Source organism: Pseudorasbora parva, chromosome 11 (assembly GCF_024679245.1).
Source record: "Pseudorasbora parva isolate DD20220531a chromosome 11, ASM2467924v1, whole genome shotgun sequence".
In the NCBI taxonomy this organism is placed as follows: Eukaryota; Metazoa; Chordata; class Actinopteri; order Cypriniformes; family Gobionidae; genus Pseudorasbora; species Pseudorasbora parva.
The window spans coordinates 3,033,801-3,102,410 of NC_090182.1; the positions used below are offsets into that span (position 1 = coordinate 3,033,801).

Consider the following 68,610-nt stretch of genomic DNA (forward strand, 5'->3'; position numbering starts at 1 on the left):
TTTGCTTGCTACTGCTAAGGTCTAGTCGCAAACAATAGTCCATAAACCGAATCATGTCCTCATAAACTGCGAGTAAAGACACAGAAATGTGGAGAGGCCATTAAATACAGTAACTTACATACCACAGAGACGGACGTCCTGATGTTGCCGTTTCTCCTGTTCAATTTATTTCTCCCTCAGATTTGATTGTGGATCATTATCTGTATTAGCTGAGATAACGATGGGTTTCTCCACGCTTGAGGACGTCACCGCTTTGCGCGCTTGTCATTCTTTAGCTCCGCCCACACGATACGCCTCCAGGCGCTCGGTTTCTTTCCGGAAAGACTCGGTACAGCCTATATTTCTTTTATAAATATAATAAAACTAAAGACTTTTCGGAGATATGAAGGATGCAATACTACTCTATATGTACTCAAGATTGACATGAGACTGACTGAAACTGAGTGTTTCACCCCCCCCTTTAACTTCACACCACTGCTAAAAAAAATAGAAGATGACTTGCTTCGATGGCTCAACCTTCTAATCTCCATAATTGGCAGAATAGCAGCAATAAAGATGACAATTTGACCAAAAATCAACTATCTATTCTCAATGATTCCAAGCCACCCCACACTCGCCTGCTTTAAATCACTAGACTCCATTATCACTCACTTCTACTGGAAAAAGAAAACACCAAGGATAAAACTCACTACACTACAAAAAAACAAGGCTCAAGGAGGACTAGAAGCACCGAATTTTTATTATTACTCGATAGCTTACATAAATGCAGTCCATTTATGTAAATGGACTGCATTTATATAGCGCTTTTAACAGACCCTATGGCCATCCAAAGCGCTTTACATCTTGCCTCACATTCACCCATTTATACACCGACGGCGATGTCTGCCATGTAAGGCGCCATCCAGCTTGTCGGGAGCAGCTGGGGTTAGGTGTCTTGCTCACGGACACTTCGACACTTGGTCAGGTGGAATCGGGGATCGAACCACCAACCTTCCGGTTTGTAGACAACCTACATGAACCACTGAGCCACTGCCGCCCCAAGAAGTTGGCACTATGCAAAGAATTAAATATAGCTGACATACCATTCCTCACCAAATCAATCAAACAAAACACACGTTTTAAGGCTGTAACTATAGCTTCCACTCTGACAGCCTGGTGGAAATTTCACCAAATCACAAATTCTGTACTAGCTCCATCTATCCGCACCCCATTGTGGAACAACCGTGACTTCATTAGCAATAAAAAAATACTGAACTTCCGCACATGGGCTGAAAAGGGTATCACTCATATTAACCATATTTTCAAATCCAACACATTAACAACATTTCCGCATTTGGCCCAGGAGTTTGGCATCAGGAGCAATGAATTTTTAAAATACCTACAACTCAAATCTTCTGTTCTGGCAAAAATAAACATCAGAGCCACAAATTTAGAACTTCCACCAGCAATATCAGACTTGGTTAACATTTCATCTCCAAAGAAACTTCTCTCCAAAATATACAAAATCATTTCAAATCAATTTCAGACCATATACTTACCAACAATAAAATGGGAAAACGATCTCTCAATAGTTCCTGATGCCAACTTCTGGACCCAAATCTGTAAAAACATCTATTTCATGTCCAAAAATGCTAATCTTCAATTGATACAATACAAAACACTTCACAGAACACACTACACGGCCAATAGATTAGCTAAAATGGGTTTCACATCAGAAATTTGCACACATTGCAGTCAGAAATCTACAGATACATACACCCATGCAACCTGGCACTGCACTCCAATCAAACACTTCTGGGAAGAGGTCACACAGTCATTATCCACTATAGTGGGCGGCCACATCCCACTATCGCCCTCTCTTTGCTTGCTTGGGGACCTCACAATAATTACAGATAAAACTATAAACTTTAAAACTCTCCTCATAGCCCTAACCATTGCCAAGAAAACTATCCTCATGAACTGGAAAACTCGTAACAAAATACACATTAACCACTGGAAAAATCTTCTCACCGACTTTATTACAATGGAATACACATCTGTCCCCTATAATCCCTCATCTGAAAGCGACCTCTGCCATCCAACACTGACCTCTGACCTCTGACAACTCTGAATCCTCTCTCTCTCCGTAACTCCGTCTCCTCCCATCTCTTAATCAATCCACGGATATTACTGCATAGCTCTGATTATTGTCAATATTGTTTCATTGTTTCATTATTGTTATTGTTATGATTGCTATTATTTATTATTATTTTTATTATTGTTGTTGTTTCCATTGTTGTCTTTGCTTTCATCATCATCATCATCATCATCATCATCATCATCATCATCATCATCATCATCATCACCATCATCATCATTGTCATCATCATCATCATCATCATCATCATCATTGTCATCATCATCATCATCATCATCATCATCATCATTATCATCAACTATTATTATTGCTGTTTTGGAACTTCAAACCTGGTTTTCATTGTCACCACTACTACTATAGTAAAATCGATTGATTATTTCTAATTTCCCCCCTAATCTTTTCATGTGTTTTTAATGCACCACAATGTAGAAGAGAAATGTGTGTATGTATGTATATATAAATTGAAAAACCTCATAAACACTCAGGCAGGTAGGACAGGCGAGAAATGGTTTCTCTAGGACAGCATCTCTGTCCTAAGTTGAGACACTCGCACAATGTCCCCCTTCTTTTAATGCACCTTAGACACTACACACAACATAAAAATAAAATAAAAAATAAAATAAAAAGTATAGGGACTGAAAAGATGTGGGGGGAGGATTATCTTATATTATTATTATACTGTGTGAAATTAATTGATCCATTGAAAGTGGTGACAATGATAAATATTACATGGGGGGGGGGACACTGATTATTAAAATGATGATGGTAAGATGATGAGAAGTGATGGTAGTGATAATATAATAAATAGTAAATGGGTAATTTTGCTTATGAATACACACACACACCTACACTCACCCACACACACCTTATACATTAACACACTTTTATTTCACTTCTAGAATTATGTAATTACTCGATTGTCAATTACTGCACTATTGTGGTTTGTATGTCTGTATGTCAATAAAAAATAAAAAATAAAAAATAAAAAAGGAAAATCATTGATCAATTATCAGGAAAGGAAAAGCCTTAATATGAGAGCATACAGCTTAAAATAAATGGAAATATTCAAGATGATAGTTTAGCTATTGCTGCAAATTTTAATAATTATTTTTTAGATTCTGTGCAAACATTGATTCAACAATGTCTACAGGTTTACCCTCAGCATCTCTTAGTTTGTGATGATTCTGCCTTTCGTTTAACACCAACAAACGATATAATGGTTGGAAAGGTCCTCTCAACCCTGTCAAATAGCAAAGCAAAAGACATATATGGTCTTGATACTGTCTTTCTGAAAAATCATAAAGAATCAATCACTTCAGCTTTAACTAAAATAATAAACATCAATGAGAGTATCTTTCCCAGTGCCCTGAAAATTGCTATAGTAACCCCTGTGCAGAAATCTGGTGACAAACTGGAAGTTAGTAACTATCGACCTATTAGCATCCTGCCAGCCATTGCAAAGGTTATTGAAAAGGTTGTAGCAGAACAACGAATTGCTCACCTTGATTCCGGGGCTTTTTTACATCCTATGCAGTTTGGCTTTAGGAAAAAACATTCAACAGAAACAGCTTTCTGCTACTTCCTTGAAGAAATTAAAACTAACCTAGATCAGGGAGGAGTGGTGGGTGCAGTTTTTCTGGATTTGAGTAAGGCTTTTGACAGTTAATTATGACATACTATTAAACAAACTGTCAAATTATGACCTTTCTATAGACACACAACATTGGATCAAATCTTTCTTAATTGGCCGACAGCAGTGTGTGCGGGTGAATAATACTCTATCCCCATAGCATGCACCCTGGGAGTGCCACAGGGATCAATTTTAGGGCCGATGCTTTTTAGCATATATATTAACGACCTTCCATCTGTAAATGTCGATTTGATAATGTATGCTGATGATGCTGTGTTATATACTCATGGGAAAACTGCTACTGAAGTTGCGGTGAAATTAACTAAGGAAATGCAAATGGTTGTTAATTGGTTACAAAACTCTTGTTTGACTTTAAATGTTGAAAAGACAGTAACTATGTTCTTTACAAACAGGAGCAAACTTAAAGATTGTCCTGACATTTTAGTAAATGGGCAAAAAAATAAAAAGGTGAATGAATTCAAATATTTAGGGGTTACCCTTGATAATGCTCTTAGTTTTAAAAATCATGTTAAAAAGTTGAGTAATACACTGAAATTTAATCTCAGAAACTACAGACACATAAGAAACTCTCTTACTGTTGATGCATCACATATATATTTAAATGCAATGATTCTCCCACATCTTTTTTATTGCATGACAAGTTGGTCTCAAGCATGTAAAACAGCCATAAAACCACTCAATTCATTATATAAAAGTGCTCTTAAAATTCATGATCAAAAACACGTCAGTTTCATCACTGTCAACTACTCACCAAATATAGTTTTAATTTTGAAAATGTAATAATGCACACAAATGTATGTTTATTGTTTAAAATCCTTTATAATTCAACTGCTCCTCCTTTGAAAAAAAATGATTAAACTTAACTCAGAGAAAAAAAAAATAAGAGTTACCCGATCAGTTACTAGAGGTGAATGTAGTGTTCCTAAACGCAGGACTTCTTTCGCCAAATCCTCTTTTTCTTTTGTTGCCATAAAGCAATGAAATTCACTTCCAACAGAGCTAATTAATTGCATGGATTTTAAAACATTTTCATGTCTCACAAGAAATTGGATGTTGTCACAGCAAAGTTGTAGACATTTGTGAGTGAGTGTGTGTGTGTGAGATGGGGGGGGGGGGGGGCATATTTATTTAGAAAGGGTGGTGGGAGGGGGTACCTTGTTTTACTGATGTTGAAATGTGTGTATTTAAAACTCTGTAATTGATATTTTGCACAACTATTTTAGTAACTGTTAATTTATTGTATGTTTCTATTTCTACCTGCCCAGGGACTACGGGTGGAAAATAGCAATTTGCTAAAACCCGGTGCAATGCATCTCTCCTTGTTATAAACAAGGCTAATGTTTTTATTGTGCACTGTCCCTGTCTCAAATAAAAGTAATAATAATAATAATAATAATAATAATAATAATAAGGATTAATCTTTATTTTAAACAGTTGTATATGCAGTTATCTTACATTTGATTCTTTATTCAATTTCTCAACCTAAAACTAATGTTAGACCCACCTGAAAGGCATTGTTTATTTTATTAGTATCTTTGCTCAATAGTATTTATTTGTGCTGCTGCTTATATTTAAGTTATTTGTGTTTGTGTGAATGACACCTGTTCATTAATGTTGTCCTCAAAGCTTTGATTCGTCATGTGACTCTCATCTCCACTGTGATTGGCTGTTAGTGTATATCAAAGGTACATCACAGATATTAGCATTTCAATAGGTTGGTAATTCAACATTATTTCAGTCAACGTAAATGTTATGGGGATTTTTTTACAGTGAACTCTTAGGTCGACCTCTTGTATTGAGCCGTTGATTCAGGGAACAGTGATTATTTAACACACACTCCACTCCAAACGCCGTCTTCATTTCAAAAATACATTTAGTTTATTAAACACAGCCAAGCATTTCTAAATTCAGTTCATATTTCAAGAAATTAAAATCCAAGCCAAAATAACAAAGTGCTCAAAAAACTGTACTCACCCTGCCCCAGATTATTTTTATGCTTTTCTTTTTAATTTATGAAAGTTGTAGTTTTCTGACCCATGCTTGAGACGGTCACACCACAGGACAATTCTGAGATTGGGCTCAAAAATATAAAGAATCAAAAGACAAAGCAGTTTTTATAACAACAGGTCCATGTAAGACAAATAAATGTTTAACCATTCACTGCATTTTAAATTATGAAAATACTAATTATATTCATTTTTATCACATCACATCAATAACCCATTGATCTGGAAGCAGAATCAGATTTAACTGTGATTTTCTGCTGTAATAATCAGTTTAACTGGTAAGATCCTCAGAGGGGAAGTTGTGCAGTGATTATATAAGATTGGAAAGACAGTCTCAGTGAAGGACGTCCTGAATGTGAGTAAATGTGTGTTAGTTACAGGATCAGAGAATGACACTGTTCCTCTGTCATAGTCCAGCTGAACTCTCACACACTGAAGCTTCACTTTAACAGGAAAGACAGTGAAGGGTTGATCTGGGGAATGAGAGAAGTATTTGCTGTTCCCGTACCCCACAAACCAGACATTAGAGTCAAAGAAATCCTCTCCCTTCCTTTGGTTTGATGCTGTGGTTATTCCAAGACTCCAGCCTGTATTGTCACCGACCTCCACATCCCAGCAGTGTGTTCCTGAGTTAAAGCCCTCAGATCCCAGGACACACAGAGACCTGTCAAACCTCTCTGGATTATCAGGAAGTGTTTTATCTCCATCACTGAGCGACACACTGGTCAGATCAGACGAGAGTGTGAGACGAGGATGTGCTGTGTTTGGATCAAGAGTCAACGGATCTGCAAAGAGAAGAACATCAGATTACAGGATGAAATATGATCAGAAATGTAAATATAAAACACATATAAAGACTTTCTATAAATCCTGCTGTCATGACAATGGTCTGTCAGTTTCTGTCAGAATGGATTGAGGCTTCAGGTTTAATATCATATTCAATAAACACTATTGTATCCTAATACATAAGCAGAGACCTTGAGGAACAGACTTCTGTAGTCATTATGAGTTCACTGTATGATCTGATGATCTTCTGAAATACAGTTCAGATTCACTCAGAAACTCCAGTGATTATTAAATATATTTCTATCAGATGTTAATGCTGTGTGTGTTTCTATCTGAAGGATGTTTTGCGCTGGTGTCAGATCTGCTGAGACTCACTGTGTTGGACAGTTTCCAGCATCTTCTTCCAGACTCTGGACCGCAGGTTACCCAGATAACGGGACACATCAATCAAAGCTCCAGAACTCATCCGTGGATCCGGCTGTGGGATCTGGACTCTGGAGGAACATTCAGGAGTCAGAACTGCAGTGAATTTGAGTTCAGATCCACTGAGAGAAGAGATACGAGCAGCTCACTCACCTTTCCATTGAGGCGTTAAAGTTCTGGAAAATATAGAGTTTGAAAACATGTTAATATCTTATCAAACACTCTCATTGTCAGTGAGTCTCAAGTTGTTTTATGCTCAAAGAATGAAGCCAGATTGATTGGTCACCTTTAGAAACGAGACGTCATTGGCTTTCATCATCTCCTCCATGTCTCTGATTGTGTGTGAAAGAGCTGAGATGTGTGTGTTCATCTCCTCCAGCTTCTCCTTCATCCTCTGCTTCTTCTGCTCCTCTTCCTCCCTCAGTGCAGTGATTGTAGCTTCTTCTTCGTCTCTGAGAAACTGATGAAGCTTCTCAAACTCTTCTTTAATCTGACGCTCTGTGTGCTCAGCTTGAGACTGAAATCACATCACATTCACTTCAGTCAGCTCTGTGTGAACACACACTCCACTAATGTCAATAATAAACTGTGTGTGTGAATGTTGAGTGTTTAACTCTTTACACATCCTCACCTCGATGTGTTGGATTGTTTTATCACACTTTCCTTTCATTTCTTCTCCATGTTTGAGCTTGTTTTGTAAGGACGTCAGCGCTGTATTAAATTCCTCCTACAGGTGAAGATGAAAATCTGTGAAACTGATGAAGCTATAAGAGGTTTAAACATTGTGTGTCTGAATGTTTTTATTGTTATATTAATATTTTTATGATGAATGTCTCAGAAGCATTCGGGCCTGAAAATGGCAGGACATGTATCTTTTAAGGTCCTGTTCTTTGCGATCCCCTCGTTCAAGCTTTAGTTAGTGTGTAATGTTGCTGTTAGAGCATAAATAATACCTGTAAAATTATAAAGCTCAAAGTTCAATGCCAAGCGAGATATTTTATTTAACAGAAGTTCCCTTTCGATGCTCAGCGAGCGGCCGGTTTGGACTACACCGCTGCACTTCCTGCTGTGATGATGTCACTAGAGCCGTTTGTTGACTAAAGCTCCGCCCACAAGAACACGCAAAATAGGGGGCGTGGTCTCGTTGCTCTCCCACGTGGAGAAGAGCGCGCATTCAGCGCTTGCATCGCCCCGTTATGGTAAGAGGCGGGACCTTTCCGGGCAAAGTGCGCTAAGCTGCTGTCCAATCACAACACGGGAAGCGCTGGCCCAATCAGAACTCGTTACGTGTTTCTGAAGGAGGGACTTCATAGAACAAGGAAATCATCAGGCCGTTTATAGGACAGAGGAAACAGCGCTGTACAGATCAGGCAACTGTGTGAAAATACCGTGCTTTTTTACACGCGAAACATGAACTCATGTTATATTGCACACTGTAAACATAATCAAAGCTTTACAAACACATGAAAAACGGATCCTTTAAAATTATTTAATTGCAAATGATAAACATCAAGAAATCACCAAACAAATGTGTTTTTTTTGCAATGGCCAATTCTTAATTATTATATCCCTGCAGTTGTAAATGTGTGGTTGTACAAATGCAAATACAGGAACTGAAAGTACACTATATTGCCAAAAGTTTTGGGACGCCTGCCTTTACTTGCACATGAACTTTAATGCCATCCCATTGTTAATCCGTAGGGTTTAATATGGAGTCGGCCCACCCTTTGCAGCTCTAACAGCTCCAGCTCTTCTGGGAAGGCTTTCCTCAAGGTTTAGGAGTGTGTTTATGGGGATTTTTGCCCATTCTTCTAGAAGCTCATTTGTGAGGTCAGGCACTGATGTTGGACGAGAAGGCCTGGCTCTCAGTCTCCACTCTAATTCATCCCAAAGCTGTTCTATCGGGTTGAGCTCAGGACTCTGTGCAGGCCAGTCAAGTTCCTCCACACCAAACTCCTCATCCATGTCTTTATGGACCGACGCTTTGAGCACTGGAGCGCAGTCATGCTGGGACAGGAAGGGGCCGTCCCCAAACTCTTCCCACAAAGTTTCGAGCATGAAATTGTCTAAAATGTCTTGGTATGCTGAAGCATTAAGAGTTCCTCTAACTGAAACTAAGAGGCCAAGCCCAACTCCTTAAAAAAAAACCACCCCATAATCCCCCCTCCACCAAACTTTACACTTGGCACAATGCAGGCAGGCAAGTTCCGTTTTCCTGGCAACCTCCAAATCCAGACCCGTCCATGGGATTGTCAGACTGAAGCGTGATTGGTCACTCAGAGAACACGTCTCACTGCTCTAGAGTCCAGTGGCGGCTGCTTTACTCCTCTGCATCCCACGCTTTGCATTGCTCTTGGTGATGATGACACTTTTGGTTTTTCTTGTAATAAATCATATATTGTTATTTGTAAAAAATATTAATAACCCATAACATATCTATATTTTTCCAAACATGTTTTGTACTGAACATCAGAAGGTCGAAGCTTAGTGGAGAATTTTATATCAGTATTAAGTCGTGGAGATTTAGTCTGAGCAAAAGTAAATAGGCTACTACTCTATTATACACACAAATATTACTGTGTGTTTATCACTGTATTTATCACATGAAATTAGAGATATTTGTCTTACCTTGTAAGATGAAACCACTTCACTGATGGGTCTGAATTTATGATTATCATGTTGTTTTGAGACTATGCACACGACACACACAGGCTGTTTGTCCTCCAGACAGAAGAGTTTGAGTTTCTCACTGTGTAAACTGCAGATCTCCTCAGACTCTGATGAACGCCTCTCATTTCTCTCCTTTATCAACGATTCACACAAGTTTTTTAACTCTAGATTAACTGGAGGATCACCTCTTGAGGATCTTCTCCTGCAGACGGGACACTCCTGAGTTTCCTGAGTTTTCCAGAACTGTTGTAGACACTCTTTACAAATACTGTGACTACAGGACAGAAAAACAGGAACCTTGAAGATTTCAAGGCAAATAGGACAAGTAGGATCTTCAGCAGATTTTGAATCCATTTCCTCGTCTTGTAAAAGATCCAATGATCTACAATTTACTTTAAATTTCTAAACTTTGCTTTGAAAAGTTAACAATTACAATAAAAATCTAATTCAGAAATACATAAAAAATCCTAATAAAATGTGTCCTTATCTGTTCTTCACAACACCGACTCGTTTCAGCTTTCAGTAAAAACGAAAGGTAGAAATAATAAGACCAGTCCCTTCCTGATAGGTTTTGTAAGAGGGAGTTTCCGGGGATACATAAACCACTAAAACTAGTCTTACAAGTTAGTCATCTTTTGTTCTTTAAGACTGTTCTTAACTTTAAGTCAGTTACATAAAATGGTACACTGGCAACTCCAGCTGTAGTGCTCATGATCTCCACTAGGGGGCTCTCCTCCTGACTCATGTCTTATCAGGGACTACATTACCCATGACCCACTGCCTGGACTCATTATGATTATATTCAGCTTTCTGTCTCATTCCCTTGTTAAAGCTTGGAACATACTCTGCAAGAACAAATAAATGTGTTCGTTTTCTCGAGGTGGCGAGAACAAGAACAAAGTTCGTTCCATAATTTACGAGAAAAGAAGGTGCCGATCATCTGTGTTTCTCCGCATTAACCCCGTCCACTTTAAATGTCTGACCAATCACTAGTGATGGGACATCTGAAGGGAGGCTCCGGAGCTTGTGTCGAGCAAAAAGGGGCGTTCCAGATGAAGCCCCGATTCAAGGCTTGTATCTGTAACAGTGATGGTGGCTGCCCTTAAATTAAATTAATTATTTTTCCAAAAAAAATGTCAACCTTCGGGCGCCAGACAGTTCCTTAAACTGACAAAATCAAATAATCCTGGATAGCAAATAAAAACCACTGATTACACAAATAAAACAAAAAAGACAGATTACAAAACAAGCCTCTATTTCAATGGAATTTATTTCTTTGTCCATAAACATATTCAAAAGAGGGACGTATTAAAAAAACAAAACAAAACAATAAAAAGTATATAGATATTCACGTAACAGTTCAATAGATCACAGTTCACATAAATAACACGACAGATGAAATCCCCGCTGCTGAGTCACACTCACCTGGGCGTCCAACACTGGCAGATTCGTGTGTCCAAATACACGCCAAACTTTTCATAAAACAAAAGAGGAAGAGAAAAAAACATTGAATACACGGGTGTAATACAAAACAACATGCAATCTTAAAGATAACCTGTAATGCATTAAACTTAGAACAATCAAAAAATGAGTATAAGCAAAAACCCAATGTGCGGATGTGAATGGATTGTGTGTGTATTTGATAGCGTGTGACTGAGTGTAATGTGAGATTGCGTGTGGGGCACACTGACCAGTTTTAGCGTACAGAGTCGTAATGGGAGAGTAGAGTTGAACTTCGCCAGACTCCAGGAAGGAAGTTTAACGGACTTTGGACTCTTGTGAACAGCTTGCCATACAGCAGACAGTCTTTGAAGTGCGTCGCTAGGGAATCGCCGGTCTCCACGTCGCATCAGACAGCTCGCATGGGTAATGTCAGCATCGGTTCAAACACAAGCCGTCTTCCCTTCCAAACGGTAACGACTTTCTTTCACTCTCTTTCTCATGAATCAACTAGCATACCTTGTGACGTGTCCTTCTACCTGCTTAAATAGCCCTTGCCTCCATTTCTCTTTCCGTCGTTAATTAATCACTCCACCCTTTCCGTTAAAAGTGAAAGTAAAAGTAAAACATGGGCATCTCGTTTACTGCACTGTCACACTCTCCCCTCCCCTGCAAAAAAACAACCCATGGTTGTGTATTTTGACGGTTAAAATCCCCAAAACTCCTCTACTTTATCTGAGGTCTCTTGGAATATTTTTAGGAGTGCTTCCTTACTTTGGGACTCTAATTCTTCGGCTGTCGGGTAGCACATTTTCATATTGCACATGGGTTGTTCGGACATCTTCAATCTTTAATTCAGAGGACCCAGCTGTTTAATTACACGGTAAGGACCTCTCCATTTACTTTAGTGAATTTAGCTTTTGCACTAGATTGTGGGAAGTTCCTTATCCACACACAATCTTTTCCTTTGAATGTTAGTTCCCGTCTGTTTTTGTTGTAGTTTCTTGTTTGTCTAACGTGTGCTTTTTTGCTGTTTTCCACAGCTTTGGTTTGAAGCGGAGTTAAACAATGAACGATATCATACGCTGACTCGTCAGGAGGGAGGTTTTTCCCATGGAGAAGTTTGTCCATTGGACTCTGCAGCTTCCTTCCAAGTTGCAGTTCCGCTGGAGTCACTCCTATGGTCTCTTGGACAGCACTATTGATGGCAAATCTGAACTCGGGTAAATATTGATCCCACTTGTTGTGATTTTTATCCACATATGCTGCTATCATGTACTTAAGTGTCCGATTGACTCTCTCAGTCATGTTGGTCTGAGGATGGTATGCAGTAGTCAGCATGGGAGTTACATTCCACTTTTCGCAAACTTCCTTAAATACAGATGAGACAAACTGTGTACCTCTATCTGACAGCAGAAAATCAGGCACACCCCATCTGGTCAGATTTTCCTTCCTAAAAATGGCAGCAATCGTTTGTGCAGTGGCATTTCGCATGGGGAACATCTCAACCCAGCGAGTGAAGTAGTCAATAAACACCAAGAGATATTCATGTCGATTTGAACTACATGGCAAAGGTCCCATTATGTCCACACCCAACATTTCATTGGGGTGAGTGACAGTGGTGTGTTGCATTTTGCCAGCAGGTTTTCGATTTTCGCTTTTTAGTTGTTGACGCTTTACACATCTTTTTACCCACTGCTTGACATCAGTCCACATTCCAGGCCAGAAAGCCACTTCTTTAATTGTCTTATAGGTCTTGTATATTCCTCCATGACCACTCAAGGGACTAGCATGATAATGCTGAAGTATCTGTTCAATGAGGTACTATGAGGAACACAGACACGATAATGCAGCTGGTTGTCAGACAGGTGAGTCTTACGGTAAAGTTTGTCTTCCAGCACCTCATATTGTTCTTTCAAGTTGTCATTACCTTCTGCCATGGTCTGCATTATTTTCATGATTACTGTGTCTTTATGTTGTTCTTCCCAGATCCTATCCAAAGAGATTGGGATATCCTCTGACTCCTTGTGGCTGGCATACACGTTGCAATTGACACTGATAGGGATTCGAGAGAGAGCGTCAGGTGCCACATTTAGCTTTCCCTTCCGGTGTTCAATAATGAAGTCGAATCTCTGCAATCGCAGGGCCCATCGGATCAAACGACTTGAGGACTTGGTGGATGCCATCACCCACTGAAGTGCAGAGTGGTCAGTAACAACAGTAAACAACATGTGTTCCAGATAATGCTGCCAATTCTCCAGAGCCCAAACTACTGCCAAGCATTCCTTTTCCGTCGCAGAGTAATTCACTTCAGCTTTGTTCAAAGCTCTGCTAGCATAAGCTATGACTTCCTCTTTTCCCTGGTCCCTCTGTGTCAACACAGCGCCCAGACCAGTCTCACGGGCATCTGTATTGACAATGAAGGGGTGCTGTAACTTTGGGTGTCCCAGGATGGGAGGTGTCATCAAGCTTATTTTCAATTGTTCAAATGCCTGCTGACATTGTGGCATCCACTGAAAAACTCTGTCTTTCTTCCTAAGGGCATTGAGGGGTTCAGCAATCTGGGAAAAGTATGGGACAAACTGGTGGTACCATCCGGTTAAACCAAGGAATCGCTGGACCTCCTTGAGGTTTCTTGGGACTGGGTACAAACCAATAACCTCAACCTTGCTGGGATCGGCGGAGATGCCTTGAATACTCACGACATGGCCTAGGAAAGCTAATTCCTGCAGACAGAATTTGCTCTTTTTAAGGTTGATAGTCAGGCCTGATTTTTGCAGCTTGTGGAGGACACTCTGGATGTCAAGGAAGCGCTGTTCAATAGTTGGGGAATAGATGATGATGTCATCAATATAAACAAAACAATTGTGACCACGTAGATCACCCAAAACAGTTTCCATTAATCTTTGGAAGGTAGATGGGGCATTTTTTAATCCAAATGGCATAACATTAAACTGAAATAACCCAAATGGTGTAATAAATGCTGTCTTAGCTGTACTTTCAGGGTCGATGGTCACCTGCCAGTAATCACTATTCAGGTCAATGGTAGAAAATATAGCAGCTCCAGAAAGAGATTCCAAGATCTCTGGGATGTTTGGCAGTGGGTTTGCGTCACTTTCTGTAATAGCATTTACCTTACGGTAGTCTACACAAAACCGGAGGCTTCCATCTTTTTTGGGGACAAGAACAACAGGTGAGGCCCAACTTGAATGAGAAGGTTTCACAATGCTTGTACTCAACATTTCTTCCAGCTGTTTCTCGACAACACTTTGTTTGGCAGGGGAAATGCGATAGGGTCGTTGCTTTATTGGTACTTGCTGGGTGAGATAAATACGATGTTAAAGAACATCAGTGCAACCTGGTCTGAGCACACACACCTCTGGATTGGCCTCCAGAACTTGACGTAGCTGGCATTTTCCATCAGCTGGTAAGTTGGCTTCATTCACTGCATTGTCAATACAGTCTTTTATGTCTATGTCAGCGGTGTTAAATGTGAATTTTGGTTGAGGGGGAGGAACTGAACTCAAGAGAGAGATACTCTTGTTGGTATTCACTTGATGCTTTCCTTTTCTAGGTCTGTTCTCAGGTACACTTGCACAGCCTGGTTGGAATGGATATTCCATGTCAGGAGTAGATTTGAAGGTATACTTCTTATATAACATTTAACTGTAAACCACTAAAGAAGATGAAATCCAGACCTAGGACTACGGTATATGCCAGAGCTTTGGGGGATAGAACTGCAGCTGGTATGGTGAATACTTTGTCATGAAGACTAATGGAGACATTCAGCCATCCAAGAGGAACCTCTGCTTCACCGTTAGCAAGATACAAAGGTCCAAGTGTCCAGGGTTGGAAATCATGGGGTGATTGTGCAATATTCTTCCAAAGAAACACATGGATAAGGGTATAGCTTGCACCCGTGTCGACAATGGCTTTCCCTTTCCATTAGCCAACACTGACAGGCACAATTAACTGTTGAGGTATGCTGACAGGAGCAGATGTACTTCCAGCTGTAATGGTGGAAAAAGGTTTATTTGGGGGTATTTGAGACTCCTTCATAGTTGTAGAAGACATTGAATTGTTGGAAGGTTGGCCAGGCGGCTTGTGTGAGTGGAAATTTCGTTTGTTACTAGGTGGCTGATATCCTGAAGATGGGGGTGATTGAGCTGGAGAATTAAAGTGAGGACACCTGGTGCGTGAAATCCTCTACATCGCCAACATTGTACGGCAGGTTGTGTAGGAGTATTCTCTCTGGGTGATGCTACAACAGTTTTGGAATCAGCTTTATCACATTTCTTCTGTTGTTCTAGTTGGTGACCCAGTCGAACCAACTCTTCCACAGTGGTTACATGGCTGCGAAGATGACTAGCAAGGTAAGGTTTTATGTTTTTAAGGATCAATTTAACTATATCTGCTTCAGTCAAACTTGGTTTCCACCTCTTACAGAGAGCTCTATAGGTAAAAGCAAAATCCCTAATGGACTCTTTTTCTCCTTGCATCCGATGGCGGACACGATCAGCCATCTCATCTTCGTAATCCTCAGCTAGAAAAGCAGCAAAAAAAAAACCAGACTGAAACTCACACCATGTTGTCACAGATGATCTTGCTACTTCCCACCAGTCACGTGCAGTTCCATATAAAAGTCCTGAAAGTGGCCAGGATGTCAGCATCCATTAGAGGATGTATAGCAAGAAAGTCTTGACATTGTGTTACGTACATCAAAGGACTTACACTCTTTTTTGTAAGTAGCTTTGGATAAAAGCGTCTGCTAAATGATTAAATGTAAATGTAAATGTAAAGGATCAGGGTCATCAGCTTGCCTTCCAAATGTGGGAAATGTCAGCTTGATGTGGTCACTTTTACCAGCAGTAGCAGGGGCTTACTGGAGTTACTGGTAATGGTGATGAAAATGGAGATGAGGGGTGATGAAGAGAAATACTTTTCCCACTCAGGTCAGTCATTCTTTTTTCTTGACTATCAAACTTTGCTTCCATTTTAGTTTGCAGTTCTTTCATGTTTGTGGACAATTTATCAGTGAGTAAAGTCAAATGACTACTTTTCTTCAGCAGTTGATCAGAATCCTTTCTGAGAGTGCTGTTGAACTGATTGAATGTCCTGTTGAATCTCAGACTGCAACTGTTGTACCATGAAGCGTACTTCTGAGACTAAAGTATTCTCTACCTTTTGGAGTTCTGCAGTCTTCATCATTTTCATAGCTTTAATTGTCTGATCTGCCTCAGTTTCAGCTTGCTGCTTGTTTGTGGATAAGGTAGTGGAGAGTTGTTGCTTGATTTTGTCCATCTATCCAGCAAGTTTAGTGATCTGACTCTCGTGGCTGGATGAATTGGACTTTAGTTCCTCAGTGACTATGGTGAGTTCAGATACAGCTTTCTCTTGTTTGGTCATGAAATCATGCAACTGGTCCCAGTTACTTTGTGCTTGTTCAGTAAGTTGACTCATCCCTCTTCCAGGTGTTGGGAGAGTTCTAGGCAGGTCATACTGTACTCCTGAAGATGAAGAAGGTGGTGGTGAAGCAACAGCTGGAGATGATGTCCCAGGTGGTGGAGTGCATAACTGCATGGCTTCTGGAAGTGTCCGTTCCTGTGGGAAAGGTTGAGTTGGGGTGCTGCCATCAAGTGGTGAGGACACAAACTGCACATGTGGCCCTGGCTGCACAATGCGGCTGAACTGGGTGGGCGTGTGGTAAAATTTTAGAACATAGGATTCCTGAGGAGCTGGATGGTGCACAGGGGGCCAATTAGGGGTAGCCACATCCGGAGCCTCCATCTCAACGAAGGTCGAGTGTTGGGAAGGGTGCTCTGTCATGATTATGTAAAGTCAATATGATATCAATAAATTATGTAATAAAAGTGTTGCAAATCAGTATCGTGTTTGTCAGTTAATTCATATAATGTACATTGCTTTTCACTTGAAAAAAAAGTAGTTCACATTTCAAAGTATTTAGCTAGTGTCTAAAAAAAATCATCATCAAGACAATAAAAAACAAAACAAAAATGTGAAAAGCATTCAATTAAAGAAACAAGAAAATTAAATTTTCAGGGTCAAAGGTTTGATTGTTTTTTTCTCTCTCAGGTGTGGTAAACATGATTCCCACACTGTAATTCAAAACTTTCCTAAATTAAATAACTTTTAAAAAGAAAAATAATTTAAATTACAAATTCAAAAGTCAAAGTAAAGTCACATTCAAAAATATTCACACTTAATAGTGTTCAAATCCCTGTTGGGACGCCACTCTGTAACAGTGATGGTGGCTGCCCTTAAATTAAATTAATTATTTTTAACAATAAAAACCACTGATTACACAAATAAAACAAAAAAGAAAGATTACAAAACAAGCCTCTATTTCAATGGAAATTAACTGTAAACATGTCACATGCACTGCACTGGTTTCCATGAAAATCCCGTGACGATGACAAACGTTGAACACGTCATTGCTTCATTCTGAGTATCGCTTTCGGATAAAAGTGGTTTGAAACCTCGCGCCTCTTGTGGGGTTTGCAGTATGCATTTGCATTGGTGTTGAGATGTCACACCGATCACAAGTTCAGTATGGGGTACCGCAAGGCTCAGTGTTAGGACCGTTGCTTTTCACCCTGTATATGCTACCACTGGGAGATATCATTAGGAAACATGGCGTTAGTTTTCATTGTTATGCTGACGATACTCAGCTCTATATTTCCTCACGCCCGGATGAAACCTACCAATTCACAAGATTAACAGAATGCATAGCTGATATAAAAAATTGGATGAATAGTAATTTCCTGCAACTTAATTCAGATAAAACTGAATTTTTAATTATTGGACAGAAAAGCTCCACAAGTAGTAACCGAGAATACTGTCTAACACTTGATGACTGCTCTGTCAAGCCCTCGTCGTCAGTGAGGAACCTGGGTGTGCTCTTTGATACCAATCTTTCATTTGAAAGCCACGTTTCTAGCATCTGTAAAACCGCATTCTATCATCTTAAAAATATATCTAAATTACGGCACATGCTTTCAATGCAAAATGCTGAACAGTTAGTACATGCGTTCATGAGCTCAAGGCTAGATTATTGTAATGCTCTACTGGGTGGTTGCCCTGCTCGCTTAATAAACAAACTCCAGCTAGTCCAAAATGCAGCAGCTAGAGTTCTTACTAGAACCAGGAAGTATGATCATATTAGTCCAGTTCTGTCAACATTGCACTGGCTCCCTATTAAACATCGCATACATTTTAAAATCTTGCTTATTACTTACAAAGCACTAAATAGTTTAGCTCCCCGGTACTTAAGCGAGCTCTTAACGCATTATACCCCATCACGTCGATTGCGGTCTCAAAACTCTGGCCAGTTGATAATACCTAGAATATCTAAATCAACTGCAGGCGGTCGATCATTTTCCTATTTAGCTCCTAAATTGTGGAATAGTCTTCCTAGCATTGTTCGGGAAGCAGACACACTCTGTCAGTTTAAATCTAGACTAAAAACACATCTCTTTACTATGGCATACACATAGAACATTTTTAACTTTCATTATTCAATTCAATTGACTGATTGTTAGGCTGCATTAACTAGGTCAGCCGGAACCGGGAACACTTCCCATAACACCTGATGTACTCGTTACATCATAAAAAGAGTGACATCTACGCTAATGTTAGTCTCTCTGTTTATCCCGAGGTTTATCCCGGATCTGGGCCCTGTCCGGATCGGATGGTGGACCTGCCTGGACATGACCAACGCATCCTGGAGTGTCTGCTGAGCCGTGTCAAATGGTGTCTCCTCCGAATTTGCCTCACTGGCACGTCATGCTCAAAACCCGTCTTCGGCGCAATAATTCCGATCTTTCATGTATTCATACTCTTGTGTAATTGACGCCCCATCCTAAATAAATCTGTCTCTTCCGTGATACCCTGAAAATTTTGAATAATCCGATCTAATATGATTTCCGACCTGTAAGGTTGCCAGAATAATAATCTTACACGGTGTGTTAATAGGCCAGAGGAGAACTGGCACCCCGACTGAGTCTGGTTTCTCCCAAGGTTTATTTTTCTCCATCATGCCCCGATGGAGTTTTGGTTCCTTGCCACTGTCGCCTTTGGCTTGGCTTGCTCAGTTGGGGACACTAAAAATATGATTAAAGTTATTCAACTTATTATACAAATAAAATATATGAATTAGGTCTTATTTAATTCTATAAACTATAATACTGATCTGCCAACATTGTCGCTATATGATAAATTAAAATAAGCTGATAACATCACTGTTTTCTCCAGTACGGCTGTACAGCCAAATCTAATTTTGTCGCAATATTACCCTGTTTGACACTGTGAAGCTGCTTTGACACAATCGTGATTGTAAAAGCGCTATATAAATAAAGTTGATTGATTGATTGATTGATTGAGGTGTTGGTTGTATGTAGTAGCAATATCATTATATAGCATAGCTTGTATTATATATTATATTACATTATACATAGTTCAGTAGATTATTAGAGTAAATTAGCCTATATCTAGTTGTAATACCTACACTACGTAATTATAATATATATATATATACTAATACTAATATATATATATATATATATATATATATATATATATATATATATATATATATATATATATATATATATATAATTATAATTATTATTATTATTATTATTATTATTATTATTATTATAAGACTAGACTGTATTACGCCGGCTTCACACTGCACGCGTAAGCAGGGCGTAGGCAGCGCTGAAGCAGCGCGTGGGTAAAGCAGTAGCAGTTCGCGCACTTTTTGCTTTCACACAGGCAGCGTTTGTCGCGCGCAGTTGTCACGCGCAGTTGTGTACAGAGTAGCCTACTCTATAATGGATACGTTTGCATTTCTCTTTAATGTATTTTAAATGGAAATAAAGCAAAGATTTATCATGAAGCTAATTTTATTTTAAAAAATCGTTTCACTTGTTTCTGATGTTTTTTTTTATTTCGTTTAGTGGGAGTTTTAGATAGAAGAAAGGCCATCACACTATATGTCCATGAAAAGCACAGTGCTAAAAAGAGAAACTTCAGGGAATTGTCTTGAAATATTGGATAGGCATCAAATTTACATGCATTACCCATCATAAACCTCTTAAAGATAATTCATAAATGACTGTAATAACTAAGAGGAAACTTCTTAATGATATATTGTAGGATAAATGAGCAAATTATCTAAAAACGTTTTTTTTTTTAAATGACAAAATAACGCACATCATAGTCTATCTACATGTCTGTACTGTTTGTGTGCTATATTAATGTGTGTCTATTCTATTTACCTATATTTAGTTGTTTGTTCGTGAGGCAACGAAAGATTGTCAAAAACACTTTAAAATGACTTACCATCAGCATCAAGAGCCGCTCACGCTCACCAACTTCCTCCCATGCCTTTTCATTCACTTGCAAGTCTTTATAAAGCAAATTGTGTGGATCATAGAGAACTGTGTGCTTCTCAACCTCCACGATGAGACAAGTGTCGTCCATTGCTCTTTCCAGGTGCACTCTGAAGAACACTGCCTGTGACACCACGTGCTTTTGTTTATTGTTTCTGTTTTTATGCCAGCATATAGTTATAATATATACATAATTTAATTCATATTTAATTTAAGATAAACTTGCATACATTATTTAAAATTAGTTTTGTAGTTCAGGCAAAAGACTTATGGCAGTGACTTCGGTTTTTGTGTAGAACTTTTTTTTTTTTTCCACAGCGCCGGATGTCATATGGTGACTGAGAAACACACGGAACACTTCACTAAATTATTTCATGGTTAAATGTGTTATTTTTCATGTTAACCAGGTTAATTTTGATCAGAACAATGTACTGTGGCTTTAATTCATCGTGAGCAGCGCGTCAAATATAGACCTGGCGCCGAAACGATCGCGGCACTGACGCTTCTGCTCTGCTCCTGCTACGCGCCGCTGCGCTGCCTCTGCTGCCGGTGTGAATGCACTCATCTGTTAACATGAGCGCCGAAAAAAATACGCGCTGCTTACGTGTGCAGTGTGAAGCCGGCGTTAGGGAAAGCTTTTCCCATCCCTGTTGCAGTTTGCTGTTCCACAATTCCAGTCCCATAAGCACTGCACTATTGCACTCCCAATCAGCACTGCACTCACAATAATTTATTTACAATCATTCTGGGCATTCACTGTCATCAATAACCTAGAGTAAAATACTTTATTAATACACAGGCAATAGAAAAAGGGTGTGCCCACACTATGACAATTTGGTTGCTCAGGATAAATAGATTTGTGTGCGATACATTGCTTTGCACAGCAGGTGTCACTAGGGAGCACACGGTTTCATGAGGCTTCGGGTAAATGAACCTTTTGGTAAACCAATGGGCTGGAAAGCCTCAGTGGTTCAGGAAGCCTCATTTGGCCATCACTACCAATCACACAATAGTTCTCGGACACCCACAAGAAAAGGCTTCTGCTCAGACGATGTGTCGAGAACAAGCTGCGAAAACTCCCAAACCATGACGTCATTTTGTTCTCGCAGCTCTGGGAGCGAGAACTGTTTTTCTCTGTTCTTGTGGAGTATGTTGTAGCCTTAACTCTGCCTATGCTTTCAACATTTCTCTTTCATACCCTGTGGAGAAATCATGTGTGTCCACTCGCAGGTGTCGTGCTGTGAACTCTGACACTATTGAGGATTGTTGTATTGTGTTTAATGAGCTCGCCTCTTCAAACTTGTGTTATGAAAGTTCACCTTCACACTTGTGTGTGGAAGAGCTACTCTCTTCTTTAACCTGCTGTTCTGGTGAAGTATGAATGTACTGGCCAGAACGAACTTTGTTCTTGTTCTTGCCACCTTGAGAAAACGAACAAATTTCTTTGTTCTTGCAAGGTATGTTCCAAGCTTAAGGGTGGGGTTGATGCCCCTGATGTAGCTCTAACAGTCTCCGGGCTGCCTCACGGCCACTGACTGGATGGTCAAATACTTGTTGAATAGTATCTGTAAACACTTTTAGATCAGAGCAGATGGGGGACTGCTGTCTCCAGAGATTTGAGGCCCAATCTGGTGCACGATCACACAACAAGGAGATAATGTATGCAATCTTAGCCCTCTCAGAAGCAAACATGGCTGGTTGGAGTTCGAAGATGAGTGACACTTGAGTAAGGAAACCCTTGCAGGTACCAGGCCTCCCATCGTAGTGCTGAGGGGTTGGAATCTTTGGTCCTTGGGGCATTGGGGCAGTTAATGGTGGGGTCTCTGGTGCTGGTAGTACCACAGGTTCTCGAGGAAAGTGTACCTGTAGTTGTTGCAGTGACTCCCCAATCTGGTTCACAGCCTCTGTCAATCTCTGGAGCTGTTTCTCATGTGTTCCAAGCAAAACTCCCTGTTTGCTAATGGCTCCATGAATCTGTTCAGTATCTGCCAGGTCCATATCTTGTTTGGCTCAGTCTTGCTGTCAGCTGCCAGGCACACTGACTCGTTTTAGTTTTCAGTAAAAATGAAAGGGAGAAATAATAAGACCAGTCACTTCCTGATAGGTTTTGTGAGAGGGAGTTTCTGGGGTTACATAAACCACTAAAACTAGTCTTACAAGTTAGTCATCTTTTGTCCTTTAAGGGTGCGTTCACACTTGTCATGTTTGGTTCGATTAAAACGAACCCTGGTGCGGTTGCTCGGTTAGTGCGGTTCATTTGAACATATGTGAACGCTGCCATCCGAACCCTGGTGCGCACCAAACAAGCGGACCGAGACCGCTAAAAAGATGGGTCTCGGTCCGCTTCCAAACGAACTCTGGTGCGGTTCGATTGATATATGAACGCAACACGGACCAAAGACATGTAAACGGACCAAAAACCGGACGTATAATGTCACAAGATGCGACGCATAATGCAGCTGATTTGACGACACGGAAAGATCGGTGTATCCAAAATGAGCAACTTTAACGTTAGAGGGCAAACGTGGAGCAACGAGGAAGTGCCTAATCAATATTTGGTCAGACGAGCATGTTTCGAAAATGCTAGAAAAAACACACAAAAAGCATACCTGGCTTCTCATCAAAGTTCCTGTGTTGCCCATTATTAGCAGGTACAGACGACAGAACGGCCATCTCTTTTCTGCACAATGGAGGAAATCCTGCTGCTGTTTTGAATGTTTTGAACATTTTATGAGCTCTTCATGAGTTCTCAGCGGGTAAAAATAATGCCACATGTACACGCATACAATGATCGCATTTAATCCAGCACACAGCGTTGTTTTGAATGTTTTGAGCATTTCATGAGTTCTCTGGTAAAAAAATAATGCCATATGTAGGCTACACGCAAAAAATGATCGCGTTTAATCCAGCACACAGCGTTGTTTTGAATGTTTTGAACATTTCATGAGCTCTTCATGAGTTCTCTGGTAAAAAATAATGCCATATGTACACGCATAAAATGCCCGCGCATGTAATCCACACACAGCATTGTTTTGAATGTTCGGTAAACGAGCTCCTACGTCATATAAGCCGACCAATCAGGTTGTTACCGTCTCCCTATGCCTTTGGTTCGGTAACTTTAGGTTTGTTGTTAAAAATGCCCGTGTGAACGCTAAGCGGACCAGGACTATATGTTTTGTTTTTGTTTTTTGGTCCAGACCAAACGAACCGAACTACAAGTGTGAACGCACCCTAAGACTGTTCATAACTTTAAGTCAGTCACATAAAATTGTACATTGGCAACTCCAGCTGTAGTGCTCATGATATCCACTAGGGGGCTCTCCTCCAGACTCGTGTCTTATCATGGACTACATTACCCATAACCCACTGCCTGGACTCATTATGATTATATTCAGCTGTCTGTCTCATTCCCTTGTTAAAGCGTTAAAGTTTGGAACATACTCTGCAAGAACAAAGAAATTAGTTCGTTTTCTTGAGGTGGCGAGAACAAGAACAAAGTTCGTTCCATAATTTACGAGAAAATGTGCTGATCGTCTGTGTTTCTCCGCATTAACCCCGTCCACTTTAAATGTCCTGGGAGCGAGAACTTTTTTTACTGTTCTTGTGGAGTATGTTGTAGCCTTAAAGCTTAGTTCTTTCAAAAAATATATGTGCTCATTAATGTATATTTACTTCTTTCAAGTAATAAAGTATTCTCGTAAGTTTATAATATGCCATTGAAAACACATACGGGTGAGGTGTTCGTATGCCGGTCGCATTGTTGCCCCTCCATCTTGAAAGTACATTAGCCAAAGAGGGACATACCCATAAATTCAAGCTTTGCCTTTTACGTTTTAACACTTCATGGCACGATGTCGGATGTGAAGAGGGGGATTGATATGTTAATCTTGGACTAAATCGGCCACCATAGGAGTTAAAATGAAATCAGAATTGAGAGGAACAAAAACCAATATTCACTGGATGTCAGAAGAGACATGGTCCCTAATGTCGCTCTCTCTAGAGGTTTTTTGACACATTCTAAGGGGAATACTGGGTCAGTTAGCAAACACAGCATTTTACATTGTGTTTCCATACGCAGTACGAGGAACCTCTCGATAGGGAACGTACTCGGTTACTTTTCGTGGACTCTCGGCCAGGGCATCTTTGCGTTTGGAGAAAAATATCGGGCAGTGAATATTGTCTTCTGAGGCGAAGAGATCTACTTCTGCTGGAGAATCTGAAGGTGAATCGTTTGTGGGTGAAGAGACCATTCCCCTGAGGGAATGGGTCCTCTGGATAACATATCCGGACCCAGATTCAGAATACCTGGCAAGTGAGCCGCCCTTAGGGAGCTCAGGTTGTGCTCTTGCGCACAGAGAGGGAGATATAGGGGTCCAGCCGAGGAGGGACCTGGCCATCTTCTCTTCCTCTCTGTGGCTAGGATGGCTTCAGAGGCTCAGGGTTCAACACAAGCTTGGGTTGCGGTACCTGGTATTCGGGCTGTCTGCTGTGGTTCGTAGAGCGAGAACGATGGCGCGTTGTGGAAGCCGAGCAAGGCCGAGAAGATGGCGGAGCCAGCTTAGTGGGCTGAGAGGGCAGACGGCCTGAAGAAGAGCTGGAGCGCTTAGGCAAGAAGTGTCTAATGGCCTGCGATGCCTTTTGTGCTTCGGTGAAACGTTCCGCGAATCCTACCACAGATGGACCGAAGAGACCCGTGGTAGAGATAGGGGCGTCCAGGAAGGATGCTTTATCCGCGTCCTTCATCTCGAAAAAGTTCAGCCAAAGGTGCCGCTCTAAGACCGTCAGGTTCGCCATATTCTTCCCAATGGCTTGCGCGGTTCTTCAAAGAGTCGGGGACAGCTCGTCCAAGGAGCGGAGAAGTATGCTAAGCCAAGGCAGTCTGGCCGGCGGAGGCGTATGCTTGGCCAGCGAGAGCTGAGGTGGTGCAGCAGAGCTTGGAAGGGTTCTGCGCCCTGGCAGAGACAGGAGAGGTGCGTGGCGACAGCCTCTTCGAGGGTGGGGGGGGGGACTCGTAGCCTTTTTCCTTAGCGCCGTCAACGGTTGAGAGCACTGGGGAACAGGAGGTCTTTGTGCAAGCAAAGTAGGGCCATTTCCATGACTTGGCTAGCTCGTCATGTACCTCAGGGAAGAAAGGCACAGGCTTTTGAGGAGAATAGAGGTGGCGGCTTTTGAGGTACCACTCGTCCAATCTGCTGCGCGCTGGCTCTTGGGGCTGGGACCACTCGAGCCCAAGTTCTCCCACGGCCTTTGAGAGCACGCGGATCAGCTCCGTGTCAATGCTGGTCTTGAAGCTCGCGGCGGTCTGCGTCAAAGCGGGGGCTCCGAGACAGATTCTGACAACTCTCTACGGGACGCGGCTGTAGAGAGGCTGTCTTCCTCCTCCTCTGGCGATGGCCCACCTAAGGAAACAGAACAGGCCGCTACGAAGGAGGGGCGCTGCTCTTCCTGGGTGAAAGTGACTGGCTAGGGTGAGGGGAATTACCTTGCGTGCAGTCGCTACGTTGCTCAGGTGGCCTCTGGTCATGACACTTCTTTCGGCGTGGTCCAGGGGCAGAAGTCAAATGTGGCGAGGCAAGCCCGAAGGGTTTGCAGCACCATCTCGTCACACTCGGGGCAGCCGCCTCTGGAGAGCGTGAACTGCGTGTGATCCCGTCCGAGGCACGTCACGCAGATGATGTGACGGTCGCTGTTGAGGAGAGGGGCTCTGCACGAGCCGTAGGAAAAGCGAGGCATTTGCAACAATACCTCACGCTCTTTTAGAAATAGAGTGAAAAAAGGATATAGCGCCGGATGGCGTAGCTGGAACGGCAGAGATGAAGGCGGAGAGACCGGGGGAATCCGACGTCCTCCCGGCTGCAGGTTCCGCTGGATTGATGGTGGTTGTTTCTTCTGGAGGTCAGCCATGGTGGTGTCACCGAAGGAGATAAAATCTGACACCTATGATGAATCAGGGTCTTATATAGCCTCCAGTATGCAAATATAAGCCCCTTTTTCAGCGGTCTCTCTGGAGCGCCCTATTGGTTCGTTCCTCTCAGCTGCCTCACCATAGGTTCCTGCAGTTGCCGCGGCTCAGCCAATCAGAGCGCTCCTCGTGCCGGGCTATTGCTGTGCAGCGAGACTGCGCTTTACATAGATACCTTTATTAAAAGTTTTGCTTCATATTCTCGAGAAAAGGAGTTTTTCCATACGCAATATGAGGAACCTCTCGATAGGGAACCCCAATATATTGGAGTTTCATTATTTGCACGTCAGTTATTTTGTCTTGTGCGAAGTAAAAAGCAAAGTGAAAAAAAAAAAAACACACGACATGACACTTATTTCCCTTAAATGTAGTGACCTGTTTTAAACCCGTCCATTGAGATCTAATTATCCGATCAGAAATGCTGACAAAACCCATTACAGTCAAATACACAAGACTTACAAAGAGTAACAACTCAGCCTTTATTTCAAGTTCAAATCATTTACAAATATAAAGTGCACAGAAAAATGTGTTAATTTAACACTTCATATACAGAAAACACACGTACAGCCGATCAGACCTGCATTAAAGCAGTCATCCGTAAAGTGCATCAAAGATGAAACTCAACATGTATTATCTTGTTCCTGTAACAAGTAAATTTGCCCTGAAGGTCCCCGGGATCGCTGTAGATCATGCGTTCACATAAATAAACACCAAGCACTGATCATTTAAATAGCCAACCTCTTTATAAAAGAGAAAAAGGGTTCAGGAACAGATCTTCACACACCTTTCCTACAACGAGAGAAAGCACCGTCAAACACACATTATGACATTAGCGGTGAATAAAGAGAAGTGTAGCAGGCTTCTTTGTCAGATTTTTGAAGACAGTCCCAACAAAAATCAGTGCCAACCCTGCAGATGCTCTTCCAAGATCTAAAGACATCACAGAGAAACGCTTCTGCCATGATGGTATCGTCTTGGATTATAACACTGGAGAGCGGATTAAAGGTTACCTGCTCTAGGAGGAGCTCAGTGGACCGCCGACTCCTCGTACATTCACCTCTTCCTGCAGAGATGGGAGGAAAAGACAGATCAGGCAACATGAAAAGGCACACAACCCGCTTTACCTCCCTAATGTGACTGCTATATTGGTGTATTGGGACAGAGTTGATCATGAAGTGGTGTTGAAATTAAAGCCGCATTAGTGACGTCAGCCAAACAGAAGCACTTTAACCCTCTGGTGCGGTTCAGCATTTGCATTTTTGTAAAGTCCAACTGTCAAAGTAAGTCTATGGGACTTTTCCAAGTTTAAATTAACATTTTTAGGAAAACCGCAGACCGGATCAGTCTGAAGATCTGAGTTCTGTGTCGATAGCTTGAAGAGTCTAGGCAGTAGGAGCATTTAGAAATTTTAGTCCAAGAATAATAAGCTTAAATAGTACAGAAGATCAAAGTCAACTTTGTCAAACCAAGCTTGTCATGTGACTGAGTGTGGGCCCTCAGACTAGGGCCGGCTCATGTGGAGAGCACAGTCCACTCTCAGAGGGCCCGGCACAGCCAGTGCTGCTCAGGAGTCACTAAAACAGCCAAACCTGAGGAGCACAGACGGCCGCGCCTTACTGTCCCAGCAGAGTAACACTAGCTCAGGCACGGGCTGGCCTGCACAGCTGACTACCGCTGGGTCCACAAACACACACAGAAGACACACACTCACCTCAAAACACACGGCACACACACTCACCTCAGAGATACAGCAGCTCTGGCTTCACCGCATCTAGGGTCAACACCGCATTCAGACACCTAAAATAAACACCAATATACATATTAAAGTGTAAAGTAATGAATATACTTTACTCATTACATATTGCTCCAAGAACACATTATTATGCAAATTAGAGACGATGTTGGATGCATTTAATGGGAAAACCCATATATGGCCAATTTACCCACATAATGCATGAAGTAAAATTGTATTTTAATACATTATATCTTTCATAATATAGTTGAGAATCATCTTTGTTTTTAACCAAACTCAATATAAAAAACAAACTTGATTGGTGAATGAGAAAAAAAAAAAAAAAAAAAGAGTCTACACGGTTTATTTATTAAACTAGAGTGCCGGTGTCCACTTACATAGAATAACATGAATAAAATAAATCTTTAAAAATATTTCCATTAGTTTCTAATGCTTTAAACAATGTAATGACGTGAAAAATATACTTAAGTCAAAAGACTTGGAGATTAAACCTTTTTCCCGCTTTAAAGTACTGAGGAAAAACCACGTGCTACGGAATCCCGCGCGCTCCCGCTAGCAGCACACGCATTTTGAAGCGTCATCGACTAAACTGTCCCTCGTCACTTATGTAACCCTACATATTGTACTCAATTCGCTGTTTTAGTCAGATTTACCTTCTTGTAGCAATCTGCCTTCCTCAGCTTCATGAGTTCTGTCTCTCTTCCACCTCGACATCGCAGAATGAGGGAACGCACTGAAGAACGCGTCGCCATTTATAGCGCTGCTCCACACCACCACCGAAGAAGAGCGAGCGTGACGTTACGCGGTGACGTTTGATTCGCGAACGAATCGCTCGCTTTAATGAACTGATTCATTCGAATCGATTCGCAAATTCCAAGCTTTTTTAAAAATATATATTTTCGGACACAGATCCGTTTCTAAGCACTCATAGTCTCTGCATCAACACTAGTAATCGTTCAATTACATTTGAACATTTGCAGAATTAATTAACAGTCGACTGTAACTATATTGATGTCTTGCCTGCAGCATACATGGGGGCTATTTGATTTACTAAATCCACCTATATTGTGGGAAATTCCTGCATGTAAAGTGCTGATTGCCACAAAGTTAACTATTAGCCTAATGAAATGTCAAACACTGACTCTAGATCAGTATTCACTCTGTCCAGCTGTATTGTTTGGTTAAATGATTGTGTATTAATGATGTTCAAACAGTCTCACTGTATAAACCCATCGCTGCTATTAGAGATTTTTCTTTAAATCAATAGCTAAACAAAATAAACAGAAAACCGTATTTATTTAACAAAAAGACAAACTTTTTGTCGTATTTTAGGCTGCAAAAAATAAAATAAAAAATAATAATAATAATATTAATAATAATAATAATTGTATTACACACGGTTGAAACCAATTAATGGTAAGCTTCCGTATTATACAATGAATAACCATAATCTAAACTTACATTTTACAGTAAAATACCATTAAATTTACTGTTTTTAGAAGTGAAAAAGAAGTGATTGTGTAATTTACAGTGAAAAAAAACGTAAACTGATATTCCCAGAATTGCCTGCAGGACACTTCACATTTGATGTATTTTCACTGAAATTACTCTTTTTTTCTTAGTTTTTTTCTAACCAGTTATGTTCATTAGGGTTTTATGTTAAATGTAATGTTGTTAAATTAATGTTTATTGCATTTTTAAAGTGTCATGGGCCGGAGTTTAGTGTTTGTGTGAATGACACTGGGCACCTTTGATATATTAGCGTTATCCTCCTGAGCTTTGATTCGTCATGTGACTCTCATCTTCACTGTGATTGGTTGTCAGTGTATATCAAAGGTACATCACAGATATTAGCATTTCAATAGGTTGGTAATTCAACATTATTTCAGTGAATGAAATACAGTTATTTACTGTAAATTTAACTTACATCTTTAAAACCTAAAATGTTGCTACCGTATTTCTTACGGTGAAGTTCTGGCGACCACAGCTGCCGTTTGTTTTACCGTAAATGTTATGGGGATTTTTTTACAGTGAACTCTTAGGTCGGCCTCTTGTATTGAGCCGTTGATTCAGGGAACAGTGATTATTTAACACACACTCCACTCCAAACGCCGTCTTCATTTCAAAAATACATTTAGTTTATTAAACACAGCCAAGCATTTCTAAATTCAGTTCATATTTCAAGAAATTAAAATCCAAGCCAAAACAACAAAGTGCTCAAAAAACTGTAATCACCCTGCCCCAGATTATTTTTATGCTTTTCATTTTTATTTTTATTTTATGAAAGTTGTAGTTTACTGACCCATGCTTGAGACGGTCACACCACAGGACAATTCTGAGATTGGGCTCAAAAATGTAAAGAATCAAAAGACAAAGCAGTTTTTATAACAACAGGTCCATAAGACAAATAAATGTTTAACCATTTACTGCATTTTAAATTATGACAATACTAATTATAGTCATTTTTATCACATCACATCAATAACCCATTGATCTGGAAGCAGAATCAGATTTAACTGTGATTTTCTGCTGTAATAATCAGTTTAACTGGTAAGATCCTCAGAGGGGAAGTTCTGCTGAGATTATATAAGAATGGAAAGACAGTCTCAGTGAAGGACGTCCTGAATGTGAGTAAATGTGTGTTAGTTACAGGATCAGAGAATGACACTGTTCCTCTGTCATAGTCCAGCTGAACTCTCACACGCTGAAGCTTCACTTTAACAGGAAAGACAGTGATGGGTTTATCTGGGGATTGAGAGCAGTATTCGCTGTTCCAGTACCCCACACACCAGACATTAGAGTCAAAGAAATCCTCTCCCTTCCTCTGGTTTGATGCTGTGGTTATTCCAAGACTCCAGCCTGTACTGTCACCGACCTCCACATCCCAGCAGTGTGTTCCTGAGTTAAAGCCCTCAGATCCCAGGACACATGGATACCTGTGAAACCTCTCTGGATCATCAGGAAGTGTTTTATCTTCATCACTGTACGACACACTGGTCAGATCAGACGAGAGTGTGAGACGAGGATGTGCTGTGTTTGGATCAAGAGTCAACGGAGCTGCAAAGAGAAGAACATCAGATTACAGGATGAAATATGATCAGAAATGTAAATATAAAACACATATAAAGACTTTCTATAAATCCTGCTATCGTGACAATGGTCTGTCAGTTTCTGTCAGAATGGATTGAGGCTTCAGGTTTAATATCATATTCAATAAACACTATTGTATCCTAATACATAAGCAGAGACCATGAGGAACAGACTTCTGTAGTCATTATGAGTTCACTGTATGATCTGATGATCTTCTGAAATACAGTTCAGATTCACTCAGAAACTCGAGTGATTATTAAATATATTTCTATCAGATGTTAATGTTGTGTGTGTTTCTATCTGAAGGATGTTTTGCGCTGGTGTCAGATCTGCTGAGACTCACTGTGTTGGACAGTTTCCAGCATCTTCTTCCAGACTCTGGACCGCAGGTTACCCAGATAACGGGACACATCAATCAAAGCTCCAGAACTCATCCGTGGATCCGGCTGTGGGATCTGGACTCTGGAGGAACATTCAGGAGTCAGAACTGCAGTGAATTTGAGTTCAGATCCACTGAGAGAAGAGATACGAGCAGCTCACTCACCTTTCCATTGAGGCGTTAAAGTTCTGCAAAATATAGAGTTTGAAAACATGTTAATATCTTATCAAACACTCTCATTGTCAGTGAGGCTCAAGTTGTTTTATGCTCAAAGAATGAAGCCAGATTGATTGGTCACCTTTACAAACGAGACGTCGTTGGCTTTCATCATCTCCTCCATGTCTCTGATTGTGTGTGAAAGAGCTGAGATGTGTGTGTTCATCTCCTCCAGCTTCTCCTTCATCCTCTGCTTCTTCTGCTCCTCTTCCTCCCTCAGTGCAGTGATTGTAGCTTCTTCTTCGTCTCTGAGAAACTGATGAAGCTTCTCAAACTCTTCTTTAATCTGACGCTCTGTGTGCTCAGCTTGAGACTGAAATCACATCACATTCACTTCAGTCAGCTCTGTGTGAACACACACACCACTAATGTCAATAATAAACTGTGTGTGTGAATGTTGAGTGTTTAACTCTTTACACATCCTCACCTCGATGTGTTGGATTGTTTCATCACACTCCCCTTTCATTTCTTCTCCATGTTTGAGCTTGTTTTGTAAGGACGTCAGCGCTGTATTAAATTCCTCCTACAGGTTAAGATTAAAATCTGTCAAACTAATGAAGCAATAAGGCAGGACATATATTTTTGAAGTTTTTAACTGTAAACAATGAACATCAAGAAATCATGTTTTTGCCAAACAAATGTTTTTTTTACCCCACCCCATAATCCCCCCTCTACTAAACTTTACACTTGGCTCAATGCAGTCAGGCAAGTCCCGTTCTCCTGGCAACCGCCAGAATCGTCCATGGGATTGCCAGACAGAAAAGCGTGATTTGTCCAGTGGCGGTAGGGCTGAGCGGTATATCGAGTTTGTACAATATATCGATATATTTTTAAGAGACGACATGGAATGAGGCAAAACCGTTTATATCGATATACAGCAGATTGATATGAGCGCATCTGGAAAATAGCTGGTATGCTGAGTGAGCTGATGCAGAGAAAGTGCATGGTACAATTTGCCTTCAACATGACACACTTTTTATTAAGGGCTTCAAGATAACTGGCTATAGTGCAGCAGAATGGGACAGAGATCTAACTTAGACTCGTTATTACTACCTTGCACCTTCCTGGAATGTTTCTATAAATATATATTTCTGTGCATTCTGACTAATAAACAAATCTCCCCACTATCCTGCAGCAGTCCAGTGCCCGTCCTCTCAGTAACAGTGTTTTTCTCATACTCATCATATTTTATACCTGTTGCGTTTACATTTCTCAATGAATTTGACTAATAAAAAGGATCGCTTGTGTGTGCTGGTGCTTTTAGTCCAGCCTTTAAGTGGAATAAATGCTCGGTATGTGCCTTAAATAAATGCAACGTTAGAGGAAAATGACAGCCAACTATAGGCCTAAGTTACGCTGAATATTAATTAAGCATTTTGGGCATAATTTATAATGTAAATTACATACAATAATTTGGAGTAAATGAAAAATGACAGAATAACAAATTGTTTAATACAAATAAACAATAGATCGCATTCATCAGGTGTCAACACACTTCAGCATCGCGGTCACTAGACGATGACTGACACCCTGTGGTGAAATAATGGCGTATGTTTACAGAGCTTTCTCAGGTCGGCTTGGATGGATTAAAATTTCATTTTCCGTTGAGTTTGTAAAATAAAGTACATCGTAATCATCAGAACATCTCTCCTCCACTCTCTGTCTGATTCCACTACCTGGCGGGCATCCTCCCAAAATGGCGGGGTGGTGATTTCTGGGGGCGGGGTGTGGTGTCATGACGACATCTCATTCTCAATTGAGAATTTCCACGACAGGTGCTTTCCTCAGTGCATAACTTACATTTCACATGTATATTCTCCATCTGAAAATGTTAGAAAGTCCAGCAAATATGTCCATTTTGCTGTCAGGAGAGGACGAGCCTTTTAAAAGTAAATATTCGCTAAAATCCAGGCTTCCGTGAACGAGCGCCGCCGTGTTCGGCATACAGACGGAGCGCAATAAAATAGGAACGCTATAATTATGACTAAAATGTTTCTAAAATATTTGTTATTGGACAATAAATATCCCATATGTGGAGTTTCAGACCTACAAGTAAGTCTATTTTTTTCATTGCACTTGGTGATGTAAGGCTTGAAGCGTGGAATATTTAGTAGTGAGGAAATGTCAGGAATGGACTTATTGCACAGGTGGCAACCTATCACGGCCCCACGCTTGAGTTCACTGAGCTCCTGAGAGCGACCCATTCTTACACTAATGTGTGTAGAAGCATCTGCAGGCCTAGAGCTTGATTTATACTCCTGTGGACATGAAGAGACTGAACACCTGAACTCGGGGATCTGAAGGAGCGGCCCAATACTAACGGCAATATAGTGTATTTTAGTATCAAACACTTTTGGTGTGTCTTGTAATAAATCACATTTGAAAAAATATGAATAACCCATGACATATCTATTTTTTCCAAACATGTTTGTGCTGAACATTAGAGCAGTTGAAGCTTAGTGGAGAATTTTATATCAGTAGTGATCATGGAGATTTAGTCTGAGCAAAAGTAAATAGGCTACTATTCTATTGTATACACAAATATTACCGTGTTTATCACTGTATTTAGCATTAAATGAGAGACATTTGTCTTACCTTGTAAGATGAAACCACTTCACTGATGGGTCTGAATTTATGATTATCGTGTTGTTTTGAGTCTCTGCACACGACACACACAGGCTGTTTGTCCTCCAGACAGAAGAGTTTGAGTTTCTCGCTGTGTAAACTGCAGATCTCCTCAGACTCTGATGAACGCCTCTCATTTCTCTCCTTTATCAAAGAATCACACAAGTTTTTTAACGTGAGATTAAATGGCGGTTCATCTTTTGAGGATCTTCTCCTGCAGACGGGACACTCCTGAGTGTCCTGAGTTTTCCAGAACTGTTGTAGACACTCTTTACAAATACTGTGACTACAGGACAGAAAAACAGGATCCTTGAAGATTTCAAGGCAAACAGGACAAGAAAGCTCTTCCAAAGATTTTGAATCCATTCCCTCGTCTTGTAAAAGATCCAATGATCTACAATTTACTTTCACTTTCTAAACTTTGCTTGGAAAAGTAACTAGATATTACAATACAAATCTAATTAAGAAATACTAAAAAAATGCTAATATAATGTGTCCTCCTCTGTTCTTCTCAATACAGACTAGTTTTAGCTTTCAGTAAAAATCAAAGCAAGATATAATAAGACTGAAAACGGGTTTGTAATATGGTGGCGTTTCTGCTGTGACATAAACCCAGTGGTGGGCCGGCCATTGGAGACCCTCGCTGCAGCCTGCGGTGGACGTCCAACCCCGCCCACATCCAAGTGTGACGTCAGAAGCCACGCTCATTCCTGGATACGTCATATTCTCGTTGACTTTGAAAAAAACGATTATACTACTAGATTAAAAAGGTCGTCGAGAAAAACTTTACGTTGGCTTGGGAGAGAGTCGATCAGAAAGTTTGAAAAGGTTTAAAAAGCTTAAAGTTTGAAGATTTTTAGTTTAATGTAGTTTGAAGTTTAAAGTTTGACGTTTTTGAAGTCGATAGATAGATAGATAGATAGATAGATAGATAGATAGATAGATAGATAGATAGATAGATAGATAGATAGATAGATAGATAGATAGATGTGGGCCAGTGACAAATAAGGTTTTCAACTGATAAAAAAATCAAATAGGCCTAGCTTAAAACTGCACATCACAGTAGTTATTATCTTTATGGGACGTATTTATTTATTTATTTATTTTTACTTATGACTGAAATCTAAATTATAAACAATGCATTTAAAGCAGTTAAACTGAGAATCATGTCAACACCAGTCAAAATGTCATACAGGATAACGTTAATGCATTTTCTATGATTAAAACTTTTCAAATCAATAATACTTAAGGAATATATAAAGTGATACAGTAAACAATGTGTAGAGCTCAGAAAAAGAACATTTGCAAAACAATTTTTTTCATTATATTGTGATTTCTTTAAACATGACCCTACTTGTTCAAGTTCTTTTCTCACTTTTTAACACTGCGATGTGATTTAAAATGCAAAATGTCTGAAAATGTTTTAAATGACTCGGAATCATGTTATTATTGTTTCCTCACCGCCATGAAGTGAAATAATGTAGCCTATTTCAATGATTTAATGTCAGTGTTGGACTCAGCTGTGCTGCTTAATATTTTTTATAACCTGCTGTGATACTCTTTTCAAGATTTTTTGATTAATAAAAAGTTTAAAAGAACATAATATTATATTATATTTCACAATATTAGGCTACTACTTTTTCTGTATTTTGTTTAAATAAATGCGGGCTTGATGAGCATAAGACACTTCTGGCAAAAACATAAAATAGCCAAACTACACACACACACACACACACACACACACACACACACACACACACACACACACACACACACACACACACACACACACACACGTTGGTCTATGTGGTTTACAGGGACTTTCCATAGGCGTAATGGTTTTTATACTGTACAAACCGTATTTTCTATCCCCTTACACTGCCCCTAAACCTACCCATCACACACACACACACACACACACACACACACACACACACACACACACACACACACACACACACACACACTGCCCCTAAACCTACCCATCACAGGAAACATTCTGCATTTTTACTTTCTCAAAAAAACATAATTTAGTATGTTTTTAAGGCCATTTGAATTATGAGGACATTTGATATGTCCTCATAAACCACATTTATAGTGTAATACCAGTGTAATACCCATGTAGTTATACAAATTTGTGTCCTCATAAACCACATAAACAGGCTCACACACACACACACACACACACACACACACACACACACACACACACACACACACACTGCCGCTTGGATGACAGCTGGATCAGACCCAATACGCTGGGGCCCTGCATTTTTAGGGGGCTTCTGAGGGCTGATAATTTAAACAACCAGAAATGGCCATATAAACATGCAGCGACATCTCTGCATCCCCTTAGTGGGGCACCCCTCTCTCTTTACGCTGGTAATGCTTCCGCCACCTCGCATCGACCACCTTCTTCAAACCACTGGCGTAGCCAAGAATCACAATGTAGGTGGACCCAGGGAAAAACAAGTAGGCCTAGCCTAAAACGCATCTGTTATGAAAATATAAAATATAGACCAACACTACTACTACACCTGCTTGAATACACCACCATTTAACCAGAGCACGCCTGTATGTCATCATAAGCTGTGTTAAGAACATAATGGTAAGAGCAGCTTTAGCATGCACCACACACACACACACACACACACACACACACACACACACACGCGCGCACACGCATGCGCGCATCTGACAGACGCAACTCAACACTATCATCAAGTCAGCACAACAGTAGTGAATAGTACAGTAGTGGATAGTACAGTAGTGAATAGTACAGTAGTGGACAGTTTGTAAAAACAATAATGCTTGTCATAGTTTGGCTCAGTGGACACATACACCATATAAAATAAAGAAACAGTGACCAGGCAACTACATAGTAGAAAATGTATTTCGCCTTACTTTTGATGATTATAACAGGAGACGACGGGGCTTAGAGTTGAACACTGAAATTGCCATGTTAATCTTGGACTAAATCGGCCACCGTAGGAGTAAAAACAAAATCAGAATTGAGAGGAACAGAAACTGTTATTCACTGGATGGTCATATGGCTTTTCACTGCTAGATGGGGGAAAATATCACACAGTGGAGCTTTAACGCAATTTCAACATTGGGAAACGCACACTGGAGCTGCTTTTCTTTGAGGATAAGCATTCAATTTCGAGGCGAGAGCTCATTAGTCAGGGAGCAAAACGCAATAAACTGAATGTAACAAAGTTTGTAGATGGGAAGGAAGGAGGCGGGAACCGGCGAACATTCAAAGCTTTAATTCAAAATAAATAAACAAAACGAAAGTAAAACCGCGGGCAGCCCCTCACGGACGACTGCCCGCAAATACCCACAAAATAAAACGTGGGCAGCCCCTCACGGAGGACTGCCCACACAAACATAATAAAACTTAAACAAAACTCAACATAAAATCCAGGCCTGGTCCTCTCTCGTCTTCCGCTGCCTTGGCTCCTCCTTTTATGCTCCCGTCCCTCTACTGCGAGACGAGACCGGTGTGTACTCATTACCACTCGTCACCGGCCCGCTCTCGCGGTCCCTCGTCCCGTTGCTTGCCACACCACATACCCCCATCGCCCCTCGCAGGCCGGGGGGCACTCCCGAGACTGCGCTATACCCCCCCCCCCTCCCGGGGGGGAATCACGCCGGCCGCGGCGCCTGGGGTGAGGACAGAGAGGCGAGAGAAATGGAGACGGGAGCACGAGGAGCTAGAGAACGAGAGAGGGGAGAGAGGGAAAAAAGAAAGAAAGAAGAAAAAAAAAATCTGGTCCGGTTCCCTGACACACTGCCGTTCGGCCCTCCGCCCGCCGAGAGGCTCTTCCTCATGGTGCTGTGCGATGGCACTGGACGCTTGGTGGACAGCTCGATCCTCCTCCGCCCCCTGGCAGCCGGCTGTGACCCCTATTTCTGAGGGACCGGGCAGCGAGCCCCGCGCTCCCTGCTCCTCCCCTATCAGGCGGACGGCAGCAGGCTCCGGCCCAAGGCAAGCGCGGCGACTCCTCCGCTCCCTCTCGGACGGCAGCCACCCCACCTCGACCCCGGGGCACGGCAGCGAGGTCTCTGTCCCACCTTCCTCGCTCCAGCACCATCGCCTCCCGCGCTGCCCGACCTCCTCAGCACCGCGATCCCCCTCAGCAGCGAGGGCTCTTCGACAGCATGTCCCTCCTTCCCCCCGGGTTTTGGCACCAGTGTAACGATGTTTGTAGATGGGAAGAAAGGAGGCGTTTTAAAGCTTTAATTCAAAATAAATAAACAAAACGAAAGTAAAACCGCGGGCAGCCCCTCACGGACGACTGCCAGCAAATACCCACAAAATAAAACATGGGCAGCCCCTCACGGACGACTGCCCACACAAAGATAATAAAACTTAAACAAAACTCAACATAAAACCCAGGCCTGGTCCTCTCTCGTCTTCCGCTGCCTTGGCTCCTCCTTTTATGCTCCCGTCCCTCGGCCGCGAGACGAGACCGGTGCGTCACGCAGCTGGCACTCATTACCACTCGTCACCGGCTCGCTCTCGCGGTCCCTCGTCCCGCTGCTTGCCACACCACACTGAACAAGTTCATCATCTAAATGCTCCTGCAGATCTTCAGAGTATTTTTGTACGAGACTCCGACAGGATCTCTTCAGTGGGCATGTCTTTTAGACGGGTTAAAAAGCCCCAGTAGCGGCAGGTTTCTTCGTATGCATTACACCTTCTCTGTAACACGCTGGTCAGGTTATCATTAATGACAAGGAACACATCTACACAAACCTTTTCACTGCCAGTGAGGATGTGATCAGGAGTTGTAGATTCATCTGCTCTTGTTTTATTTTTTATTTTGCGAGTGGTTGCGGTCCTGTATTCTTGGGTAGCAGAAATTAGTTTGGCTATCATCTCCAACTCTCCAAACTGTTAACGCAAATTTTCTACAAAAGTTGCAAGTGACCGAAACATTTCTACAGCTGTCACTAGATCCAAGTGTACTTTCTGAACGGTGCTCGTTTTCTGAATGTTTTGCAGAATCTTGTTCCATAATATGCATAAAAATGCAGTCTCACGGTGAATTCGCAAGAGATTGAGCTTAATTTCGAGTAGCAGGGTTTTCACTGTCGTCTGCGGACAAGTTAAGCAAGACATCCAATAACTTTTGGTAATGCAAGCAAAGGACTTTAGTGGCCTGCGCGTGAGTGGCCCATCGGGTGTCGGATAGTCCTTTTAATGTCTCTAGGCGACCATTTTAGTTTGATTTAAGTCCATCCATAATGACTTTCCAACACCTTGGGGATGCCGGAAAAAAAATGAAAACATGACTGTATGAATGCAAAAAATGAAAACGTTTCACTGCAGCAAGTAAAACTGTTCATTCCAACAAGGTTCAGTGAATGAGCAGCGCAGGGTATCCAGTCAGCTAATGGGTTCACCTCCTGAATGTGAGCCCTCAAACCCCGATAAAGACCAGACATGTTAGATGTGTCATCATAACACTGGCCCCTACAGTTTTTAATATCAAGATTCATCTCATTTAGGATCCATGATACGGACTAAAAAGTGAATCTCCTGTGTGACTGAATATCGGCAGAAATTTTAGAAAGCGTTCGAATACTTCCCCTTCTGTGGAAACGTAATGTACCACAAATGTGAGTTGGTCGTCATGTGCTAAGTCGGGGTGGAATCAACTATCATGGAAAAATATTTAGAGGTCTGTACTTGAAGAATTATTTCATCTTGAACTCTCTGTCCCATCAGTGCAATAAATTCCTCGCATATGGTGTTAGATAGATAAGATGTACTTCCCCTCCCCTTATTTCCATATTTTCTCATATGTTCTGCAAGAAAAGGGTCAAACTTGCTAAAAAGTTCAAGTTTCCCTAAATAATTGCCATTACTTGGAGACCCGATCGTCTCAACGTCTCCCCGGAATGCGAGGCCGCGTTCTGACAGGAACTTTATCACAGCAAACACTCGTTTTAGGACTTCTTGCCAATATTTTTGCTCGTCTTCACATTGCTCTTTCAGTTCTGCATCTATTCCATGTGCCTGCGTTCGTGCCAACCATGTAAGCATGGCATTTCTATGAGGCAGACTTGATTCATGTTCCTCTGCACACGAATGTTTCCGATCACAGAAACGGAGTGAGAAAAAGAACTTGCAGACTGCCCAAATAATCAACAAAAAAAGCAAAACACGTTTCCAGTCGAAGGAGAATAAACAAGCCATTCTCTTTGCACAGCTTCACCATTACGCATAGAGCAAGTGAACAAGCTTTTGCTAAAACACCTCTTCTGGTTTTTGTAAAATCGCTCTGATGCATGGAATGGTGCGTCTTTATTTTGACACAACAGGGATGCTTTCACCCCCTTACTAATCCAGTAACAACGCAATTGCTCAGTGACAGCAGGGCCCCAACAAGCAGCATCAGTGGATGTAGTATGTTCTTTAATTGGAGAAAACTGCAGGCCTGTAGTATCCGTTGCATCATCATCACCTGATTCAGAAGTGCTGGTCGAAGGAGGGGGTATATTCGGTATATTTGGCGGTGGCCTACCTAAAGTGTGTGAGGACGAGGATGTCTCGATAGATTCACAAAGCCTCCGCGGCTGATGTTGTAGCTGATAGGGAATTAGCCTCGTCGTCTTTGTCGGCAGTGTTATTTTCTATGTGTTCTTCTGATTTTTTTTTAAAGACAGTCGTAAGCTTGGGTATTTTTCTCAGAGTTTCTTCATTTCTCAATTTTTTCTGTGTCTGCTCTTTTCTCTTTTTAGCGCCACTGTCAGATTTTCTTACATTTTCGTTCGACATGTTGAGGAGATGATGTACTGCGTGCGTGTCCTGTGACTCTTGATTCGAGTGTGGGACAACTATGTTTAACGTACGCATAATTCCGTATTTTTGAGAATCAATTCAGTGCAAATCCATGACAGACATTTTCAATTTTTTTTACTGTTAAAATCAGTCATTTTTTGCAGTGTGCGGTAGATAGGCCTACTAATTTCTCCCCATTTTTCTATGACCAGCGTAGCGTTTTTAACATCTTGGAACATCATTAGAGAATGCTCTTTTAATTGGTCGTTTCAGTCATTGTGAGTCACATATCGTAGCAACCATAGATAATAAAGGCTAGATGTCTTACAGCGGAGTCACCATCGTCATCACCGGCGGCCATCTTGTCACAGGCAAGCTTTCTGTCGGGCTCAGTGGAACCTGATGTAAGATGAGTGATCTGTACGAACATAAATACTTCTATCTCGCTGAAATCTTGACGGATTTACAAATGGTTTGGTTTCTTACAAACGTTATTAACATGGCTACAAATCTGGCTGCTTTAACACGCTGAAATGGCAGCTTTTCGTTTCGATAAACGACTTAATCGTGCAGCTCGTGTAAAAAAAAACTATATTCTAGCCGCTATAACTCTGTGCCACTACTTCACACAATTATTCCGCTTGTTTCCTGAGAAACTACAGGGTCTCAGCTTTCTAAAGAGGTGAGGCATTTGATGCTAGCCAAAATTAGGTGGGAAACGTGATCTCTGAAGTAGGCACAGTGCAATGTAGGGGGGGAAATCCTAGTAAATTGCGTTTTTGAAGTTAAAATAAACTTAGTTTGCATGTTTTATTTGTTTATTTTTTTCAATATATATATATTGTAATGGGTGTATGCCTTTAAGAGAACGTGATTACGTTGTGATGACGTTTTAGAGCATGATGCTGGATGTTGAGTGTGTTCATGTTCCCAACAAGAGAATAAAGTAACCCTGGTGTTCTGTTCAGACACGTGTGTTCAGTAAGTTATTATATGGTGTCAGAAGTGCTTGACGACCACACAGCCTCGGAAGGATGGCTAAATTCAATCCCCCAGATTGTTTTCCATTTGATCGTCCAAATGAGTGAGCTGACTGGAAGCAACGTTTTAAGCGTTTTCGGAGCGCTACAAAATTGGATAAAGAAGACGGGGAAGTTCAGGTCAGAACACATATTTAAGTCATTCACCTTTAAAGAGGAGGATGACCAGAAGAAATTCAACTTTGTGTTAAGAAAATACGACGAGTATTTCTTTCCTAAACGGAATGTGATTCACGAGCGAGCCTGTTTCTATCAAAGAGTACAGCGCCCTGGTGAAACGGCTGAAGCTTTCATCAGAACTCTCTATGATTTATCTGAAACTGTGACTTTGGTGAACACAGAGATGAACACATTTGGGATTGGATAGTCGTGGGGATACATGATAAAGATCTGTCGTGCAGACTGCTGTTAATGTCCGATCTAACTTTGGCTCAAACAATTCAAAGCGTGCGCCAATCTGAAGAGGTAGCACTCCAAGTTGACCAGCAGGGGGAGGCGTGCGCTGCAGTACAAGAGATAGCTCAAGAGAAAACAGCACATAGATGGCAACATAAATGGAAACCTAAACGGAAAAATGATAAAGAGCAAGGAGAACCAAAATGTGGAAGGTGTGGGAAAATCAAACACAGACAACAGGAAAGATGCCCTGATGAAATTGTCTCAGACAATGGTCGTCAGTTTGTGAGTTCTGAGTTTCAAGAATTTGCAAAAGAATTTGACTTTCTGCACATCACATCTAGTCCACACCACACTCAAGGAAATGGACATGCAGAGAGAGGAGTGCAGATTGCTAAGAACATTTTAAAACAGAAAGATCCACTTCTGGCTCTGATGAGCTACAGGGCAACACCTTGCATCACTACTGGCGTAAGCCCAGCTGAACTCCTTATGGGCAGAAAGATTAAAACGACACTTCCAATGCTTGATACAAATCTTCAGCCGGAATGGCCAAACTTGGACGATGTACGGAGAAAAGATTCCATGGAAAAGCAAAAGCAAGCCTTCTACTTTAATCGCCACCATGGGGCTAGACCCTTACCATCATTGAGGTCTGGTGATGCCGTACTCACAAAGTTAGACCATCAAAAGATCTGGGGAACAGCTGCTGTGGTCACAGGCGAGAGCACGACTCCTCGATCTTTTATTATTGAGACACATCAAGGGGCAACTCTGCGCCGCAATCGCCGTCATTTGCACTTCATCCCTAAATCCGCTAGCCTAGAAATCTAGACGCACCCTAGCGGCAGCAAATTTAATTTGCCCGCAAGTGTCGTCTAGCAACTCTCAATACCCTTCTGAGCTGTGTTCCTCACAATCTGGACGGGCCAATCACGTCGTGTATAGAGTCAGCGGGCGGGGCCATAATGACGACGGCCGAGTTGCGTTTGCGAGCTTCTAGTAAACACAGAAACTGGCGAACGGCGGCGGTCTTACGAATCAGCTTTGACCGCGACTCTGGAAGACTTGGATTTAAGCTTTTCTCTGAGAAAAGAACAAAGAACGGCACTGATGTCATTCTTAAAAAGGGAAGATGTGTTCTGAGTTTAGCCGACCGGATACGGCGAATGTTTAATCAGTCAGCGAGCTCCGCTTCACCTTCGTTGCTCTGGTTGGTTGTAGCGCTATCCTATCGCGTGCAGAGGGAGTTTGAAAGACGACCATTTATCCGCCCCTCGGATTGAGCCGTCAATGGTGAGTTTCCAGACCAAACATCTTGATGTGGGTCTGGCTTGTCAGGCTATAAATCTGCTCGATTAAGTCAGTCTCGGGTTCAAAAAGAACAATCACATGAGTAGCAGCCTGAGTCTACATTGAATACTGGGACAACTTTGTCTCAGCCTCCAAAGACACAAACAGGACTGGTTATGACTAGATCTGGTAGAACAAGTAAACCAGTGGACAGATTAGATTTGTGAGAAAAAAAAAAGGGATGTGGGAAGAAAGAAAGAAAGAAAGAAAGAAAGAAAGAAAGAAAGAAAGAAAGAAAGAAAGAAAGAAAGAAAGAAAGAAAGAAAGAAAGTAAAGTTCCCTTCTTTCTTTCTTTCTTTCTTTCTTTCTGTTTTATGTGTGTTTAATATAGATTGAAACAACGTAATTCAATGTGTTTGGACTAGGCAGTGAGTAAATTAATAAAGTTTTAATACACAATAAAGTTAAAAAAATCACAAGCAGGTTAGAACTAGTGTGTTTTATTTCATAGATCAAAACGTGAAAATATTTAGAGGCTTTGTTAACCACAGACAGGGCTGGACTGGGGCTCAAATTCGGCTCCGGCATACCCAGCACATCCGGCCCATGAGTTCCCCGTGAATGTTTCTGCTGCGGTTGGGGCATTAAATTGGCGTATATAAATAAAACTAGGACAAATAATGATAGATATTATCGAATTTGCTGCAAATGCAGATAAACTTAATATTGCTTTTTTGGTCAGACAGAAATGCCCTTAGCAGTAAAGCACTGATGATTTTGAGCTAGGATGCTGTAAAGTACATTTACTGCTTTTAAATGCTGTCATCATTTACTCTCGTGTCATTTCAAACCTGCATGCCTTCTGGGAAACACAAAAGAAGATGTTTTGAAGAATGTTGGCAACCAACCCATTTTGGTTAGGCTACCATTTGAATATTGTATGAACAAAAAAACTGACTCAAATTATTTTATTTTATGCTACACAGAAATAAATTCATTTAGGTTTGGAATGACATTAGGGTGAGTAAATCATCACATTTCTGGGGCTGAACAATCATATTTTTCAAGAGTTAACACATCATTTAAGTAAGACACTGATACCTATCTTTCATGAGGCTATTACATTTCATTAAATCTATTAAAAAAAGTTAATAAAACTTTTAAAGAGGAAAAAAAAGCTTTGTCCTTTATTTATGGGATCTAGACTTAAAGCTGTTTTATAGACTAGTTTAACTGTAGACCAGTTTCATTTAACTGTAAGATCATGGTAGTCACAGGGTAAAAAACACAGACTGTACAAACCTTGCTCATCATTATATGGCTATATTGTTTCCAAAACTATATAAAACATATATAATAAACTTATTTGCAAATAAAAAAAAATGTAAACACTTGTAGAAAATACGAAAACAGCCTCTATAAAAGTGATTTATATTCTGCAATATTAATTTATGTAATATAGCAACATTTTTAATAAATGTTTCTTCCTAAACACCATATTTCTTCGCTGTTAGTAGCTGCAGAGTAAGTTGTGGTTGTGCTGAAGTGAAGCGTTTGTGTGTATTGCCGTTTTTCACTTTCCCTCGTCATGAATAGGCTACGTGCTCGCGGCTGTTTTCAGCGGATTCACCACAGAACTGTAATGTTTCCATATCAAACGATTGAATAAAACTAAATAAGTCAAAGTGCCGTTCGTAGAGCAGTATTTAAACGCAGCGTACGTTCGTCAGCGGCTGTGCTGTGTGGATATTCGCCTTTTGCAGTTCCATGCTCTCAAATAATAAATAAATAAATAGAAAAAAGCGCCTAATATGGAGGGGAGGTCTCTCTCGCTTCGGTTTGTCAATTCAGAAGACAAACCAATGGGCCGCTGTCGCTGCATGTTGTCAGTGGTAAAAATGTTTTTTTGTTTTTTTTAATTTTAAACACTATTCCGGCCCCAAAAGTGCGTCGGCCCACCGGGCGGTATGCCAGATTACCAGTCCAGCCCTGGCCACAGACCTTATTTCAGGCGAATTAGCAAAAGCCCATTCAAAAAACCCGTAGACTTTAGAGCGAGGGAACCGGAAGTGCTAAAATGCGAACTCACTTCCGCGTTTTGGCCTACAATGTGACGTCATGACTTCGGCACTCTATACTCCCGGCTCGTTAACATGACGCAATCGGTCACATGACACACGAGAGCCAATGGCATTTTACAATCAAAGCTGACGTAATGACGCGATTGGTCCCGAGACACACGACAGCCAATGCTGTCAAAGCTGACGTGACGTTTCTTCCGGGCGGCAAAATTTGAAATGTGTTAATCATTAATCATCGGCCGGTGAATGGACTCGACGCTGCTGATCGCTTCTGCGGATTTACTTCACACACACCAATCGTTTGGCCTCGGGACACTTGGAATATTTGTACTTTTTGAATAAATTGCTCCTGCAGTCGTATCTGCCTGTTTTTTTATTTATATATAAAACACAAACGGGTAGGTTTAGGGAAGGGATTGGTTGTGACGAATTGGAGTTAAATGCTTTCAGTAATTAGATCAATTACATATTTACACATTTCTATTGCAGCAGGTGAGGAATAGCAGAATTAAATTTTTTAATTAATGTTTATTAATTTGACAACTAGTAATTTATCATTCTTTAAAAAAAATAGCTTTAGCATAAATGCATTTTGTGGGTTTTAACAGATCAGCTTAAAAATGTAATGATGCATCAATAAATTATATATTCATTATCTACTAATGGTTTGATCATCATTTGTTCATAACTTGAGATAATGGTACACTCACATTTCAGTGATTAATAATATATTAACTAGTAACTTAACCATTTACTAACGATCTGTTTGATTATTTTATGATATGCTATTTTTTAAGATAACTTACCACAGATTTGCAGATTGTTAGCATATTATACTTAATCATTTATGAATATATAATCATAATTTGAAAATGATTAGTTTATCATTATCTAATAACTTATAAATAATTTATAACTGAATCTACAAAAAATACAAAAAAGTAACATTTATGAAATGCATTGTCATGTTTTGTAAATCATTAGTTCATCATTAACTAATTAATTGTAAATTACTTAAAACTGAATCTACTAAATATATGTAAAATAATTAACAAATCACTCATTAATCATTAATGAACACGTAGTCATGTTTCATAAATCATTAGTTAATTATTTACTAATCACTTGTAAATGACTTGTTACGAAATTTACAAAACATTTATAAAATGTTAGCATATCACTTGATAATCATTTATGAATGTTTTGTAAATGATTAGTTCATCATTAACTAACCACTTATAAATGACTTACAACTGAACGTTATTATAAAGTGTTACCTGATCTTTTAGTCTTTTAAATCTTTAGTTTAAACAAGGAACTCAAAATACCTGAATCTCCTTGATCTTCTTCTGGAGTTGAGCACACAGGGATTGTTCATCTTCTCTCTTGCTGAGCAGCTGGCTTGTTTCAAAGTCTTTCCTGCGGGTGTTCAAGTAGTTGCAAAAAAAAAAAAAAAAAAAAAGTCTCCAATTGAAATTTTCTAGAGATTGATCACATTGATGCAATTTAATTCACAGAAATTCAATTTGGCCGCCTGAAAAATGTAGATGTGATCAGAAAATTTTCAATTGGAGACTTTTGTGTAATTTACAGTGAAAAAACGTAAACTGATATTCCCAGAATTCCCTGCGTGACACTTGACATTTGATATATTTTCATTGAAATAACTGTTTCTTTTTGTTTTCTAACCAGTTACAGACATTAGGGTTTTATGTTAAATTTAATGTTGTTAATGATTATTTTATTTGTAAAATGTCATGTGTGTTACCGTGATGATGTTTAGTGTTTGTGTGAATGACACCTTCTGTTCATTAATGTTGTCCTCCTGAGCTTTGATTCGTCATGTGACTCATCTCCACTGTGATTGGTTGTCAGTGTATATCAAAGGTACATCACAGATATGTCACGTCACAGACAAGGGAAAATGGTGCGAGGACTCAAGTGCAGAAAATAATATATTTATTTATAACAAATAAAACAAACTCAAAACAAAACCCACGAGGGGGAAAAACACACAATAGAATAATAAAATATAAACTTAAACAAACCAACAGAATCACAGGGAGAATGGGAGATGCAGACATTACACAAGGATCCAACACAGACTGACAAACACAAGGAGATTATAAAGGGAACAAACAAGGCAGATAATGAGGGAGAACAGGTGGGGCAAATTAACCAATAATCAGATAACAAGGGGGAGGGAACTGACAGGGACACGAGCACATGCTCAACATAACAAAACCCACAAGTGCACACAAGACAGGACAGGCATGTGACATTACCCCCTCCTTAAAGAGCGGCTACCAGACGCTCCACTAGGGACGGGAGGGACAGACCAGGGAGGGACGGGAGGGACAGACCAGGGAGGGACGGGAGGGACAGACCAGGGAGGGACGGGAGGGACAGACCAGGGAGGGACGGGAGGGACAGACCAGGGAGGGACGGGAGGGACAGACCAGGGGGGCACGGGAGGGACAGACCAGGGGGGCACGGGAGGGACAGACCAGGGGGGCACGGGAGGGACAGACCAGGGGGGCACGGGAGGGACAGACAAAGAAGGTACAGACAAGGGAGGGGTAAACAAGGGAGGAACGAGGAAAACAAAAAGTTCAGGAGGCCATGGTGGCCCACAAAGTTCGAATGGCCAGGGAGGCCCACCAAGTTCAAGCGGCCGGGGCGGCCCATAGAGTTCAGGCAGCCAGGGCAGTGCGGGTAGAGCAGGGCGCCAGGGAGGCGCGGTGAGAGCAGGGCGCCAGAGAGGCGCGGTGAGTGCAGGGGGCGCCAGGGAGGCGCGGTGAGAGCAGCACACTTCAGTGGCGCGGTGAGAGCAGGACGCCTCAGCGGCGCGGTGAGAGCAGGACGCCTCAGTGGCGCGGTGAGAGCAGGACGCCTCAGCGGCGCGGTGAGAGCAGGACGCCTCAGCGGCGCGGTGAGAGCAGGACGCCTCAGCGGCGCGGTGAGAGCAGGACGCCTCAGCGGCGCACGGAGAGCAGGACGCCTCAGCGGCGCACGGAGAGCAGGACGCCTCAGCGGCGCAGGGAGAGCAGGACGCCTCAGCGGCGCGGTGAGAGCAGGACGCCTCAGCGGCGCGGTGAGAGCAGGACGCCTCAGCGGCGCACGGAGAGCAGGACGCCTCAGCGGCGCACGGAGAGCAGGACGCCTCAGCGGCGCACGGAGAGCAGGACGCCTCAGCGGCGCACGGAGAGCAGGACGCCTCAGCGGCGCACGGAGAGCAGGACGCCTCAGCGGCGCACGGAGAGCAGGACGCCTCAGCGGCGCACGGAGAGCAGGACGCCTCAGCGGCGCACGGAGAGCAGGACGCCTCAGCGGCGCAGGGAGAGCAGGACTGCTCAGGGGCGCAGGGAGAGCAGGGCGCCTCAGGGGCGCAGGGAGAGCAGGGCGCCTCAGCGGCGCAGGGAGAGCAGGGCGCCTCAGCGGCGCAGGCAGGGCGTTGGGGAAACTTCTCCAGTCCAGCAGTATCCACCGGCACTGGGACCACCGGAATACGATCTGCTGGCATTGGGACCACCGGAACATGATCTGCCGGAACTGGGACCACCGGAACACGATCCACCGGCACAGGGACCACCGGAACACGATCCACCGGAACTGAGACCACCGGCACACGATCCACCGGAACTGGGACCACCGGAACTGCCTCCGGGGCTTTGGATAAAGCCCTGTGCTCCTTCCACGCATGCAGGACTGCCACCACAAAGCATCCCATCACAGCCCTCCAGGCCGTTTCCGGACTCGGGACCACCGGAACACGATCCACCGGCACAGGGACCACCGGAACACGATCCACCGGCACAGGGACCACCGGAACACGATCCACCGGCACAGGGACCACCGGAGCACGATCCACCGGCACAGGGACCACCGGAGCACGATCCACCGGCACAGGGACCACCGGAACATGATCCACCGGCACAGGGACCACCGGCGCACGATCCGCCGGTACTGGGACCACCGGAATACGATCCGCCAGCATAGGGACCACCGGAATACGATCCGCCGGCAAAGAGACCACCGGAATCCGATCCACCGGTACTGGGACCCCTGGAATCGGGACCACCGGAGCAGGTACGGAGGGAGCCTTTCTCCTCCTCCTCCGTTTCGGGACCACCGGAGCAGGGACCACCGGAACACGCACCATGGAAGGACTGGGGCCCAGGCAGTAGACAAATTCCCAGAACCCCAGACTCCCCATCCTGTCCATCACCCCTGGAGAGAGGGGCATGTCGAGGCAGAGGTTAAAAGTCTCCTTCCACTCTGCCTCGTTGAGCCCAAAATGTTCGACCTCCTTGAGGAACAGTCCTGCAAACTCTTGTACATCCGACCCCTGTTGCCGGATGTACTTCGAGTTTAGGTGTCGCATCACTCGTAGTCTCTTCCCAAACTCCATGAGGGAAAAAAAAGGGAAAAACAAACAACAAAAAAACAAGTCCTGCTGAGTCCTCAGAGGGTTGGATCCTTCTGTCACGTCACAGACAAGGGAAAATGGTGCGAGGACTCAAGTGCAGAAAATAATATATTTATTTATAACAAATAAAACAAACTCAAAACAAAACCCACGAGGGGGAAAAACACACAATAGAATAATAAAATATAAACTTAAACAAACCAACAGAATCACAGGGAGAATGGGAGATGCAGACATTACACAAGGATCCAACACAGACTGACAAACACAAGGAGATTATAAAGGGAACAAACAAGGCAGATAATGAGGGAGAACAGGTGGGGCAAATTAACCAATAATCAGATAACAAGGGGGAGGGAACTGACAGGGACACGAGCACATGCTCAACATAACAAAACCCACAAGTGCACACAAGACAGGACAGGCATGTGACAAGATATTAGCATTTCAATAGGTTGGTAATTCAACACTATTTCAGTTAATGAAATACAGTTATTTACTGTAAATTTAACTTAAATCTGTAAAACCTAAAATGTTGCTACCGTATACGGTGAAGTTCTGGCGACCACAGCTGCCGTTTGTTTTACCGTAAATGTTATGGGGATTTTTTACAGTGAACTCTTAGGTCGACCTCTTGTATTGAGCCGTTGATTCAGGGAACAGTGATTATTTAACACACACTCCACTCCAAACGCCGTCTTCATTTCAAAAATACATTTAGTTTATTAAACACAGCCAAGCATTTCTAAATTCAGTTCATATTTCAAGAAATTAAAATCCAAGCCAAAATAACAAAGTGCTCAAAAAAACTGTAATCACCATAGCACAGATTATTTTTATGCTTTTCTCTTTCTTTTTCTTTTTAATTTATGAAAGTTGTAGTTTTCTGACCCATGCTTGAGACGGTCACACCACAGGACAATTCTGAGATTGGGCTCAAAAATGTAAAGAATCAAAAGACAAAGCAGTTTTTATAACAACAGGTCCATGTAAGACAAATAAATGTTTAACCATTCACTGCATTTTAAATTATGACAATACTAATTATAGTCATTTGTATCATATCACATCAATAACCCATTGATCTGGAGGCAGAATCAGATTTAACTGTGATTTTCTGCTGTAATAATCAGTTTAACTGGTAAGATCCTCAGAGGAGTTCTGCAGCCATTACATAAGAATGGAAAGACAGTCTCAGTGAAGGACGTCCTGAATGTGAGTAAATGTGTGTTAGTTACAGGATCAGAGAATGACACTGTTCCTCTGTCATAGTCCAGCTGAACTCTCACACGCTGAAGCTTCACTTTAACAGGAAAGGCAGTGAAGGGTTGATCTGGGGATTGAGAGCAGTATTCGCTGTTCACGTACCCCACAAACCAGACATTAGACTTAATGAAATCCGCTCCCTTCCTCTGGTTTGATGCTGTGGTTATTCCAAGAGTCCAGCCTGTACTGTCACCGACCTCCACATCCCAGCAGTGTGTTCCTGAGTTAAAGCCCTCAGATCCCAGGACACATGGATACCTGTCAAACCTCTCTGGATTATCAGGAAGTGTTTTATCTCCATCACTGAGCGACACACACACACTGGTCAGATCAGACGAGAGTGTGAGACGAGGATCTGCTGTGTTTGGATCAAGAGTCAACGGAGCTGCAAAGAGAAGAACATCAGATTACAGGATGAAATATGATCAGAAATGTAAATATAAAACACATATAAAGACTTTCTATAAATCCTGCTATCATGACAATGGTCTGTCAGTTTCTGTCAGAATGGATTGAGGCTTCAGGTTTAATATCATATTCAATAAACACTATTGTATCCTAACACATGTTGGGTATAACGGGGCTAAAGGCTCTTTGATTTTATTTTCCTCTAAACCATTAGATGACACAAAAACTTGCCTCAGCACTTTCCAAAACATGCACTTTTCGAGACGCTCGTGGAGATTCGTCTGATCTTTGAGGCGATCTCAGGCAGCAGCGCAAAGTTGATCCTGCGCTCATTTGATCTTATATTTGATGTTTTTAAAAAGATTTAAGTAGCAAATACAAGGCGGTATAATTATTATAATTTAATATTATTATTATTGTTAATGTTGTCAGTTTTGTTCAAGGTAATTAAAGCATCAGTTTTTTAGTAATGGTGGAATATGTAAAAGTATGGTATTTGGGGTAAAGGCACCATATTTAACATGATAATAAACAGCTGCTGACTTTTCCATTTGTTGACATGACGGTTAGATTCAGATGATAAGTTTCATTTATTAAGCTGTGTGTCCACCTTAGAGATAATCACCATATTTATAATGAAACCATCATATTTAAAAACCATCATATTATAATAAAATATAAGTTATTGTTATTACTGTAAATACATATTAAATTATTATGGGATCTCCTTCAATGCTTTCAGAATCTTTACTTATTTAAATGATTTTGTTTTGATATTTTCAGATATATTTCTATATTAACATATTTTAATGACAGCATATTTATTATTTAAAAATGAATTATTTTATTCATCAAAATAAACTGAAAATAGTTCAAAGTTTGCTAAAGTGATTGTTTTGAACAGGTATTAAATAAAACATATTATTTTAGCTAAAGTATTTGTATTAATACTGTGCCTTTTGCCCCATGTGTGGCCCTCATCACCTCATACATTTGACATATTTTATAATAAAGTAAACCACTTTTATGATTTATTTTCACACAAAATCTGTTGCTCCATAAATGTTCAACACAAACCTGTATATTTTTCTGTATATCATACACTATAGGAAAGAGATCATAAATCCTGCTATCATGACAATGGTCTGTCAGTTTCTGTCAGAATGGATTGAGGCTTCAGGTTTAATATCATATTCAATAAACACTATTGTATCCTAACACATAAGCAGAGACCATGAGGAACAGACTTCTGTAGTCATTATGAGTTCACTGTATGATCTGATGATCTTCTGAAATACAGTTCAGATTCACTCAGAAACTCCAGTGATTATTAAATATATTTCTATCAGATGTTAATGTTGTGTGTGTTTCTATCTGAAGGATGTTTTGCGCTGGTGTCAGATCTGCTGAGACTCACTGTGTTGGACAGTTTCCAGCATCTTCTTCCAGACTCTGGACCGCAGGTTACCCAGATAACGGGACACATCAATCAAAGCTCCAGAACTCATCCGTGGATCCGGCTGTGGGATCTGGACTCTGGAGGAACATTCAGGAGTCAGAACTGCAGTGAATTTGAGTTCAGATCCACTGAGAGAAGAGATACGAGCAGCTCACTCACCTTTCCATTGAGGCGTTAAAGTTCTGGAAAATATAGAGTTTGAAAACATGTTAATATCTTATCAAACACTCTCATTGTCAGTGAGTCTCAAGTTGTTTTATGCTCAAAGAATGAAGCCAGATTGATTGGTCACCTTTAGAAACGAGACGTCATTGGCTTTCATCATCTCCTCCATGTCTCTGATTGTGTGTGAAAGAGCTGAGATGTGTGTGTTCATCTCCTCCAGCTTCTCCTTCATCCTCTGCTTCTTCTGCTCCTCTTCCTCCCTCAGTGCAGTGATTGTAGCTTCTTCTTCGTCTCTGAGAAACTGATGAAGCTTCTCAAACTCTTCTTTAATCTGACGCTCTGTGTGCTCAGCTTGAGACTGAAATCACATCACATTCACTTCAGTCAGCTCTGTGTGAACACACACTCCACTAATGTCAATAATAAACTGTGTGTGAATGTTGAGTGTTTAACTCTTTATTCATCCTCACCTCGATGTGTTGGATTGTTTTATCACACTCTCCTTTCATTTCTTCTCCATGTTTGAGCTTGTTTTGTAAGGACGTCAGCGCTGTATTAAATTCCTCCTACAGGTTAAGATGAAAATCTGTGAAACTGATGAAGCTTTAAGACGTCTAAACGGTAACACTTTACTTGAAGGGGTGTGCATAAGACTGACATGACACCTTCATAATCATGACATGACACGTGTCATGAATATGAAGGAGTTTTTATGCATGTTTATGACAACTGTCATTAAGTGTCATTCGCTTAATTATGTCATTTTTAATGCGATGATGACATTTCGGAGTTGTCTTTGTTATGACAACTTGACATAAACCAATACATCATAACCTGTCAGTGTCTTTGTCATGACAACTTGACATTACCAAGACAACATAACCTGTCATAAACATGACATAACAGATTATCAAATTTAAGAAACTTACTTAGCTTATAGGGTTAACCTTAATCTGTCATGTGGTTGGTTTTGATGTTGACTGAGGCCATTATAATGTCATAAAAATTTTTCAGTGGCACAAGTTTCATTTGTCATTAAAATGTAATTAGGTGTTAATACGCTGCCAAATTATTTTTTAATAACAGCATCATTAATATTTTTCAGTTCACAATGTTTTATTTTATTTTTTATGTTTCCTCCACCAGCTTCAACAGAAGGTTAGATAATAGACAATTTCAAATGTCTTAAAAATATGAAAAGGAGTTCGAGAAATAAAATCAATCATTTAATTTTTAAGACCTGCCCTCTCACAGAACTGACTCTTAAAAACACAAGGCTTTAATTTATACACAGGGGACCAGCACCAATTAACGCAAAAAGGGGAAAACACATACACAAATAATGGCCATTACACAAAATAAACATATATATATCAACATCATATACACACATATAACAATACATGAATAACAAGTAAAAATTACATCTCAACATCATGCCGGACGCTGATGACGCTAGCCTGGTGCAAACTTCAGCCACCATGCAGTTCAAGCCCGAGGGAGACCACCAGTGAGCAGCCGACACCCAGAAGAGAGAGCAGCCGCAGCGAGCAACATCAAATGTCCTTCAAACCAAAACCAACCACAAATTCAAACAAAAACAGAAGAGAAGCGGTGAAGAAACGGCAAACAACGTCCTCTCAGTGGCTGCCAGCAATCAGCAACAGTCCCAATAGTAGCTCTGTTAGACTAGTCACAAACATAAGAAAATATAATAAAATCTAAATTTAATAGTAAAGTTAACATGATTTGTGTGTGGAGAAGCGGCAAACAGACAACGCCAGCATCCTCTCCCCCACGTTGCCTAGCAACTAATGTAATGTAAACCCAAAAAGCTAAGTAGTTTCTTAAATTTGATAATTAATCTGCTATGTCATTTCATGTCTGTTTATGACAGGTTATGTTGTCTTGGTAATGTCAAGTTGTCATGACAAAGACACTGACAGGTTATGATGTATTGGTTTATGTCAAGTTGTCATAACAAAGACAACTCCGAAATGTCATCATTGCATTAAAAATGACATAATTAAGCGAATGACACTTAATGACAGTTGTCATAAACATGCATAAAAACTCCTTCATATTCATGACACGTGTCATGTCATGATTATGAAGGTGTCATGTCAGTCTTATGCACACCCCTTCAAGTAAAGTGTTACCCATTTGGGCCTGAAAATGGCAGGACATATATTTTTGTATGTTTTAATTGCAATTGAGGAACATCAAGAAATCGTGTTTTCAAACATGTAACCAAACATATGTGTTTTTTTTTTGCAATGGCCAATTCTTAATTATTATATCCCTGCAGTTGTAAATGTGTGGTTGTACAAATGCAAATACAGGAACTGAAAGTACACTATATTGCCAAAAGTTGTGCGAAGCCTGCCTTTACATGCACATGAACTTTAATGCCTTCCCATTGTTAATCCGTAGGGTTTAATATGGAGTCGGCCCACCCTCTCTAACAGCTTCAGCTCTTCTGGGAAGGCTTTCCTCAAGGTTTAGGAGTGTGTTTATGGGGATTTTTGCCCGTTCTTCTAGAAGCTCATTTGTGAGGTCAGGCACTGATGTTGGACGAGAAGGCCTGGCTCTCAGTCGCCGCTCTAATTCATCCCAAAGCTGTTCTATCGGGTTGAGCTCAGGACTCTGTGCAGGCCAGTCAAGTTCCTCCACACCAAACTCCTCATCCATGTCTTTATGGACCGACGTTTTGTGCACTGGTGCGCCGTCATGCTGGGACAGGAAGGGGCCGTCCCCAAACTGTGCATGAAATTGTCCAAAATGTCTTGGTATGCTGAAGCATTAAGAGTTCCTTCCACTGAAACTAAGGGGCCAAGCCCAACCCCTGAAAAACAACCCGCATCATAATCCCCCCTCAATCAAACTTTACACTTGGCACATTCCGTCAAGTGAAAGTCAAGACTAAGAGCACTGAGTTTTGTCGCCCGATAACAAAGCTATGTCTTCTTCAAGGATCTGATGACAACGTATAAACCGTGCCAAAGGAAAGACCCTATTTTGGACAGGGCGAAGATCAAGAAGATTTTTTTTTTGAAAGTTTGTTAGTTAGCATGTAGCCTCCTTTAATCTAAGTTTTTGAGTAATTGTTTTTTAAGGGCATTGATAACAATTAGGGGCCGGTAATGTAGAAGCCTAAATGCAATTAATACATTATTTTATTTTACATAGTTAAATAGTAATTTACATTATTCATTTTATGTGGAGGAAATTGAAAGGGATATTTACATTAGGTTGATGCAGTTAATATTTACAGTAATGCAAGGAGTTAATTGTGTAATTATCTAAAATGTGTGTGTATAATTTAGAGTGCATTTATAATACATTAGTGATATTTGAGGAATATAGGACCGTTTTGGTGTTTTTTTAACCTTTAAACACATGTACCTTTAAGACTCTCGCGAGAATGGAGAGAAGGAAGGAAAAAAGTTTTGCGGTGATCGGAGTCAGGCAAGGAGAGAGTGGAGCCTCACAGTTTTTTCACCTTTTCTCTCTCTCGTTAATTAATCATTTTATTTTTTGTAATATTCTTGTGATTATGGTTTTGTTGCTAATCGAGTAAAAAGATACATTTTCACACAAGTGGTTCTGTGGATTTATTGATGTGGATTCGGACGAAGAGAGTGGACAAAGCGTCAAGCTAGGGCTTCATTCAGTGGAAACCTACTACTGGAACTAAGAGACCAAACCCGACCCCTGAAAAACAACCCCACACCATAACCACCCCCACCCCCTCCACCAAAATGTACACTTATCACGATGCAATCAGGCTAGTTCCGTTCTCCTGGCGATCACCAAACCCAGACCTGTCCATGGGATTGTCAGACTGAAGCGTGATTGGTCGCTCAGAGAACACGTCTCACTGCTCTAGAGTCCAGTGGCGGCTGCTTTACTCCACTGCATTTTTTTTATGTAGCCTAACACTTCATGGCTGAGTTGCTGTTGTTCCCAATCGCTTCCACTTTGTTATAATCCCACTAACAGTTGAGCGTGGAATATTTAGTAGTGAGGAAATGTCAGGAATGGACTTATTGCACAGGTGGCAACCTATCACGGCCCCACGCTTGAGTTCACTGAGCTCCTGAGAGCGACCCATTCTTACACTAATGTGTGTAGAAGCGTCTGCAGGCCGAGAGCTGGAGTTATACACCTGTGGCCATGTCTACTTGTCTATTGTATACACAATTAGTATGTGTGTCTGTTTAGCACTGTATTTATCACATGAAATGAGAGACATTTGTCTTACCTTGTGAGTTGAAACCACTTCACTGAAGGGTCTGAATTTATGATTATCGTGTTGTTTTGAGACTATGCACACTAAACACACAGGCTGTTTGTCCTCCAGACAGAAGAGTTTGAGTTTCTCACTGTGTAAACTGCAGATCTCCTCAGACTCTGATGAACGCCTCTCATTTCTCTCCTTTATCAACGATTCACACAAGTTTTTTAACGTGAGATTAACTGGAGGATCACCTCTTGAGGATCTTCTCCTGCAGACGGGACACTCCTGAGTTTCCTTAGTTTTCCAGAACTGTTGCAGACACTCTTTACAAATACTGTGACTACAGGACAGAAAAACAGGAGCCTTGAAGATTTCACAGCAAATAGGACAAGAAAGCTCTTCAGCAGATTTTGAATCCATTTCCTCGTCTTGTAAAAGATCCGATAATCTACAATTTACTTTCACTTTCTAATCTTTGCTTTGAAAAGTTAATAATTACAATTAAAGACGAATTCAGAAACACACAATAATCCTAATATAAAGTGTCCTTCTCTGTTCTTCACAGCTCTGAAAGTAAGAAATAATAAGACTGGTCTCTTCCTGATAGGGTTTGTAAGAGGGTGGAGATTATGGGGTTACATAAACCACTAAATCTAGTCTAACAAGTTAGACATCTTTTTTTTTCTTTAATACTTAATAACTTTAAGTCATTTACATAAACGTGCACTGTAAAAAATAATACCCTATATCTACTCAATAAAATTGTGGCAACAGATTACAAGCAATGTTATTAATTAAATTCAACAACACTTCAAAATTGAGTTAGAATTAATCAAATGAGCACATTAAAAATCAACCATTCAAAATGAGTAACTGCAAACATCACACAAAATAATTAAGTAAAATTTAAACAAAAATATTGGTTTCCTATGACAAAAACCTGACTATGGTAATGAATACTACTTAATGGAATTGTTTTGAGAGAGAATTGAGGGCACCATGTGTCAAATTTGATTGATTGATGGGGTCATAAAAATTCCATAACCCCCCTCCTTCCCCCCCTCCCTCCCACCGGACTGGACACCTGTTCCTGGACACAATTTCCAGACACCTGTTTCATGACTATCAGTTTGACTATCTGTTTTATAACCTCCCTCCACCTCCTATACACCCCCCTTTCAAAGGAATTTATGACTGTTTTGGTAACTTTGTGTATGTGTGCTTTCGTAACTGTTTGAAAACAATCAAAGAATGTTTCAAATGTGCTTGAACCTTTTAATATGGGTGGGTTATGCCATAGGAATAGCAGTGACAAGTATAAGATCATGGAAATCAGTTTTTATTAAACAAAGATTGTATTTCACATACATTTTAGATGTTTTAAAGTATTAAAAACGTCTCTGTTAAATACAAGGGTATGGTATGTTTAAAGATAAAGACAAGTTAAAGTTGTTTTTCTCTTTGACATACATACAGCTTTTTGTTAAAAAGTCAATGTTCAATCATTTTAAAAAGTTTTTTTCAGAAATATAAAGTTATAGAGTAGGTTCAAAAAGGTATATGTATTAAACATATCAAAGAAAGTACGAAGTTTTCTTTAGAAAAAAACAATGTTTTCTTATAGAGCTCGGTGTAAAAGCGTCCTCTCTCTCCGATGACAGAAGCGGAATGAGCTGTGGGAGCGTGTGTAAAGACACACACCCAGTCCCCGCCCCTAACACGCCCATCGGCGCTGGAGAATGCACCTGCTCCCCCCACACTCCTTGCGGTGTGTGTTTAAAAGGCCGAGCAATTCAGCAGTCTATCTAAACACAGAAAACAGCTTGTGTTTTTATTTTTGTTTTTCAAATAGAAAACTATTCTGTAACAATGGCTGAAGCATCTGCACCTAAAACTCCAGAGAGAACCGTTGTCGAGTCTATGGATCATCTATCTTTAGCCCCGAGAAAGAAACACGGGCCTTGCCTATCCAGGTTTCTCCATGAACCGCTGGATGATGTCAAATACGATTTTCATTTGACAGGCACTCGTGTGTGTAGTTACAATTGAAACAAAAACGCACGAGAGGTTAGGTTGATCAATATTGTCAACGATGATAGATACACAGCGAATACACCGGATGACCCAAAACTGGTTTTCACAGAAAAGGAATGGATTCTATTTTATACACAAGTGTGGCGCGATTTGAAAGACGGATGAGACGAGCCCCTGTTTATAGCCGAGTGGAACGGGTTGACGGGGACGAGATTCAGACTGTTATGTGTACATACTCGAAAGCGATTTTGGAAAGGAACTGCCGGAGCGTTCGTGGCCCATATCTGAGGCGGATCATTTGAAATACTATCGCATTAAATTTATGTTTCAGTGGAAAGACGTACCTGTGCTGGAAGATGTATTTTTTAAAATAGACAGGGTGTTTAAGTGGTGTGAAGCGTTTGATCGCTACAACAACATCAAAGTGAAGCTATTTCATCCTGAATGGTGCGTTCCTAGAAGGCGTGGTGTTCATGTAACCCCACCCACATTCTACAATCATTAAATATATGCCGCAGAAGAAGCCTCTACAGCATTCAAGAATCATGTCTCAAGAAAACGAAGCTACACCTCTCAACACCGAACAACTTTCATTGTCTACAGATGGATGTCATCACCAAAAATGCAACACCTGGCTGACTACGCTCTGCACAGAACTGGGGTTTAATAATCTGGCATTCCTCGCAAACTATTCTCCCCCAGGACCCCTTGCTGGGATTCCCGGTGATGATAGTGTGGACGGCTGCATTGGTGTAACGGGGCACAGAATCATTAAAGGTGAACTATGTAGTATTTTTGCAGTAAAATATCAAAAAACCACTAGGCCGGTGTTATATATTTTGTTCAGTTGAGTACCTACAATATCCCAGAAGTTTCCAACTATTTGTAAATTGTGAGAAAATTGCTATTTTAACTGAGGACAGGGACGTTTCAACATTGCATTTGAGGGAGTCGCCTGTCAATTGCGTTATATCTGCGTTACCCACGGTTTCGGCTTTTATTTCGCAGGAGTGCTTTACTCTTAGCAGTGTGAACAACTGAACGCACGGAGTAACGTCATAACATCATTTTAAACACACTTAAATGTATCTAATATGATAAACAGAGCTGCATTACCTCATAATCATAACCGAAAGAGCGGATCGGCGAATGTGTCCCGTCCCGTCATAATAAAAGTCCCGGTATTCGCGAGGCGGGTATTTGTTTAACAATCGCTCCAGCAGCTGTGCTCAGGTCCCCAACACTCGGTCCTGCTCTGCTTCACTACAGTAACGTTAATAACCGCATGCATGAACGTCATTTCTGCCCGAGTCCTATTTTCCACCGGCTGTGATGAGAAGACCACATCTCCCAAGATGCTGCGCTCACACTTTGCGTCATCAAACTACGATTTGTTTTGAATAGGCGCCCTCCAGTGGACGAAAGCTGCATAGTGCACCTTTAAGGCTGTCGTTACAGTCCTTCTGGAACTACCGCAATACCAGCGCATAGCTGAAATAACTGCTCCGTCTGACTACCAGCTAACCTTAAATTAACTAACGTTAGTGTCTGTGAATATTAAAGAACGCTATTAAAGTCCGCATTTTCTTCTGTGTGTCTGTAAATGAGCGCTGCAGGTTTGTGTAACTTACCACACATACTCAAGTAACGTTATGCGGCGTGACGCTGGTGCCGGTGTTTTCAGTTTCTCCATTTCATTGTGAGATACACTCAGACGCCCGTCAAAATAAAAGTTTGGTTTGACATAAAAAAATTATTATATATATATATATATATATATATATTACTATCGTACATTTTAATGTTCTTCTCAAAGTAATGATAATAGGTTGATCATAATAATAATAATATTATACATTTTTAAGGAATATCAGACAACAAACAATTTCACATTATTTTATTTAACCAGTAAACCTCTGTTATTTTTATATGTTGATTTGATTGCAAACCTTTTGATAATAAATTTGTATTAATGCTACTTTTTTTCTATAATCCATGTATTTCTGGCACAAAAATAAGCCATTAACAAAAAGAAAGAAGACCCTACACTAGCTATAACACAAAAAAAGTTTCTTTTTTATTTATGTTTTTGTCATCATACAACCCAGCACTAAAATATTAAAACTGTAGGCTACTCCTTATTTTCAATGGATGAATTGAATAAAAATCTGTTGTGATCTGTACTTAAATGCATTTTACAGAGTATGAATTAGCCTTTTTAAGGACTTTTGGAGAACTGTTATTTTGGTGAAAGTATAATAGAATGTGATTGTATTATAATGAGATTATGAACTCAGTTAAAGTTTTTGTTTCTTTAATGTGTCTAATGAATCAGTTAAAATTATTTCAATTAAATTCTAATTAAAATGGTCTCTTTTTCCCCTCAGCATCATTCAGAACACAGACATTGGCCTCCTGTATGTCTAAGACTCCATCTACAGCTGAAAGAAAGGAGTTCATTTATGATTTTATAAAGACCTTCATTGAAGCTGACGTCCCTCTAGAAAAAACTTTAAAATTTTCCTCATTTTTACAGAAATACTGCAAACAGGGAGGGTCAATTCCAGCTCCATCTCACCTACGCTCTGATTACCTTCCACACTTATTACCTCAGTATTTGGAGGACATCAGGCAGGCAGTACATGGTAGTCCTGTATATGTAATTGCAGATGAAACAACAGATGCTTGTGGCCGTTGTGTCCTTGCTATTCTTCTCCAGCCAGTGGGCAAGCCACCTGTTGCAGCGGATCTTATTTTTTTGGATGGGGTTAATTTCAACACCGTATCGCAGGCTGTCATCTCCTGTCTTAACTCCAACAACATTGATTTCAATGATGTATGGGCTTTTGTTACAGATTCTGCAAGTTATATGAAAAAAGCATACAACACAATTATCTGTGGTCTCTTCCCCAATGCCAAACATGTCACCTGTCTTGCACATCTACTGCAGTTAGTTTTAGAAGTGTTTCCAGACACATTTGAAGAACTGAACCGGATGTGTGGTTTGGTAAAGCGTGTTTTCTGCCAGTCACCCCAGCGTCATATTGAATTGGTCGTCGTTGTCCAGCGTGGGCCTTCATGATGCAGCAGGGTCTTTCTCCTCTCATGCCAGTGTTTGCTGTCCAGACAAGATGGGGTTCCTGGATAAAAGCAGTGCAATATCTGGCAGAAAACATTGATACCTTGCACGGCTTCATCCCAACGCTGCCACTGTCCTCTAAAGCTGTGCGGGATCTCAGAGCTCTGTTAGAGGAGAATGGAAAACTCCTGAAAGTTCAGGCCACTTTCATCGCTAAACACAGCTCCGATATACTTGCCACCCTCACCAAACTCGAAGAAACCTCCAGACCTGTGGCTGCCACCATCTTCAGTCAGCTAGAGGACCTCAGCATGCTTTTTGAGTATGGGCGCACCGCAGAGGCTGGGGACTGGCGTCCCCGCACCAGAGAGCAGCTGAAGGAGTTAGATGATGATGAGCGGTACACCTGTTCAGAGTTGTTTAAAGAAGCAATGGCACAGTGTTCGACCAAGCTACAGGCTGTGATGGAGAGACATCCTTGTACTGAATTATTTAAAGCCCCCCCAATCTTTGATCCAGCCAAAGTATCTGGTTTAAAACCTGAAATAAAGAATTACGTCCAAATTGTCCCTGTTTTGAGAGAAGTATCTGCAGAGGAGTGGCATCGCTACATCTGTATGGACAAGAGTGATGCAGGTGAGGTTAGTGCAGTGGAGTGGTGGTCTGCAAGGGAAGATCGAATGCCAACACTCGCCCCACTGGCTGCACTGTACCTGCATCTCCCCACTACTTCAGTGGATGTGGAGAGACTTTTTTTCCCACTATTCTGCACTACTAACACAACACAGACGCAGCCTAACCGAGGACAATATTAAAATGATGCTGATTGCCAAATTCAACAGCAGAGAATCAAAATAAGCTCCAAACCCCACACACAGTCTGTTTATTTTATGTAAAATAAATACTAATAGTAATGCTAATAGTAAATTACTATTTTTTTTAAACTTCTTATGTATTTATTGACCTGTTCTGTAATTGATTGTAACACCAGTATTTATTTATTTAAAAGTAGTTCTTTACAGTTATTAAAAGTAGTTAATTTACTCATGATATTTATTTATTTTGCTCTATTGCTGAATACATGCAGTTGTTTATTTAACGATTTATGTACAATAAAATTTATAAAGCAGTCTAAAGTCTTTTAATGGATTTACTCTAGCTTTGTAACAAAAAAAAAAACAGGTTGTTCTATTTGTATTTGAATTGTAAACCTTAACTAAATGTTACGCAGTTAACATTTAATATTTTTATTTGTAATGTTTTCAGTTTCAATCTTCTTAGATCTTTTAAACACATTTAAAAACATTACGCAGTATTCCGCAGTATTTTTACAAAAAATCTGCGCAGAAATCACAAAAAAGGTCCGCAGATTCCGTGTGGCCCTGCCCATAACTCACTGCCTGGACTCATTATGCTCGATTATTCAATTGTGTCTCATTTAAATAAATGGAGATTGGTCGACCGGGCCATAGGAGTTCGGAAAAGGTCGATTCTGGGGTTGGCAAACAACTGGATTGTGAGTGGAGCAAATGATGGAAGGAAGTGATGTAGATAGTAGAAGGGATTTGGATATGGAAGGAGAAATATTTGATCGAGGTAAGGAGGGATCTAGAAATGGTAATTGGACAGTAGTAGAAAATAGGAAACTAAAGAATCATTGGTGTCCTGTGTCGGGTACGGATAGTGAAAGAGAAAACGGGGCAACTAGAAAAAAGGAAGCATATAAAGTACTGATGAAATTTACTTCAGAATCGGTGAGTGCAATAAACACATTAAAATTAACTAAAGCACTGAAGGAAAAGTTGGGAAAAATTGTCAATGCAAAGATGTTGAGAGATAACCGAATGTTACTACAACAAAAAACAGCAATAGGATTAAAATCAATGATGGGTCAAAAAATCTGCTCTATAGTGGAAGAAAAGAAGTGGATAAACTTTATAATAACGTTCAGTTGTAATTCATTTATAAGTGGTTAGTTAATGATGAACTAATCATTTACAAAACATTCATAAATGATTATCAAGTGATACGCTAACATTTTATAAATGTTTTGTAAATTCCGTAACAAGTCATTTACAAGTGATTAGTAAATAATTAACTAATGATTTATGAAACATGACTACGTGTTCATTAATTAATGAGTGATTTATTAATTTTACATATATTTAGTAGATTCAGGTATATGTGATTTACAATTGATTAGTTAATGATGAACTAATGATTTACAAAACATGACAATGCATTTCATAAATGTTACTTTTTTGTATGTTTTGTAGATTCAGTTATACATTATTTACAAGTTATTAGATAATGATAAACTAATCATTTTCAAATCATGACTATACATTCATAAATGATTAATATGCTAACGATTTACAAATCTGTCATAAGTTAGGCCTATCTTTAAAAAAATAGCATTTAAAGGGGCGGTGAAACACTCAGTTTCAGTCAATCTCATGTCAATCTTGAGTACCTATAGAGTGGTATTGCATCCTTCATATCTCCGAAAAGTCTTTAGTTTTATTATATTTATAAAAGAAATATGGGCTGTACCGAGTCTTTCCTCCGAGCAAAACCGAGCGCCTGGAGGCGTATCGTGTGGGCGGAGCTAAAGAATGACAAGCGCGCAAAGCGGTGACGTCCTCAAGCGTGGAGAAACCCATCGCTATCTCAGCTAATACAGATAATGATCCATGATCAAATCTGAGGCTGAAATAAATTGAACAGGAGAAACGGCAACATCAGGACGTCCGTCTCTGTGGTATGTACTGTATTTAGGGGCCTTTGTGTGCAGTTTATGAGGACATGATTCGGTTTATGGACTATTGTATGTGACTAGACCTTAGAGGTAGCAAGCAAAACGGTTTTGCACGTCAGAGTCAGACTAGTGTAACGTTATACAGAACAACAATGGAGTAACCGTTAGCGCATTTGAATGACGAAGCACGCGATCGTATCGTTTACTGATGTTTACTCACGCGACGGTAGCCAATAGCAGAGACATTTGAAGTTGATCTACTCACCGGCATCTTCCAAAGCAGGACCGCTCTGTCAAAAACACACTTCTTTGGTATGATTTGGTGAAGTCCTGTGACAGCAGTGACCGTGGAAATCCACTTTGCGATGCGACTGAAGCGATGCCTTGAAGCTTCCCGTCATTTCTGCGTTCAAATCGGTTCAAATGCAGCGCTGCCTTCCCAGAATGCTGTGCTGAAGCGCTGAAGTCGCTCGACGTCACCCATAGGAATAAAGAGAAGCGCGGCGCGACATAAGTGTTCACGGACGACTGGATCTGCAGCTGAGAGACTGTTTACAGCGTGCATTTCCTCTCTCTCCCTCTAGTCACGCGTGCGCACCCTTCCGGGAGAAGAGCCCATACGGCCCATACAAGGACCTTCCGCTCTATTTAACGTCAAGTAGACCCATACTCGAAAAAAACTCGCCGAAACTTGTGAGAAACCGGAAGGAGTATTTTTAACACAGAAATACTCCATCAAACGTCCAGCATTAGTTTTTGAAACTTTGTCTATGTTTAGGATGGGAATCCAAGTCTTTAACAGTGGAAAGCTCTGTATGCATGAAACAGCATTTCACCGCCCCTTTAATAAAATAATCAAACAGATCGTTAGTAAATGTTTAAGTTACTAGTTAATATATTATTAATCACTGAAATGTCAGTGTACCATTATCTCAATAAATTATTAATCATGAACAAATGATGATCAAACCATTAGTAAATGATGAGTAGCCCATATAATGTATTGATGTATATCCCAATGCATCAGATCAAGAGGCATTTAATTCTTTGCATTTGTAAAAGTAGACATGATTTCATAAATATAAATAGGCTTTTGTTCCAAAAACTGACCAAAAACAGTATAAAAGTATTAGCTCATGTTGCATTCAAAGTTTTCTGAAGTCATACGATATCTTTATGTGAAGGACGGAGTTGATCTTAATGTTTTAATCATTGAAATGATGATCCCTTTATGAACGCATATTTCTTATATTTATAATTCAAATAATAGAAAGCCGAAGTCATGACGTCACTTTGTGGGCCAACCCGGAAGTTAGCGGCGTATGGGTTCCCTCGATCAAAAGCCTGTGCATTTTCCCCATAGACTTTTGGACAATCGCAAAAAATAAGATCTGTGTTCAACAAAGAGTTATGACCCTTACACGTTTAGTCTATCAAGATAATCTTTACAAGTGAATCCAAAATGTACACCGTTTGAAGCCTAAATAAAGCCGTCAGATATAAGATGCTAACGGTAGGCTATAAACGGACTACAGCACACAGTCGCGGATCTACGTCATCATCAAGCTTCCTCAAACTTTATTTAAAAACACGTTTGCTCATTATGATCTGCGCTGTGTATGAACACTAATCCACTTCTTCATGAGAAATATTGACCATTCGTTTTTTCCCAAAAATGTTAGAAACGAATTGAGTTTACGCGTGCCTCTCTATGTCCCTTTGTTAATGTTTTATTTATTTGTTTATTATTTTGTTAGTTTATATAAATCTTAATATTATTTTCTTTGTGATTAAGATTAGGCTATTATGCCTCATCATCGTGCCCCAAATAGACTTTACAGATTATCTTTCACTGTATAATGTTTGATTGTATGTTTGCTAATTCGCCAGGGGAAAAAAACGTGTTTTTACCACCTCAGAAGCACGAACGACGAAAGCTATAGCGGTATCAATTTACAATCGTATGTCCTTTTCCTTATTTCCTTACGATTGATCATAATCGAGGAGAGAAGCACTATAAATCTGGACATGTAGAACAGCGCCGCTTTCATTCGACGACTTGTGCTTCCATCTCGGGACAAAACACAACACTACAGTCTCTCCACAGAAATGAAGAACTGGTAATCGCTTACCTTAATATCACAGATTTCTGTGTACAGCAATATTTGGAAACACTAGTATTTGAAAGGACGAAATATATAACTTTATGTATATTAACTGAAAGGTAAACTTATAAGAACGTGAGGCTGAAACGCAGGCTAGTTTTGTATTTTTATTAAACATTTACTTACAGAATTCAGAAGTGACTGAAACGCGGACTGGTGAGATTTCCCGTTTGTCACGATGACGTCTAAAGTCCCGGCCAAAGGATGTAGTCCCTTTTAGCAACTTGCTAGCAACCGCCGTTTTTAAGACACAATAAAGTTAAAAAAAAAAATCACAAGCAGGTTAGAACTAGTGTGTTTTATTTCATAGATCAAAACGTGAAAATATTTAGAGGCTTTGTTAACCACAGACAGGGCTGGACTGGGGCTCAAATTCGGCTCCGGCATACCCAGCACATCCGGCCCATGAGTTCCCCGTGAATGTTTCTGCTGCGGTTGGAGCCTTAAATTGGC

At 40.8% G+C, this 68,610-nt stretch overlaps 3 protein-coding genes, 1 long non-coding RNA gene and 1 other non-coding gene across 5 annotated transcripts; all 5 read right to left on the reverse strand.

Moving 5' to 3' along the window:
* Window positions 1-6,034: 6,034 nt before the first annotated feature.
* Window positions 6,035-15,387, reverse strand: LOC137092162 (E3 ubiquitin-protein ligase TRIM35-like). Its single transcript, XM_067456422.1, has 7 exons — window positions 15,379-15,387; window positions 9,632-10,030; window positions 7,635-7,730; window positions 7,290-7,520; window positions 7,157-7,179; window positions 6,956-7,074; window positions 6,035-6,579 (listed from the first exon to the last, which is right to left on the reverse strand). The coding sequence occupies exons 2-7, from the start codon at window positions 10,025-10,027 to the stop codon at window positions 6,035-6,037; spliced, it is 1,410 nt and encodes a 469-aa protein (XP_067312523.1). The 5' UTR covers window positions 10,028-10,030; window positions 15,379-15,387.
* Window positions 15,388-26,949: 11,562 nt separating this feature from the next.
* LOC137092545 (uncharacterized) lies at window positions 26,950-29,037 on the reverse strand. Its single transcript, XR_010908306.1, has 4 exons — window positions 28,895-29,037; window positions 28,227-28,285; window positions 27,499-27,551; window positions 26,950-27,277 (listed from the first exon to the last, which is right to left on the reverse strand). It is a non-coding gene; the product is annotated as an uncharacterized lncRNA (long non-coding RNA).
* Window positions 27,974-28,167, reverse strand: LOC137093329 (small nucleolar RNA SNORA74). The gene has a single exon (XR_010908429.1). It is a non-coding gene; the product is annotated as a small nucleolar RNA SNORA74 (small nucleolar RNA).
* Window positions 29,038-30,753: 1,716 nt separating the features above from the next.
* Window positions 30,754-34,917, reverse strand: LOC137092536 (nuclear factor 7, brain-like). The gene is made up of 6 exons (XM_067456813.1): window positions 34,522-34,917; window positions 32,354-32,449; window positions 32,009-32,239; window positions 31,876-31,898; window positions 31,675-31,793; window positions 30,754-31,298 (listed from the first exon to the last, which is right to left on the reverse strand). Exons 1-6 carry the CDS (start codon window positions 34,915-34,917, stop codon window positions 30,754-30,756), a joined length of 1,410 nt encoding a protein of 469 aa, XP_067312914.1.
* A 16,769-nt stretch (window positions 34,918-51,686) lies between these two features.
* Window positions 51,687-58,541, reverse strand: LOC137092163 (E3 ubiquitin-protein ligase TRIM35-like). The gene is made up of 6 exons (XM_067456423.1): window positions 58,146-58,541; window positions 54,352-54,447; window positions 54,009-54,239; window positions 53,876-53,898; window positions 53,675-53,793; window positions 51,687-52,234 (listed from the first exon to the last, which is right to left on the reverse strand). Exons 1-6 carry the CDS (start codon window positions 58,539-58,541, stop codon window positions 51,687-51,689), a joined length of 1,413 nt encoding a protein of 470 aa, XP_067312524.1.
* Between the last annotated feature and the right edge of the window lie 10,069 nt (window positions 58,542-68,610).

Excerpts from the sequence above, each read along its gene's own strand:
- LOC137092536 (XM_067456813.1), bottom strand. The coding sequence starts at position 34,917 with ATGGATTCAAAATCTTTGGAAGAGCTTTCTTGTCCTGTTTGCCTTGAA. Across the intron at positions 31,899-32,008 it reads ACGACGTCTCGTTTGTAAAG|AACTTTAACGCCTCAATGGA; the intron begins GTGACCAATCAA and ends TATATTTTGCAG. Across the intron at positions 31,299-31,674 it reads GCTGGAAACTGTCCAACACA|CTCCGTTGACTCTTGATCCA; the intron begins GTGAGTCTCAGC and ends TTCTCTTTGCAG.
- LOC137092162 (XM_067456422.1), bottom strand. The coding sequence starts at position 10,027 with ATGGATTCAAAATCTGCTGAAGATCCTACTTGTCCTATTTGCCTTGAA. Across the intron at positions 7,731-9,631 it reads AAGTGGTTTCATCTTACAAG|GAGGAATTTAATACAGCGCT; the intron begins GTAAGACAAATA and ends CTTCACCTGTAG. Across the intron at positions 7,521-7,634 it reads AAACAATCCAACACATCGAG|TCTCAAGCTGAGCACACAGA; the intron begins GTGAGGATGTGT and ends ATGTGATTTCAG.
- LOC137092163 (XM_067456423.1), bottom strand. The coding sequence starts at position 58,541 with ATGGATTCAAAATCTGCTGAAGAGCTTTCTTGTCCTATTTGCTGTGAA. Across the intron at positions 54,240-54,351 it reads AAACAATCCAACACATCGAG|TCTCAAGCTGAGCACACAGA; the intron begins GTGAGGATGAAT and ends ATGTGATTTCAG. Across the intron at positions 53,794-53,875 it reads TTTAACGCCTCAATGGAAAG|AGTCCAGATCCCACAGCCGG; the intron begins GTGAGTGAGCTG and ends ATGTTCCTCCAG.